A 72,089-nucleotide genomic window follows, 5' to 3' on the forward strand; every position below is an offset into this window, starting at 1 on the left:
TGAGTTTAAAAATAAGAATTTCTAAACTTTTTTTTTTGCCTTCAAGGGATTTACTGGTATTATGTCAGGAAGGCACATATATTAAAAATGCAAGTGAAAATTAAAGTTGTATAAGCTCAAATGTCAATGTGCACAGGTGATAGACTTGTTCAAAATACTGTGTATTAAAGTACTGCAAGTTTTAAAAACACTTTTTTTAATTTCCCCACTGCTCGACATGTACTTATGCCATTAGGCACAAAGTTCTATGAGTATTTGTTTGATGTTATGAAAAGTTAGAAGAAGAAGCATCGCTGACCATAACTGGCTGCTTCTCTCATGCTAACCACTCTTCTGAGCTCTGGTTATGCTTTAATATATGAACTTAGATTATTTTAAACTTTGAGCTAGCTTTCACCCTCAAAAGAATAAAATCAATCAATCATTAAATAAATACAATCTTAAATCATGGGAGTATAATTCATCAGGCGTAAATGTTTCTCATGCATTTAAAGATTAATAAAAATAATTTCTTTAAAATATAACGTTGAGTAAATCAACTTCTCCTTTCTTCTGTTCATGTTTCCTGGACAACTTCGACACCTGTTCTCTCCTGGAGCGTCACCACCAGTGTCTCCCTTTCACAGCCACGGCCTTCTGGATGCTCGTCTCTGTGCACATAACCCTACAAATGAATGCAAATGCCATGCTCCCCTGCATCTCCAGGTCGTCTCCATCATCCCTGGAATTTTACGGATTATCATAAAATCACAAGACTGAAATCACATTAAGCAGGAATGGTCTAAAGGGTCATGTGCACTCTAAAAGTCGTTTTCACCAAGTGGAAGGTAAGAGCTTCTTTAGGTAATTGATTTTACTTAATAGTTCTTTTTTTTTCCCCTCCACTATGATGTATTAAATAAAGCAGTCCATTAGCTTTAACTAAATGAATAAGTGCAATGATGACTTTCTCAAACAAATACTTCTTAAAGTATTTATGCCTTTTATAATTAATATTGCTAATTTGCTAACTTTTGTAATAGCTTTATGCATTATGAATTTGTTTGGTGTTAATGAGGGTGCCAGTTTTTCTGGAGGGCAGCAGTAGCAGGCAATAACAAAATGAGGAGATATGCTTTTCAAGAGACAAACAGATGATAGCTTCAATAAAACAAGGCCCACTTAGGCCAACTAAAAGTGGAGATATTAAATGTCACAAGAGACAGAGGCTCAAATTTAGAAATAGCTGAGAGAGAGAGAGAGAGAGAGAGAGAGAGAGAGAGAGAGAGAGAATCCGGTCTTTGAGTATCTCTGCTCATTCTCTCATGTCTAAGGCTAACACAGGAGGTCTAAGTTAAGTCATAAAATGATATTACACCTGAATGTGTTTTTAAGCCATTCCCATGTGTCCTCCTACAGCATTCCACCTCCAACCTCCACCCCAGCCTGTCCTTTGCCACACAGGGGCCTAATGTCTTTGAACTCTTAGTTATACCCTTCCCCCAAAGCCTCTCATCACAAAAACAACAGAATCACTTACTTATTCAAAGGACAAAATAAATGACAGCATAATGTATATCTATCTCTTCCCTTCATAGAGGGTGTTTTCTTTTTTTTTTAAGTTATAAAAATAAATCCATTGAGATTGTTTCAAACCTAAATTACAAGGGAAATCTTCAGGCAGAGAGAAAAAAATCTAAGATTTGACTTTCAGAAAATAGCAGCTGGGCTCCTACTCCCTGAACATTACCTTCGCTTAACAGTCCAGAATCTGATTCCCTTCCTTACTCCCACCCCCCAAATATCAATTGCTTGAAGTTTCCGTTTTCCCATACACAACAGGAAAACCAACCTCCTCTTGTCAGCCACTGATGCCTCCAGAGTTAGCCCTCCCCACCCAGGTCAAATGCTTGCTACTTCTCGTCTCATATTACTGGTACAACACCCATGATCCTCCTTAGCCCTATTGTCCATACCATTGAAAACAAATGGATTTTCTCTTTAATTTCCAGTATCATCTGTGACTTCAATATCCAAATTAACGACCAATGCCTAATCCCAACCTTGCAGGCCTGTGATTGAATCTCTATGATCCTCAACCATATGCCAGTCACCTACTCACATGGTCACCCGCTAGCTACAGCTTTTCAGTTAACCCTATATCTCTAGTCTAGTCCTTCACCTTTCTGATGTCAATTTCCAATATTCTTCATCACCTATTCTAATGTCATGCAATGTGTTCACCTAGTTAGTTCTCTTAATCCCTCTCCTTTAAAAAAAAAAAAAAAAGTTAGCAGCCCTTTTCTATCTTCTCCTCTTTCTCTCTAGAGCAAAGGTTCCACACCCCTTCCATTTAAGCCCTGTGAACAATTTTCTCAACTTCCTCACCCCGTTGGACCTCTGCCACTCCAGTTCTCAGAGGCCATCCCTGGTCAAGCCTAATCGCCTGATTTCTCTTTGTACATCTGCACTTGTGAGAGCGGCTGGAGAACATCTCACCACCGTAGATTTGTGCCTCCATAAATGCATGGTCACTGATGCCAATGAAAGAACACTTCCGAATCACTCTGACTTCCATACTCATTCCCTCTCCCTCAGCCTTGAATTTTATCTGAGTTAACATGCTGAAAATATGCAATATGTCAGAGAAATATTTTTATAATTCTTGCAACAAGCCTACAAGCCCATCTGCATCTCTGCTTCCATTAGACAAGGGCTTACCCTCATCCTGTGCAAAATTTTTGTCCTGTGTTTATGATTCCATTTCTCCCAACCAGTTTCCCATGCACATATGTAACTCCTTAGAGACATGCCTTTTCAACCATCCATTTTCTCTCTATAGGCCTCTATTTCCTAAGGAGTTTTGTTTGTTTGTTTTCTCTTTGTCTTGAATGGTACAAATTATAGATTAAATCGTCTAAATAACAGCATCAACTTTTTCACTTACACTTGAGTGCATAGATTTGTTTAAATATTCACAGGCTGAAAATTCTGTAGAATTATCAAATCAGTATGTTTCAAGATTCAGGAAATGGTAAAATAATGATGGAAAGAAAAAAAATGATGGAAAGAAAATATTATGGATAAAAATATGTAATGCTAACTTTGGCAATTCATTGGACAATCTATAAAAATGGAAATATTAAATGTTGGTAAATGTATTATTTTGCAGACTATTTCTTATAGAAACAAGGTTTCTTTACAGTTTGTTTACTCTATTTAATGAGAATAGCTTGAGGTCTTTCCTTTTTTACTGAATCTTGCAGTTTCTAGTTTATAACTCCTTGAGTTATAAAACATTGATGATCATTACAAGCAGTATTTCACAAATTACAAAGTAAAGTTCTGCCCCGACCCGCGGGGCAACAACACGGACACCAGAGACGAACCTAAGAGAAATGAGACAAACAAGGGACGCGGAGAATGGAGGCAAGACAAATGGGTTTCTGATCAAGCCTCAAATTTTTATTCTTACAGCGGTGCCTTATATCCAAGTCAGGGAGTGGGAGGTGGGGCGCGGGGAGTGAACTGTGGACCTATCAGTGCTTGCCAGCAGGGGCTGCAGGCAGGGGAGGGGGTATGAGGAAGTAGATGTCTAGGAGGGATGGGGGCTGAGCGGATCATGTGGACTTAGATAATTTGGCTAAGGTCGTAAAGGGTGTTGACTATAGATAAAGGATGGGGCGGTTGAAGGGCAGCTATGCGAAGAATGCTTTGTCCTCAGGCATGAGGAAGTAAGCCAATGGTGAGGACCAAGTTTCCATGAGGTTCTGTTTCATTAGCTTACTAAAATAATGTTAGAATTAATTTGTCATTGACTCTTGGCTCCTGACATCTCCTCCCTCTCTGTTTAAGAGAAGGGAGTGGGCCTTAACCAACCGGGGAGACATTGACCTGGTTCCTCCCGTGGGCTTTGTATGCCCACCGTGTGTGGCTCTTGACATCTTTTGGGGAGGAGAGGCAGAGCCATTATTTTTATTGATGTCAACCTCTATGCAAACCAGGTGTACTCTCAGGGAAATCCAGAGGAGGTTGAAAATGTTTGAACCTTCCCTTGCAATGCTTTGCTCTGCACCCGGTTTGATACCCATACCTCTGGCTCTGGCCAGAGCGTAGGTAAGCATCCCTCTGGTTAAGATGCTGTCCCCGTAGGGAAGGAGCGAGTCTGGGTCTGGAGGTTTTCGCGCTCTTGGTAAACCGAGTCCCACCTATCAGCCATTTCCAGGCGTTGATAGTGAACCTGGATGGGTTTTACTAAAGCTGAATCTATTTGCTATTTTACAAGGTCGGTTATTTTTCTAAATGCCCAAGGGCCAAATGTCTTCATGGCTGGAGCATTCCTGTTAATTCCTCTCTGTTGCAGGAGTCCACATGGTCTAGGAGTTGTTTTCTGAAAATATACAAACACATTCTCGACCAAAAGTTAATAGAGGAATCTTTTCTATAAATTTTACTTGGGATCCTTTATTTTTTGCCCAAACAATTTTCCTTTGGCTTATTTTGACACCATATATGTTTTTCATGGGTGTCCTGCTGTATGAAAATTAATTTTCAAAGTAAAAAATATTTTCTAGATGTAATTTACTTACAGGATATTTTTTCTTACATGGTATTTTTCCACTATCCCCCTTTTTTATTTAATTTTTAGGAGGCTTTGGAAGATTTTTATAATGCAGTCTTGATAACTTTAAATTTTAATTTTTGCACAAAATATGACTGCTTTAGGTTCATTGCATGTTAAGTAATTTTACCATGAAATGAACTATCAATAGAAATTTTGGTTAATACTTTAGGAACAGCTTTTGTACAATTACATTTTCTTGAATATTTACTTATTTTCAATTAGCCAATTTAAATTAATCTGAAAACTTGACTATTTTACTGTCAAATTTAATACTCATTAAATAACAACAATCTTAGTTTACTCAGTAAATATTAATGGAAAGGATTATTTTGCATCCTTGAGAAAGCCCTGAGCATTTCTGGATTTAGATATAGGGCAGCTGCCATCAGCCAACTCTCTGTTGCCTGGGTCTCAATCTAAGCTGGGCCAAGTCTCTGTACGTTGCCTGGGTCCCGATTTGAGCTGGCATGGGAAGCGCGAAGCAGCCATGGGGCAGGAGACCTCCTTCAGAAGGGGCGAGTGTTCAAGCCCCTGCAATGTTGGGGGGGTGAGGTTCTGTGCCCCACCTCTGTTGACCCCCAAGTTCTCTCCTGATGGCCCCTCTGCGACTGTGCCTGTCTTAGGTTGTTCCTCCCTTGAGGAATCTTACCCCTCTCTGGCTAACCAGCCATCCTCCGGGGCCAAGCAGGGTGATGTGAGGTTCAGTTCTGTCTCCTTGGTAGCCTACGCCCCTATGGCCTCCATGCCCAGCACCTGCCTTGGGATCCCTTCGCCTGCTGGTGGGGCCCTGGCATTGATCACAGATCTTGGGGTACCCAGGTTTCTTCTCCAGGGAGGGCCCATCTCACGCCATTGGGCGAGAGACAGATCCATGGTACCAGTCATTATGAGGCTTTAACCTCAGCATGAACAGAAAACTCAGGCAACAGCTATGGGCAATTGGATTGTGAGAAGAGGGTCCCTCTTGGCAAAAAGAGCAAGAAGGGTCAATATAGAATGCTCAAATGCTTTCCCAAGGGGCCTTCCACACAGTGGAAGGGATTAAATTCTTTCATGTCCTTTTTAAATTGCTGCCAAACATTCAAAGAATTAATTTGTAAGTTTGGGATAATTGTACAATGTGCTGTTGTAAAATATCAAAAATTATAATGAAATTGTAAAATATCATGTAAGAATATTTTTTGTTCTAGGCCATGGCAATTCAATCTCAAACTGGCTATCAATTTCCTTTTATATAGAAAAGGTCTTAACCAGTTAAAGTCTCCTAATAATTTCTAAAAGTCATTTAATCTTTTTTTATCTACACCTTCTGAGGCCTAATGTATTGGTTATCAATAACAATCTCTATGATATTTGAAAGAAACCTCTCTTTATTTTCTTCCAAAATAATTTTCAGGCTACAGAGAGCTTCATTTAAGAATCTTTGTCTCTCTTTTTATAATAAGCAATTTGGATGGTTACAGCTTGAAAGGCAAGCCTCAGGCAACTAGCTAGCTATATTACAAGTATTCTTACAGTAAGGCTGACTACTAATTTACTTTCAGATTTAACATTTTAATAACAATTTTCAGTTTATACTGTAAATGTTAGTGAAATAGAATTTAAAATCTTAAAATTTCTTTTTTATAAATTTATAATTATATTTTTAAAGTATCCTCTTAGGCTTATTTGAATATACAGAGGAATCATGGGAAGCCTTCAGTAACCCTTTTAGAAAACTTATTTAAATTGCTTACAAAGACATTGGCTTATTTAAAGGAAGGGGACTGGCCTTTGTTATTACAAGATGGTGGGCAGTAACCACGTGGCCAGAGAGGCAGGCAAGATGGCAGCTGCCTCACAAGCGGCAAATGTTGCCCCGCCTCTAGCTTAATTAAGAATGCTGGCGGCTAAGAGTCAGGATTCAATTACTTATAAAAACATTGGCTTCTCATGTAACTTAATTTATATGAGACATTGATTATATTTTAAAAATCCAATTTATAAGGTAACTTAAGTAGGTATCTTTAATTTAAAAAGCAAAGAAACCTATTCAGTAAAACTTATTTGATACTTTACTGTTCTGATCCAAAAGTATAAACACTGTCCCACCTCCAGCCGATCCAAAAATGCAGGCTGCTTGAGGCTTTTGTCTTTTTAGAAATTTTACTGCTGTTGAAAATGTTGGCTATATTTAAATATATTGTTTTTGCCCTTCTAACAGGCAAAAACTTTGATTATTTTATAAAGCTTTCCATGAAGAGAGAATAGACTTTTTGAAATACATTTAAGGGCCTGTGAAATGTCTTAAAAGCTATTCTCAAAACCTTGAAATACCTTGGAAAGGTCAAACATATAATATATATATATATGTATATATATGATTTAAAGATTATATACTTAAATTATCTTAAAGAATATCAATTAAATTTAAACTGTATCGCAGAATTAATTCTCTTTTTTAAATCAGACCAAGAAGTAACATATTTTGAATTCCTAATTATTTAAGAGAAAACACATTTTATTTTCTCAAAAATTAAGTTGCTATACTCTAGGCATTTAGTTACCACAATTCTATAATTTCTCACAATTCAATCTGAACCTTAAACTTCCAGAGTTTGTAAGTCAAATATTTAGCAGTTGTTTATTAATAACCCTTTATATTTTTAAGAATAAATTTTAAAATCTAATAGTTAACTTTAAATCGTTTTTTCTGGCTGGGTTTGGCCTAGCCACTTGACCTTTTCTGGGAAGGTCGGCTAGCAAAAGGTGTAGCCATTGAAATGCAAATTAACATTCTTCTAAGATGGCTGCTGGGGGGAACCAGCCTACCTGCATGCTAGGGGAAGGGCGTGTCCACCCCTCCCTCCATAAAAAAGGGTGTAGCTTTAAAACCTTTTAATGGACAGTAAAGAGACCTTAAACTTTCAGAGCTTTAAATCCTAGGTAGCAAAATTAAATACTTAGCATTTCTCAAATCAATAATACTTTTACATTTTTAAGGATACATTTCAAATAAAATATAAGGCATAGTCAATTAATAGATTAATTAATTAATTATATCATCTAGACTTCATACTAGGCATACTCAGATCAACATTTCAGTATTATAAATTTCAATACATTTAGATCATTTGAACTTAAAAGTTGTAAATTTCCAGCCAATAGGCCTGGCACAGCTGCTAAATTTTTTAGAAGAATTTTCCTGCTAGGGAAGTCAAGAAGCAAACCCATAGCTATTTACATGTAAATTTCAATACATTTCCTTGGGAAACTAGCCTGTATTTCTTTCCCCGGTTCATCTCCGCCATTTTAAAGGCCAAAACAGTCTCGGGTTTTTATTCTGTACACAGCAAAAGGTCAAGTTCAGCTCAAAACTATGCGCACTCGTTTTTAAACTGACCCTTTCCCCTTACATGTGCACAGAAATCCCGGATGCATTTATAAATTTGTAAAAAGCTTTAAGTCATTAGCTGGAAAATAAATAAAGATGACAAAGATGAGGCCTTTCAAATTGGCTGTCTTGGGGAGTGGCGTCCATATTGGATCGCCACGTGTCTCCCTTCCCCCACCTCCTTCTTTCTTAGGGGGAAGATTCAGTACTGGTCTGGCATCTACTGTTTTTATTTTATTTACTTTTTTCAATTTTTATTTATTTTTATTTTTAAGGAAAGAAAAGATTTTTAGGATAAAGAATTATTGGCCGTTGCTGAGAAGTTCCTTTTATTCTTTTTTACTTGGTTACAAGTAGTTTACACATGGAGGCAGAAGAGGTGCAGATGATATTATTAGAGACTTGCACCCTTCCATTGCAGGCTGTAAGGCCGTGGCTGCACCCCACTTAGACATTCTTAAACTCTCCTGTGCTGAATCAAGGCCATCACCAATTAAAATAGGAATTTTCTCTGGACCAAAAGTCTCATAATAATCCTGAAGGGCGTGTGGAAGGGGGATGGGAGTTTTCTTTAAGAATTTCCTCCCCCGTTTTAATAACTTCTTGAACGTCAGGGTCATGTGAGTGGATTTTTAGCATGTACAGGAATTTTTTCAGGGCCAAAGGCTTGATAAAAATCTTGTAAAGCATCTCCTACTCTAACCCATCGTCTATGATTGATGGTTCCTCCTAGGGGGAACCAGGGAATGCCCCATATCTGGTCGGCTGGATGGCTTTTTAGGTAATTATCCTCTCCCACGTAAGCCTCCGGGCTGTATAAACCCCACGCCAGGTCAGCCTGACTTTTCTCGCCAACTGTGAAATCAAAGCGGAACTTTCACCTTTCAATATTGCTCTTTACTCCCTTGCTTGCGTGAAACAGTCGGTAGGTATAACCCGCCTACTCGGACCCTCATAGACGAGGAAGATCCCTGATGCCCCCGTCCCTTAGGGACGAGGGAGGTGAACTCCTCGTGGTTGAGTCTATGAGGTGAACGACCTTTTGTTCGTAGCAAGCTCAAGGTTTGGAGAGCAAATTTACTCAGTGAGAAATTCACGACAGAGAAATCAAGCAGGGATACTAGGTCAGGTGATTCAGAGTCGTCACTACCGGGACTGGGTACCCTTAACTCTTCCCCAGTATGGTGAGGTGACTGCTTATTAGTGGGCTAGAGGAATTGACCCGAAAAGCCAATAATAACAGCCGAGCAGAGAGGGGTGAAATGCTCTTACCTTACTCCGATCTGACTCGCGGCGGGTGCGCGGCGATCTAGGGCGGAATTTAATCCGAGGGTCGCGGAATTTAATCCGAAGGTCGCGGAATTTAATCCGAAGGTCGCGGAATTTAATCCGAAGGTCGCGGAATTTAATCCGAAGGTCGCGGAATTTAATCCGAAGGTCGCGGAATTTAATCCGAGGGTCGCGGAATTTAATCCGAAGGTCGCGGAATTTAATCCGAGGGTCGCGGAATTTAATCCGAGGGTCGCGGAATTCAATCCGAGGGTCGTGGAATTCAATCCGAGGGTCGCCTGGCCAGGCCTTTCCAGTGGATGTTCTCGTCGGAGGGTCTCTAGACCACGTTGGGCGCCATTTTGCCCCGACCCGCGGGGCAACAACACGGACACCAGAGACGAACCTAAGAGAAATGAGACAAACAAGGGACGCGGAGAATGGAGGCAAGACAAATGGGTTTCTGATCAAGCCTCAAATTTTTATTCTTACAGCGGTGCCTTATATCCAAGTCAGGGAGTGGGAGGTGGGGCGCGAGGAGTGAACTGTGGACCTATCAGTGCTTGCCAGCAGGGGCTGCAGGCAGGGGAGGGGGTATGAGGAAGTAGATGTCTAGGAGGGATGGGGGCTGAGCGGATCATGTGGACTTAGATAATTTGGCTAAGGTCGTAAAGGGTGTTGACTATAGATAAAGGATGGGGCGGTTGAAGGGCAGCTATGCGAAGAATGCTTTGTCCTCAGGCATGAGGAAGTAAGCCAATGGTGAGGACCAAGTTTCCATGAGGTTCTGTTTCATTAGCTTACTAAAATAATGTTAGAATTAATTTGTCATTGACTCTTGGCTCCTGACAAAGTTCTATAGCATTTAGGAAGCATAACTGTCTACATTTCCAATTATAAAGCAACTAAATCAAACAGTATTACATGGGAGGTTTCTAAGTAAAGTCGCAATGGAAAGAAGGTAAAAATTAACTGGCCTGCTAACATTTAATCTCATATACTGGCAGCAAAATGTTTTAGTGAAAGTAGTCTTTAAGTCTCCCGGTATTGGATACTGTCCCCTTGTTTATAAAATAATATTTTGGAATCAAAGAGTTATAAAAAGGGGGCACATATCCCCCAGGAATTGAAAATATTGATTTTGGCAAAATTTGATCAAATAATAGAAGAAATATTTTAGTTTGCATCTGCCTCTTTTCATGAAGTTTTTAGCCTAATTGGAAAAATACAACAACATCTGAAATACCAAGCTATAATGAGATATAATTTAGAGTTTTAAAGTGGGGTTATTTTTCTCTTGATATCTTACCTTGTCTTTTCTCACAATGAAAACTGGAGTTGAATGTGCATTTGTTGTCTTAAAGGAGGGCTAGGGTAAGACAGGAAAATAAAAGGTAACTTCCAAGCACTTCCATTTCCAGCTCTTTTCTCCAAAATTCTATGATTTTGGGGAACCACACGAATTTTGGGTTTATCAAACAGAGTAAATTCAAGAGAAAAGACTTTTTCAGATTGTAAAATAATTGTCCTGACTTGTATGTGTGTGTATGTGGCAGGGGAGGGGGGCAGTGAGGAAGAAATAAAAAGAAAAGAAAGCATTAAAATGAGAATCATGGATTACAAAACATGGACAGCAAGAACCTCCAGAGGAAATGGCTACTAGGTACACACTGAGAAAGATGGCAACATGGCAGCAGTGAGAGACTATATTACAGTATGGCGTGCAACCAGCAAGCAACTACCATAAGAGATGTTGTTCAAAGCTCAAGTTATTCCCTCATCCAAGCTTCATGCCTTTGCTCATGGAAAAATAATGATCCCTTTTGGTATCATCTCCGGGAGATGCCAATTCATTAGCAGCCAGCACGTGCCCAGCATCCACTCAGAAGCAGTGTGTCCATACATGTTGCAAATGTGTACATAAGCCCCATCTGACTGTTAATATCTTCCCTCTCAAAGCTTAAGGATTCTGCTCTAGCTGGTTTTGCTCAATGATTAGAATGTCCGCCTAAGGACTGAAGGGTCAAGGGTTTGATTCTGGTCAAGGGCACCAAGGGTACATGGGTTGCAGGCTCAATCCCTGGCCCTAGGGCCCTAGTCCGAGCATGTATAGGAGGTAACCAATCAATGTGTCTCAAATCGGTGTTTCTCTCTGTCTCCCTCCCTCCCTTCCAGTCTATCAATGGAAAGAATAACCTCAAGTGAGGATTAACAAAGAAAAAAAGCTGAACAATTCTTGTAAACCCCCCAAAAAGGAATATATTTTACATTAAATTATATTACTATATTAAAGACAATTTTGCCTTTTAATTGAATTGTTTACTTCATTTACATTTAATGTTAATATGATAGTTAGATTACACCTGCCATATTATTTTTTGTTTTATGTCTTTTTTGTTCATCTATTCCTCCTTTACACTAACTGATTATTTCCACTAAGTTAATATTTTTCATGTAATTTTTAATTTTAAGTGCTTTTTTACTTTTTAAAAATCTTTATTATTGTTAGTATTACATAGGTCGTCCTTTTCCCCCATTAAGCAATTCTAGCCCGCTCCCATCACCCCTTCCAAGCATCACTACCCCACTGTCTGTGTCCAGGGGTTATGCATACATGCATACCAGTTCATTGGTTGTTCTCTTCCCACCCACCCTCCCCTGCCTTCCCTCTGAGGTTCAACAGTCTGATTTTTTATTTTTTAAACCATTATTTTCTTAGTAGATGCTTTAAGGATTTTTACATGCATCTGAACTGGTTAGAACCTAATTTAGACTTAAATTAATTCCACTGAGATATAGACACATTATTATAGACATTAATAGAAATTGTAGCTTGATTACTTTTATCCCATTACCACAGTATTCTTGTTATACTTATTACATTTATATAAGATTTAAAGTAAACAATGCATTATTGTAACTATTACTTTATAAAACTTTATTTTAAAGAAGCTGGAGAAAGAGGGAAAGTATAGATTTATAGCATTTATAGCTTATGTATTTATATATTCTTATATATCATATATGGTTCTTTTCAGTTGTCCCTGTAGTTTTGAGTTACCATCTGGTATCATTTTTTTAGCTAAATACAACTTTGTTCCTACTTACCTCCTTTGTGCTGATATTGGCAAATAATATTTGTACGGGTTATAGATAAACAATACAATTACATTCACATTATTTTATACAATTTTAAATTAATTAAACAAATAAGAGATAAGCTTTTTATCATTTTTATAGTCCTCCAAACTTTAAGAATGAGTCAGACTTTGCATAAGCCTTGAGCTGTGAATCTGAGTGACTAGCAGTTAGAAATTCATACCTAGATCTTCACAAAGCAGGACTTACTTGAAGATGAGGATATGGAAAAAAAAAAAGTCCAGTGTCTCTCCATTTGCCCTCAGAAATGAAGGAGATTTCAATTTGAATGTGTTAGGAGCCATGCCTGTTAATATTTGCCAGTGATTTAAAAAATTCCTATATGTTGAAGGTCCAATGACTTAGGTATAATTAAAAGCCTAAATTTATAAATTAATTCTGTGTGTAGGCAAAAAGTAGTAGATTTTCATGCCACAGAGCAGCAGGAAAAGATTGCAGACCCATTTCCCGGACTGATGGAACATGCAGTTTATGTGACGGTGGGGGGTGGGGGGGGTGGGATTGAAATAAATGACCTGTAAAGGTAGCATCCAACCACGCATTTTTTCAATAGTCACAAACATTATGACTCCTTCTCCTCGGTTTTATCCCATTTTTTTACTGAAATGTAAAAATCAGATATTATGTGTGAAAGAATAAAGCTTTTTTGGAGAGGTAAAAAGAGGTTTTATCTGAAATAAGCAGCACTTCTCATTTTACAACCGTGGTATCAAAAGAGACATATACCCTGACCTTGCATTTGAAAGAATGCTGTGTGTAGCGTGCTGAAAAAGTCAGGGAAGGATTTAGCAGACTTGTAGGTTCAGGCACTATAGTCTAAGGGTAATGATACAAAAGTAAAAACATTTTTTAAAAAAACCTGCCAAAGTAGAATGACTCTTTCCCTCTGGCAAAATCATTGCCTCCCAGAAATAAAATGTTAACATCCCAGTTCTTTCAGCTGAGACCCTCTGATTTTTCCTCACCACAGCCCAGGGGTCAGATCCAAAGCCATCCTGCTCTTAACAAGATATCAAGGTTACAATGAGTGAACCACCTAAGAACTACCTAAGGAGCTATAATACTAATGGGAATGCTTTTAAGTCAGAAAAGACTGGTGAGGAGGACAACAAAGACAGCTTAAAAAGCCTGAAAGGAAATGAAGGTGGTATAACTGAGACAGAAAAAGAGAAATATAAATTCAATGTATCAGGAAAAAATAAAATGAGTTTTCTTAATTTTTGACACTTTCTAACCTAAATCTGGAGGTATTCTGAGAGCTCGTCTAATCCAACATTTTAGTCTTCTAGATAAAGAAATTGTAGCCTAAAAAGGTGAATACCGCCCCAAATACATTGAGATTCTTCTGAACCTATAGTTTTAGAAAGAATAATAACTAAAAAAAGAAAACTAATGCAATTGAAAGGGTATATGCAAAAATTTAAAGGGAGAAAGTATATTAAAAATAAAAAGCTAAACATATCTATATTACTTCATAGACACACGCCTATGAACTAAAAAATAATAATAATTGAAGTCCCCTGTTTAGACATTTATGGTGATTTTTACAAGATTAGAAAAGATCATACTACTACTCTGGGAAATGACTAGTAGATAAATGTAATAACATTGCATTTTATTTTTGACATGACATGTAAGGGGAGTCCCAGAACATTTCTATTAAGAAAGCAAGATTACTTGGCAATACTTTAAAAATGGACAAGTGGTCAATGCTTATGGAGAAATCTAAGGTGATTATTCAGGTTAAAACAAGGAATATCAGTCCTCATTTTTTTAAAGGGCTTTTACACAGAGGATGAGTTAGTATCTGTTTACAATAGCTATAAAATAATAGAAAATACAGAGACTATATAAGGAATATTTATTAAGGAGCTTACTTTCTCTAACTCAAATCATACAGTTGTTTATGGAAGAGAAAATGAAAACAAATATGCATATACAGGTGTACACAGATAGCCAGGAGTATTATATTATTTTATGCCATCAAAAAAACCACAGAGACTAAGTTATTATTTTCCCCTGGGTATAAACAGAAATAGCTTCAATAATTGGAATCAGATTGGGATGACCTTTTCCAGAACACAAATAAAATGAGGAATTATTTAAGCACTGAAGGGCAATCCTCTAAAATACCACTCACAGCACATCTAGATGGATTTTCCTACCATCTCTGTTATCTCTTGAAAGTATAAAATTTTCTTGAAAATCAATGGAAATTTATTCACATCTTTAAAATCTAGCCTGGCACACAATACTACAAATAGATAATGACTAGCACATTAGAGGTTCAATAGGTAGTAAATGAATTCCAAGGCTAGGAAGACTTACTCTGTTTCTGTTTTGAAGGGATAGAAGGACCCATTTAGCTACAAGGAAGGCTGGAAATGTGTTAGTATAGCTACACATTAACACTCCTGGTAAAAATAGAGTTTGGTTAAAAATAAGGATGGCTGGGGGTGGTGGGGGAAGTCTATTGGGGGAAAAGGAGACGTGTGTGAAACTTTAGACAATAAAAAAAAATAACTTCATCAAAACAAATAAATAAGGAGACAATAAACATTCATTCAGTAGGTGTATAACATTCTCTGACACATATCTCATCGTAGTAATAATGAAGTGATCCACCCACTGCCTCAGCAGCATCACTAATGAAACTGAACCCCTCTTTTCTATTAGTATTAAAAGTTATTATTATTGAAGACACTGTCTTGACTCCATTGTATGTTCTTGCCTCCTTTGACAAATATTAATTGAGCATAATGGTTTGGGTCGATTTCTGGGTTCTCTGTTCTGTCCTATTGCTCTATATACTGTTCTTGTGCCAGTAGCAGGCAGTTTTGAGAACAGTGGCTTTGTAATACAGCCTGATATCTGGTATTGAGATCCCTCCTCCTTTGTTCTTCTTTCTCAGGATTGCTGCAACTATACGGGGTCTTTTTTTATTCCAGATGAATTTTTGGAGAGTTTGTTCTAGGTCTGTGATATATGCCGTTGGTATTTTAATGGGGAGTGCATTGAATCTATAGATTGCTTTGGGTAGTATGGACATTTTAATGATGTTGATTCTACCAATCCATGAACACAGTATTCCATCTGTTTATGTCTTCCTCTATCTCTTTTTTCAATGTCCTGTAGTTTTCCGAGTACAGGTCTTTTACCTCCTTGGTTAAGTTTATTCCTAGGTATCTTAATTTTTTTGGTGTGATGGTAAATTGGATTGTAAGTTCACTATTGGTGTATAAAAATGCCATAGATTTCTTGGCGTTCATTTTGCATCCTGCTACGTTGTCAAATTAATTTATTAAGTCTAATAATTTTTGATGGATTCTTTAGGGTTTTTTATGTACAGTATCATGTCATCTGTGAATAATTACAATTTTACGTCTTCTTTTCCAATTTGGATACCTTTTATTTCTTCTTGTTGTGTAATTGCTATGGCTAGCACTTCCAGTACTATGTCGAACAAGAGTGGTGAAAGTGGGCATCCCTGTGTCGTTCCTGTTCTTAGGTGAAATGGTTTTAGTTTTTGCCCATTGAGTATGATGTTGGCTGTAGGTTTGTCATATAAGGCTTTTATTATGTTGAAGTATGATCCCTCAAATTGGACAGATACATGCAAAAAAAATGAATCTAGACCACCAACTTACACCATACATAAAAATAAACTCAAAATGGATAAAGGACTTAAACATAAGACGGGAAACCATAAAAATATTAGCGGAATCCACAGGCAGCAAAATCTCAGACATATGCTGAAGCAATATCTTCACTGATACAGCTCCTAGGACAATGGAAACTAAAGAGAAAATAAACAAATGGGACTACAGCAAAATAAAAAGCTTTTGCACAGCAAAAGAAACCATCAACAAAACAGCAAGAAAGCCCACTGCATGGGAGAACATATTTGCCAATGTTATCACCGATAAGGGATTAATCTCCAACATTTACAGGGAACTCATACAACTTAACAAAAGGAAGATAAACAACCCAATCAAAAAATGGGCAACGGACCTAAATAGATACTTTTTGAAAGAGGACATAAGGAAAGCCAAGAGACATATGAAAACTTTCTCAAAGTCACTAACCATCCCAGAGATGCAAATCAAAATGACAATGCAGTACCATCTCACACCTGTCAGAATGGCTATCATCAACAAATCAACAATGACAAGTGCTGGCGAGGATGCGGAGAAAAAGGAAACCTGATGGTGGGAATGCAGACTGGTGCAGCCACTGTGTGGAGTTTCCTCAGAAAACTAAAAATGGAACTCCCATTTGACCCAGTAATACCACTTCTAGGAATATGTACCAAGAAGCTAGAAAGGATATATGCACCCCTATGTTCATAGCAGCACAATTTACCATAGCTAAGATTTGGAAACAGCCTAAGTGCCCATCAGCAGATGAGTGGATTAAAAAACAGTGGTACATCTACACATTGGAATACTATGCTGCGGTAAAAAAAGGAATTCTTACCATTTGCAACAGCATGGATAGAACTGGAGAGCATTATGCTAAGCAAAATAAGCCAGTCAGAGAAAGATAAATATCATATGATCTCACTCATTTGTGGAATATAATGAACAACATAAACTGATGAACAAAAATAGATCCAGAGACAGAGAAGCATTGATCAGACAGTCAAACCTCAGAAGGAAGGTAGGGGAGGGTGGGGGTAAGAGGGAGAGATCAACCAAAGACTTATATGCATGCATATAAGCCTAACCAATGAACACAGACATCAGGGGGGGGGTGAGGGCATTAGTGGGGGGGGGTAGGGGGACAATGGGGAGATAAGGACACATATGTAATACCTTAATCAATAAAGAAAAAAAGTTATTATTATTACCAAAATAAGTCTAGTTCATGCTCCTCTTTTCTCAAATTCAATTTTTCTCAGTTGGATGCATAACAATCCATAAAACATTTGTGTTTTATGCTTTTTTATCTGAGAACAGAAGCCAATATAATGTCTCTAATTTGGACCATACTGGGCTCTTAACTAGTCAACTAAAATGCCTTGTGTTTTCAGAAGTTGTCTCAAATGGACCTGAGGACAATGGACGAGGGTCATAGAGATTGGAGTTAGTCATTTGATTGGTTTGTTTATTACTTCCTTTTGCAATCACAACAAGGAAGTTCACTATTGTACATATGCACTTGGTATTATGTACGCCTCTAAATTTTGATAGAAAGGCAATAGCAGTGAAGTCAGTGCAGCCTAGATTCCAGCTTTACTAGTTCTTTGGCAAACAGGCTAGACTCTCTGCACCTTATTTTCAAAGCCTCCAAAAGATGTTATAATATCTGGGTGATCTTAAGCTGGCAGATACCAACGTGCGATCGCCTAGCCAGCATCACTCCTGATTGGTTGATGCTCATGCCAGTGACATCGTTAAACATTTTTAGTAATCCTTATGATATCTATAACATAGGATATTTTCAGGAATTAATAGAAAGTTTAAATACTGTGTCTAGAAAGTTTCAATACTTAATTCCCTCCTTTCAGTCACTATTACTGTGTAATATATAATATATACCAAATTGTTGACATACTTGCAAATATATATTATATACTTTTTCTTTAAGGCATGATATTGGAAGAAGATAATCATACTGTTCTGAGTATATGAAAACAATAACTATCCTCTTACATACATGTAAAGATGAAAGTTATGTCAGTGCTTCTCTAAAACAACATTCTAATGGTAACATTAATATATTTTTACCTTAATATATTGTTATTTGATAAAGATTAAGAAAAATATATTCATTTTATAGCATACTTAGTATATTACTTTAAATAATTATAACTCATAAATTAGAAATGCAATAAACATGCATTTCTAACCCAATTGATTTAAAAGAACCTTCCTGTTACATGTCCTACTTCTCCTAACTTTTAGTTTTCCAAAGGTTTTATGCAGGGCATCTCAAATGAATGTGTACAAAATATTCAATAATTCAGACATTTCAAAATAGTGTTAAAGAGATCATTGTAAAGTGTCTTGGTTTTTAAAACTCAAAGTTCTTTCCAAGGATAATAATCCACTGTAGCAAGAACATTTTAATCCATTATTTAGAGTTTGACTGCCACCTACAGGGGTAATTTATTCTTGCTGTCTTCCATTTACAAATAATCAATATGACTAAATCTTCCCTAATTTGATAAAATTGGGGCAGGGGAGACTTGTAAAAAAAGTCATTTGTTTCACTTAAAGATTGTTCTTAGGAAAATTTAAATGATCACTCTTTAAACTCTGCATGTGATGTAGTGTGCATTGATTTAGTGTCTTATTGAGATATGGACTAATCATTCTCTGTTACATGATAAAATGCTTAAAAGCTCATTTTAGGACCACAGTATAAAAACCTCCCCATAAAACGATCCTAATTTAATGCCCAGTTTATTTCTTTAATCGTTTATTTTAATAGAACTTCTAAATGCTTCAGCCAAGAGTATTGGTAAGACAATGAATGAACCAAATATAGTTGTACAAGATAAATAGCAAATGGTTTTATGGATCTGATTCAGGAAATTATCAAGCTAAAAGCAAAGTAGAAAATGCTTAAGTTAAAATGATTGAAATGAGGAATCTTTTTAAACACAAGGTCTATTTTTTGCATGACATATTTTTGAGGAGTTCATGCATGATAAAAGTATTCACTTATTTTTAATAATAAAATCAATGCATATATTCAATAACAGAAAAAATAGTCACATTAACTCTAGAATATCTGACAAAATCTTTTCTATCTAGGCACTCTTTCCTCATTTCTACCTTTGTCTCTAATACACAAGTACTTGTGCTTGTTAATCTTATGATTTAAAAAATATATAGTATTAACATATATGTGTGTATATTTATACATATATATTTTAAATATAACATATATTTGTACCTTGCAGATAAGATTTATTAAGATGCACTGCTTCCTGACAGCAGCCGATGCACAGCAAAGCCATCCTCCCTTCACATAACCCCCAAATCACATAACTCAAGCCTGTATTCTATAACATATTCTTTCTCACACCTCTGATTGAGATGCCCTCACAGTTCCTATGGTGCGTGTTTCCCTTGCTGTAACCAAGTAATAAGCCCAACTTGTTCAGATACAGGAGGGTCCCTAATGGTCTTTGGATGAGGACCATTGACTCATCTACACTAATAAAAGAGAAAGATGCAAATTGACCATACCTTCGTGATGCCTACCAGCCAATCAGGAGTGAGTATGCAAATTAGCCCAACAAAGATGGTGGGTTAATTTGCATACACAGTCTCCAAGCGGCGGCCGGGGCGGGCCTGGGTGTTCCGCACTGCCCCAGCCACTTGGTGCCTCTGGGTAGTGTGGGAAGGCGGAAAGGCAGCTCCAGGCCAGAGCTAAGGCAGAAAGGCGGCTCCAGGCTGGAGCAAAGGCAGAAAGGTGGCTCTGGCCAGAGCAAAGGCGGTGCCGGCCGCCAGGGGAAGGAAGGCCCATTCTTGCATGAATCTTCATGCATCGGGCCTCTAGTTTAATATATAACGTAAGAACAACACAATATATTGGTTACTTGCAAACCATTCCAAAAGTAGATTAAGAAGGAAACTAAATATGGACTTTTCTCAGAAATGTTTGAATAGGTTTTTAGATTTTAAGTTTTAAAATTTCATTTTATTTAGCACTCGTTCGATCGAAAAGAATGGAGATCCACCTTAGCTAGTTAAGCCACAAGCAATCTGGTCTTTCTCCACATCATTCATTTGTATTGTCGTATGTCTTTATTTTGATTCTGTGAGAGCCATTTGTTGTTCCAGTTTTCTTCGTTCATATACAGCATATTGTCTCAGGAGAAGCTGGGACACTTTACTTTTATATCCAAATGTGGGTTGTAGGGTACCAGAGGTAATGCCATTCCCCTCCATAGCAATAGCCCCAGGAAGAGTCACATCACCCAATTGTGGCTAGTGAGGTGCCACAGGTGATCTGCTGGAGAGATTCTGGGTGAGATCATAACTAGATGCAATAACTGATATTGCTACAATCATACTTTCAACAGCCTGAGGATAAGGGTAGCATGGAAGATGGTAAAGCAGAGAGAAGAAAAGAACTGGGTCCTTCAAGGTATTGTTAATACATAAAGTTAAAAATCCTGATGTTCATTCTACTTCCTAAGTGATCCAGTATGGGATATAATAAATGAACTTGCTGATTAATCTAGAATTAAGTGAGATTTCTCTTAGAGGAATCAGAAATCTCTCTAAAACACTCTATCTTCTTCACATAGTAGATGAAAATAACTATCCCATGGTTCCTGAGCCAAAATTAAAACCCAAAAATGTTGTCTTTCAATCACTCTCTCTCTCTATCTCTATCTTTCTCTGTTCCCCTCCACCCTGCATCCCTCCATCCCTTCCTCATCTCCAATTTTTCTAGCAGAAATCTGCCCTTAGATCAAGACTAACATTAGAGTTCAAGAGCCCAGTATGGCGCCTTGAAATTAAGACAAGACAAAGGCTTCCTTTGTGAAAGTGGTGCAGGAGCCTAGACAAATGTTAAGGATTGCTGAGAAAAAGGATACACTGGTAGGATTGGATGTGGGGAGCAGAGGTAAATTTAGAGCACTCCAGGATTCACGTTCAGAATCTAGTTATGTAAAGATTTTATTCTGAGCATAGTCTTATTCTAATGACCATTTTAAAATAAATTTCTCAGTAGTATAAAGATAGACTGGAAAGACAGTGTAAGGGCAGAGAAAATGTTAGGTTACCTATGTCAGGATTCAGGTGAACTGAAGAAGACAATTAGTAAAGTCAAGAAGATATATTAGAATAAATAAGACATGATAACCTTTGGGAAATGAGTGGATGAGAAGTCAAAGGAGATTTAAAATATCAAACCAAACAGAGATAGGAATTAGAAGGAGAACACGCATTTTGAGGCAAATGTTACATGCTTGTTTTGACATGTTAAAATCTGAGTTGAGCAATCAGTCAAAAATTAGGTTTATATCAGGGCTTTGAAGATGACAGGGCTGGGAAAGAGATTTTAATATAAATATATTGAATACAAAAAGTAAATAAGTTTTAAAGGTATATGCTTCAAATTACTTGATTTTTCCAGTTTATATTAAAAAGAAAATAATGGACCCATAAAGATGCCATTAATAATGCTTTTTATGAAAAGGCTCTATCCAAGCTCATTTCACTTTCAGTCCTTAAATTTTAACTGTCATTATTTTAATTAACTATGATTTAATCATTATTTCACATTTGGATTAGCCATGCTTTGTTATTCTATTATCATATGCAATAAATCAAGATACATGCAAAATACAATTATCCTATATAATAAAAGACTAATATACAAATCAACCGATTGGTGGAACAACCAGTTGCTATGACGTGCACTGACCACCAGGGGGCAGACTCTAAATGCTGGAGCTGCCCCCTGGCGGTCAGTGCTCTTCCACAGGGTGAGCACCGCTCAGCCAGAAGCCAGGCTCAAGGCTGGTGAGTACAGCCAGAGGTGGTGGGAGCCTCTCCTGCCTCCATAGCAGCGCTGATGTCCAACCGACGGCTTAGACTCACTCCCCGTGAGGGCTCCCGGACATCCCCTGAGGGATCCTGGACTGTGAGAGGGTGCATGCCAGGCTGAGGGACGCCCCCCCACACACACAAATGCATGAATTTTGTGCACCAGGCCTCTAGTTAACTTATAATATTGGTTACATTACAAGTTGGGAACATATGATCTGGAGAATTGATAAGTGATTAAAAATGTTAATATTAATTCAAGTGAATGTACTTTTCCTTTATATGGTACTATAAATTTGCTCTCATTCTGATGTTTATCAAATTAATAAAAAATGAATGCAATAAGTTTAACTGTTGTAATTAAAGGGTTTTGAACATTATATTTGTATCAAATACTGGCTGGAATCATTAATTGAAATTAGTATCCTATCCTTCTAAAAGAAGTATTTTTATGTGTGTGTGTGTGTGTTTTAAATTTAAGTTCTTTATAATTTAAGGTATTACATAATTCTCCTTTTTCCCCCATTGACCTCTCCCCAGCTGCCCCCAACCCCGAGCACATGCCTTCAACTCCCAACCCCCCACCCCCTGGTCCCCATCTGTGTCCATTGGTTATGCTCATATGCATGCATATAGTCCTTTGGTTGACCTCTTACCCCCTCACGTCCCGCCTTCCCTCATAGGTTGGACAGTCTAGGCAATGATTCTATGACTCTGGTTCAGTTTTTATTCATCCATTTATGTTGTTCATTATATTCCAAAAATGAGTGAGGTCATGTGATATTTATCTTTCTTTGACTGGCTTATTTCACTTAGCATAATGCTCTCCAGTTCCATCCATGCTGTTGCAAATGGTAAGAATTCCTTCTTTTTTACAGCAGTGTAGTATTCCATTGTGTAGATGTACCACAGTTTTCTAATCCACTCATCTGCTGACGGGCACCTAGGCTGTTTCCAAATCTTAGCTATTGCAAATTGTGCTGCTATGAACATAGGGGTTCATATATCCTTTCTGATGGGTGTTTCTGTTTTCTTTAGATATATTCCTAGGAGTGGGATTACTGGGTCAAATGGAAGTTCCATTTTGAATTTTTTTAAGATAGAGATAATTCTCTCTGTGTGTTTTATACTTTTGATTGGAGCAATGTTCTTGACAAGAGGTTTTATTCATTCTCAAAGATAAAATAAAATTACAAATGGGTAATTTCAGTAATTCATTTATCTTGTAAACCAAAGTTAAGCTCGATTGAAGTAATACACAATTCAGCAATGTAAGAATGTTACTTCTGTACATGTAAAACAAATTTTTTTGAGAAAGAATCTAAACACCCATCAAAGTCCAATAATGGCCTGAATAAGCTCAATATAACTCTCCCAGTGCAGAACTGGTGTTGATTTGCTGACCTGAGCACACACATATGTGGCCTCTCCGAAGAGGAACTAGTTGAGCAAAGAGAATTTTAGGTACCCCTCACTAATTTTTTCATCTCCATCTCCTCTGTAAAGCAAAATTTAGCTAAAGCCTGACCAATTAAGTAATACATGGCTACTGCATACTAACTTGTAAAATATGTATGCTGTATTTTTGTTAATTTTGGGGTTGTTTTTTTTTAATCCTTACCTAAGGATATTTTTCACATTGATTTTTTGAGAGTGGAAGGGAAGAAGTGTGGTGGGGAGAGAGGAGAGAAAGAGAGAGAGAGAGAGAGAGAGGTGAAAGAGACACATTGATATCCTCCCGCATGCGCCCTGACCAGAGCCAGGCCCAAGCCTGCAACCAAGGTATGTGCCCTTGACCAGAATTGAAACTGAGACCCTTCAGTCCTCAGGCCAATGTCTACGCACTGAGCCAAACTGGCTAGGGCTGAATGCTGTATTTTAAACAGAGGAAATAATATAAAATGGATGCTCATTTTCAAAGTATGAGAAGCTTGAGAGGTTATCTGTATATCCACGTGGGAAAAGTAAATAGAACCTGTGCACCAAATCATACAAAAAGTAATTCCAGATAAACTGTAGCTCTTGGTAAGAAAAGCAAAATGATAAGACTTCCAGAAGATAATACAGGAAAATGTCTTCATTGCCTTGGTTCGGGGTGAGATTTTTTTTTAATATACAAAAAGCATTCATCTTAAAGGGAAGATCAATAACACAAACCACTATACAATTAAGAATGTCTGTTCATCAAAATATACTATACAAAATACAACATGAAGCATGTAATCAAGAAAAGCCTCATGTCCAAAATGATTTTTTAAAAACCCACATCGATCTATAAGAAAATACATAGCCCAACACAATAGAAAAATGGACAAAAGTCACAAAGAGACTAACAATTAAAAATGGGCTCAAACCTCATTGGTCATCAGGAAAATTCCAATTAAAACTTTAATGAGCTATAACTACATATGCCCTAACATGGCTAAAACTGGAAAGAATGACACCACCAATCACTACTAAGGGTGTGGAGCCACAGAGACTCAACACTCTTTTCAGGAGAGTATATGGGTACAATTATTTAGAAAGAGCATTTTACTCACTACTACTTGGAACAGACCCGTAACACAAAGCTCTCACAATATACTCCCAGGTGTATTAGCAACAGAAATATACATATCTGCATCTACACCTACATATGTATGTATATCTAAGGGTTCCAATTAAATATACTTGCAGGGTAGGAAAAACTAATTGCTGTCTTAGAAGTCAAGATAGTGGCTACATTGGGAAGAAAAGAGGGGTTACTATTTGGGAGGGGTCGGGTCATAGAAGTGCTCCCAGACTAGGGCCAGGATTCTATTTTGACTTGGGCAGTGGTTACATGGGTACTCAGTTTATGAGAGTTTATTGCACTATACATTTATATCTTTTGTGTACTCTGCTATCCTGAGCCAAGGCATTTCCCAATAAGAAAAATGTATTTAAAGTTTAACAACTTTATCTTTTTTAATAAACACAGATCTTCCTATTTCCAAATGAAGAGAAGCGTTTGTTACCTGAATAGGCAGATATTTCAGATTTACAAAATACAGATCTACTTCAGTGCCTGGTGTGGGTGATAGAAACCCAGCCACCTCACAAAACAGAGCTCCCTCAACTGAATGTCACTGATGAAAAGCCAAGGATAAGTGTAACATCAACACAACAGGAAAAAAGAAGTCCATGCTGAGAGGAGGCGGTTGGTCTAAGCCCTTGTCCATATTGTATCTTCTTCACAGAAATTTGTTTACTTCTCTTGAAGCCTATTAATCCCAAAATGAAGGACCTTGAGAGATTTCAACCTCAAAGCTGCATTGTTGGGGAATTTTTTTTTATTTGAAAAATTAAGTTTCCTTTGCAATGTTTGATGGAAATCCTGTACTGCAAAAAAAAAAAAAAAAAATTTAGGTCTTAGAGTCAAGTTCCCTTGAGAAAAATGAATATTTTAGAGGCCAAATCCTTTTTATGTCAAAGCTTAATGTGGATAAGCAGCATATAGCAGACTGGAGGATTACATTTAGCAGATTAACCTGAGTCCCCAAAGTGTCACACATCTCTGAAGCTACGCGTGGTGAGCTGACAGGTTCCAGAGAAGCAACTGCATGCATTGGGACCCACGCTGTATCTGAAGTAAGACCAAAGACTGAATTCTGCTCTGAGCAAAGAAAATCAATGTGAAAAGCAGTCTCTTTATTTTTTTTATATCCCAGGGGTAACGGTAAAATATCGAGTGAAAGGAGTGATGAAAATGTTTCTAGGTTATTAAACTGCTCGCATTGTCCTTGAAACGTGGGGCCCAAAGTCAGTTATTTCTGTTGGACAGAAAGTAGAAGTCCGGACTTGGAATGTGGGGCTTAATAGAGCATTAAGAAATCACAAGGTGAGCGAAGAGCCAGCCAGTCCTTAAGCATGCGCCAAGATGGTTGTTAGAGGAAACCAGACCCTGTCCATGGAAAGCATTCAAACCGAAACGGAACCAAATTGACTACCCGGACAGGCCCAGCATTGCAAAGAGGCAGATTCATTGGGCTCTCCAGTGAAGGCAACAACTCAAACAATAAATCCAAGAATAAATTCCATGACCTTTCTCTCTTGCCCAGAAAATGTGGTGTGCTCTGGGACAGAACTACCTAAAGCAAAGAGAAATCTATTTCAGTGGAAGAAAGCCCTGCAGCAGATAAGGGGACCTTCTGTCTGATAATTCCATGCTTGGTTACGACCATGCTGGCCAATCAGCACGGGACCCACTTCTCTGATTTAGAAGTTGCCTTCCCTACCAGCTGCCTCTCTGGGAAAAAAAAAAAAAAGAAGATGTATAATTGGGAAAAGAAACCTCTCTTCTAAGTAATCAGGAAAAAGCACTACCTCAGTATCTCAGCCCATCAGTGTCTTGCACGTTCTGTCTGAACACAGATATGGTTTCGCTTTGCTTTGGGGATGCTAGGAAGATGAAACTGCAAAGTATCAAGTGATTCTCTGGATACTGCACAGTGCATGAGATTTCCCCCTCTGATTTGCTCTCACAGGATTGCCCTAAATCTCTACTATGAAAATACAAGCCTCTCCTACCTCTACAAACTCATAAACACCAACCATAGTTCTTATCACAGTGGAGCTTTATTTAATGCACTGTAATATATATCTCCCAAACATGTGCCATTGCTTTTTAAGATTATAAATCTCTTTTTTGAACTGCACAAATAAGATGTATCATTATTAATTTATGTGGCTGATATTTGTGTAGGCTTACTCACAAGTCTACCATTTTCAGAGCTGGCTTCTCAGATATTCAGGGATCATTTTTATTTTTCCTGGACCGCATTTGTTAACATTCTTTTTAGTATAGTCTGTTGGTAATAAACTCTCTCGGTTTTGATTTATCTAAAACTCTTTGTTTCACCCTCATCCTTGAAACATTTTTTCCAAGTCTATCATTTTAGATAATAGTTATTTTCTCTCACTTTTTAAATGTATTATTCCACAGTCTTCTGGCTTCCTTTGTAGCTACTGAGAAGAAAGACATCAGTTTAACCACAATTCATTTATGTGTAACCCATTTTTCATTCTGACAGCTTTTAAGATCTCTTCTTTTTCTTGGATTCTTTTTCTACCATATCTATTATACATAGATTGAATTTACCTTTATTATATTTGGTATACAGTTTGCTTCCCTTATATGAGGATTATTATGTTTAATCAGTTCCAGATGATTATCAGTTTTTATATGTTTGTATTATTAAATATTATGTATTTTTCATTGTGTTTCTTCTCTCATTTCCTCTTGGAATTTAGATTATGTCCATATTAGACTACCTCACTCTATCTTCCAGTTTTCTTTATACTAATAGGAAACAAGAAATAAATAGCCGTTTTGACCAGAACCGCCATCTTCCAGTAATTCGCCAAAATGACTGACACAAAGGGCAAGAGGAGAGGCCCCCGCTCTGTGCTCTCTAAGCCTTTTGGAAAACATGGAGCTGTTCCTTTGGCCACACACATGCGAATCTACAAGAAAGGTGATGTTGTGGGCATCAAAGGAATGGGCACTGTTCAAAAAGGAACACCCCACAAATGTTACCATGGAAGAGTCTACAGTGTCACCCAGCATGCAGTGGGCATTGTTGTGAACAAGTAAGTTAAGGGCAAGGTTCTTGCCAAGAGAATGAATGTACCTATTGAGCATGGTAAGCACTCGAAGAGCCAAGATAGCTTCCTGCAACGTGGGAAGGAAAGTGATCAGAAAAAGAAGGAAGCCAAAGAGGAAGGTACCTGGGTCCATCTGAAGTGTGAGCCTGTTCCACTCAGAGAAGCACACTTTGTGAGAACCAATGGGAAGGGGCCTGTGCTGCTGGGACCCATTCCCTATGAATTCATGGCATGATAAGTGTGAAGAAGAAAAAAAAAAAAAAACCCTCTGTACTGATAAAAATGTTTCTCTTAATTGAGTAGAAATGTGATGTTCCCCCCCCCCCAACCCCCCAAAAAATAAAGAAAACTTTTGTCTTAAAAAAAGAAAAGAAATGAAATGAATAGCACACCCAAATTGGACAAATTCAAAGAGAAAGATGTAGCTTATAAAAATGCCTATTTAAAAGTCGGACAGATGAAGGGAACCATGAGCCATGCAGCAACCAAGTCAGTTAGGATGAATGAGTGAGCGGCTTAGGTCCTGAGGAACAAGAAGATGAAGTGGGTCCCAGAACTCAGAAAGACATGGAGCTGTGTACTGCAGGCCATTTTGAGTCAAGCAAGAACATTTTGGGGAAGGATACAGCTAACTAAGGCAACTAGTCAGAGGATTAACTATCCTTAGGTCATTCTTCTTCCTTCCTCTAATTCTCTACCAGTGTTCCCCACCAATTGGCTCCAACTCAACGTAGAGGGCATGGGATATCGTCCATACACGTAAGCCTGAGACAGAGACCAAGACAGAAAATCGGTGCTGAGATTGGAACGCTGCTATAATAAATACCCAAAAATGTGAAAGTGGCTTTGGCACTGGGTAATGGGCAGAGTCTAGAAGATTCTGGAGATGCATGTTTGAAAACACCTACACTGCTGTGCATGAAGTATTGAAGGAAAGCTGGTGAGGCCTCAGAAGAGGAGCTCTGGAGAGAAAGTCTCAGTCTTCTTAGAGAGTATCTAAGTGCTTATGAGCAGAGTGTTGGCAGAAATATGAATGATAAAGGCTATTTGGATAAGGTCTCAGACAGAAATAAGGAGCATTACTGGAAACTGGAGGCAAAGTGATCCTTGATATAAAGTGGCAAAGAGCTTGGCTAAATTGTGTTTGTGTCCTAATGGAAGGTAGAACTTTTGAGCAATAAAATTGGATATTTGGCTAAAGTTATTTCTAAACAAAGTGTTGAAGGAACAGCTTGGCTTCTCTTGAATGCTTGCAGTAAAATTCAAGAAGAGAAAAATGATTGAAAGACAGAACGTTTAATAAATTAAACAGAACTTAAAAGTTTGAAAAATTCTCAGTCTACCCATATTGAAAAAAAATAAGAAGCTGAGTTTAGTTGAGAACTCAAAGCTTGTGGCCAATATTTTAAAAATATATTTTATTGATTTTTTACAGAGAGGAAGGAAGAGGGATAGAGAATTAGAAACATCGATCAGCTGCCTCCTGCACACCCCCTACTGGGGATGTGCCCATAACCGAGGTTCATGCCCTTGACCAGAATCGAACCTGGGACCCTTCAGTCTACAGGCCAATGCTCTATCCACTGAGCCAAACTGGTTAGGGCTTGTGGCCAATTTTGATACAGGGATTTGTGTAGATCAACCATCTCCATGGAAGCTAGGAGCTATTTATCAAGATAGTGGGAGATCGGTCATCCATCCCACATAGCCAGGACCTGTTGTCCAAGGCAATGAAAAAAATGACCCTGCAGACATTTCAGAGATCTTCAGGGTTGGCCCCCACCAGACCAGAGTGCAAGAGCCTGCAGGGCAGAATGATGTCAGAGGAGGAGTTTCTGTTACCCAACCCACTTCATATCCTGGGCTCAGCTCTAGAATTCCAATTTTAGCACCATAATCCTCAGCCACCCCAGGTATGGAACCGTGGAGGTGGCCCCTCCTCCAGAGGGTGCCTTCCCCATCAGCCTACAGACTGCAACCTAGATTTCTAAGGATGTCCCTGAGAGCTTCCATCCAGGCAAGAGGGCTGCCATGCATCAAGGGCATGGAACCCAGCCCCTTCCATCGTGTGAGTTTGCAGATAGAAGACATGGCTATGAACCAGGAAAAGGGCCCTCATCAGAAGGCAACCATTTTGGTGCCTTAATCTTAAGACTGCCTGGGCTCCACAACTGTAAGAATTAAACTTCTGTTGTTTTTAAGCCACCCAGGCAATGGTATGACACAGCATCCCAAAAAGACTAAGACAGGAACACTAATCAACCTAGCTTGAGTTTGTTCAGGCCACATAGGACTTGTAAAATTTGACTCCAAGTATGCATGTAGTTGGGAATTCTCAGGGAATATTTACAGTTTTGACTACTCTCTTCAGAGACTAGACTGGGACCCACAAATGCTCATTCTGTCTTCCTCTGCAGAACAGATTTTCTCTTGGGTAACCACATGACTGCGTTCTATTTTGGGGACTCGAGCTTTATTTGCCAATCCCTGATCCCTCATCCTGCCCTTTTTATACCCCAGGCCTGGTTCCCTCTGCCTTATTCACACAGCCCAACGAAGCCACCAAGGTCAGACAGATATTTTCTTTTTCTTTCTTTTTTTTTTTTTTACAGATTTATTGGGGTATAAATGACAAATAAAAATTGTATTTATTTAAAACCATATAGTGAAATAATCATCACAATCAAACTAGTTAATGTTTTCATCCCTGCATATAGTTAGCATTTGTGCACGGATACCTGTGTGTTGAGAACACTAGAAATATACCCTTTTAGCAAATTTTAAGGATACAATACAGTATTATTAACCTTTTGCACTCAGATGTCGAGTGTGACTCGACACGGTTAGCATTAGAATAAAGGAATAGAGAAAAAAGCAAGCGAGTGCAAAAGGTTAACTATAGTCATTACACTGTACTTGTGCATTTTTTAATCTTTATTGTTTAAAAGATTACATATGTCCCCTTCTCCCCTCCCCCCATTGACTCCTTCTAGCCCATACTTGACCATTGCCCTAGGCCAGTGGTCAGCAAACTCATTAGTCAACAGAGCCAAATATCAACAGTACAATGATTGAAATTTCGTTTGAGAGCCAAAAACCGACTTCTGCGCATGGGCCACAAAGTTTCAATCGCACTGTACGTGTGCGTCCGCACGTGGTATTTTGTGGGAGAGCCACACTCAAGGGGCCAAAGAGCCGCATGTGGCTTGCGAGCCACAGTTTGTTGACCACTACCCTAGGCCTTCACCACCCTATTGTCTGTATCCATGGGTTATGCATATATGCATACAAGTTCTTTGGTTGATCTCTTGCCACCCACCAGACCCTCTGAAATCAGTGCTCAGTAAACCTGTGAGAATTTTGCTTTCTCATCATTTCTATTCTACAAGGAATTCTCCTACTTTCCGGATCATCTCACCTATGCACTTTGTTGTTGTTGCTGTTTTGTTTTTTTGTTTGTTTGTTTGTTTAATATATTTTATTGATTTTTTACAGAGAGGAAGGAAGAGGGATAGAGAGTTAGAAACATAGATGAGAGAGAAACATCGATCAGCTGCCTCCTGCACACCTCCTACTGGGGATGTGCCCGCAACCAAGGTACATGCCCTTGACTGAAATCGAAACTGGGACCCTTCAGTCCACAGGCCGATGCTCTATCCACTGAGCCAAACCAGTCAGGGCTGTTGTTGCTGTTTTATATCTGTGTTCAATGCTTTTGGGACACTGTAGCATAAGAGTTTCTCTGAACATGCAGTCTGCCACACTGTTTGACATGAAAGTGCATATTCACCTTTTGAAACTTGACAGACGAGTTTGATGAATATATTTCTTTGAAAATTCTATATAATAAAAGGCCAGGGACCATATATGTAATGACCAGAATGACCCCTCGACCAGTCGCCATGAGGTGCATTGACCACCTCTTAGTCCCTCCCCCTGAGCCTGCGAGCAGCAGCTCATAGGGGTGGGCAGGGCGGCTCATGGCTCACAGCGGCAGGCGGGTGAGTGGGGCAGCGAGTGGCAGCAAGCAGCAGCACGCTACGCGTGCACAATTTCATGCGCTGGGCCTCTAGTAGTAAAATAAAAGTGATTGAACTCCCATCTCCATTATGAGGAATTACATCCTTTACTATGCATGATGGCCAAAGGAAAAGTATTGTGTAGTTCATAGTTCCTTCTTTATTTCTCATTTTGATCTTACCCCACAATGTTTGTGCTCTTCTGACAAAGCATCGCAGCCATAGTCACTGCTTATTAACCCCAATCACAGGAAAGCTGCCTCCTGCTCGCTTTCACCCAGTGGTTGTGGCTGCTGCCTTCCTAATGGCCCCACCTTCTCTGAGATGGTGACTTTCAAAATGCGCTCAGAAGACCATGTAGCTAAAAATCACCTGGACCCTTAAAAATGTTAATTCAGGGCCGCCACCTAGACACTTAAAAATGTTAATTCAGGGCCCCCAAGGCTTATAAGAATAGTTATGTTTAGGAATGGATGTGGACATCATATGACTTTGGCCTCTCTCTAGGATAAGAATTTTATGCAAACACCTTCAATCTCTTTCCTAGGTCCCTTGGAAAGGGTTTGAATATCCTTAGGCAGAAACTATCATGACTTCTTATAGGAAGTAGACTCCCTGATTCATTAGAGTTAACACAGTTCTTGCTTTATTTTCTCACTAGTGGCCTGGTGCACAAAATTTGTGCACATTAAAAGGGGATTAATTAGAGGAAATAACTTAATATTGCTATTTGCCCTTTCTCTATAAAAGAAGTGTCAGAGATGAAAGAGAATTAGTAAAATGTATATGAAAATCTTCCTCCTGTCAGAGTCTGGGGTGCACTATGGGACCCAGAGTCAAGTCCCTGCCCACCCACATGCGCCTCAAAATCACACGAGACCCAGACCCAGCCGGTCCCATCCTTGTCAAGCCCTGCCAGGCAGGGGTGCAGCCTCAGGTCCCCTGGCCTGGTGCTGGGGTGGGGGGGCATGGCCTGAGGTCCCCCGTCAAGCCTGGCTGGGTGGGGGATGTGGCCTGAGGTCCCCCAGCCCAGTGTCAGGGGAGAGGGGCACAGCCTCAGGTCCCCTGTCAAGCCCTGCTGGGTGGGGGATGAGACCTGAGGTCCCCCAGCCCAGCACTGGGGCATAGGGCACACCTTGAGGTCCCCGTCAAGTCCCACCAGGCAGGGGGCATGGACTCAGGTCCCCTGGCACAGTGCTGGGGCGGGGACCATAGCCTGAGGTCCCCCATCAAGCCCTGCCAGGTGGGGGGCACGGCCGGAGGTCCCCCAGCCTGGCGCCAAGGTGGGGGGCATTGGCCTGAGGGCCCCTGTCAAACCCCACGGGGGCAGGGTGGCGCAGCCTCAGGTCCCTGCTGATTGCTCATTAAGGCTCTTTACGGGAATTTGGCCTCCACTGTTGGTGCTGCCATCTTGTGTTACGGAAACCCCTGCCTCCGCTGTGGGCGCTGCCATCTTTGTAGCGAAGTGATAGTCAATTTGCATATTCCCTCTTTATTATATAGGATGGTCTTTTTTATGCCCCTTCATTCTAAGTTAATTTGATTTCTTAGTGTATCTCTAAAAAGGGAAAAAATGAGTTTTATATGACTTGCCAAAAGTACAAGTCATTGTACTTAACAATTACATATTAATGGAGTGCTTCAATTCCGATAACATGCTAGATGCTGGGGATATGGAGGCAAACAGCCCAGTCTATCCAGAAAAAAAACAAACAAAAAGAAAAAAAGAAAAAAAAAATCCACCTACGTTGAAACATCTAAAACTAGTGCAAATGTTTTCATTCAGACACAGTTAATGCATGCCCTGCACTGCTCTGCAGGTGGTGAAAGTAATAATATACACACTATTAAAAGGACTGGGACAATTATTTAGCAAAAAATACATAAAAGAACAAATAAAAACCTTAGGTTTAAAAGTCAAATTTCACAAAAAGTCACCTTTGCATCCTAGTCACTTAGATACTATTTTGCTTGTAATTCTCTCCTCAATGCTTGGGCAATTAACTCAAAAACAGTTATTATTGCTAATCTGTATAAAATACTCTTCTAGCTTCTGAGGATGAATAAGATATGTCTGAGACTTAAGAGTTCTCAAACTTGTCAGGAAGACAGATACATGCACACATACACACATACTCACACACACACAATACCAATTCTCTATCTTATGTGATTCATTCTCTATAAGCTTCATAACTCCCTTTAAGATAGATAAATTATCTACAGACTGCAGATAACAAGTTGAGGCATCTAGACATTAAATCATCTTATTATTATTATTATTATTATTATTATTATTATTATAAGAAAAGCTCATTATTATAAGAGACTCTATAGTTTAAAAAGCACAGAAGTAATTATTGGGCACAAAGGCCACAATATTAATTGTTTTTGAAAATATAGGATTTTCATGTTTGTTTTTTAAAATAGAGGATGTATTGCTATGGTAACTATGCTAGAACCAAATTGACACAATTATTGTAAAACAAATATAGAAAAAATGTTATAGCAGCATAAAAAAAGTAGTTAATAATACTTACTAGTAAACACACATTAACATAATTTTAAACTTAGGCAAAGATAAAAGTGAAACAAATGGTTCAAACTCTCAATATCAAGATAACTTAGATTATTTTATTAAAAATAAAATAAATAAAAGTAAAATGTGTGTAAAATAGAAATTGAAACAATATAGACATTTAAAAAATAATAGAACCTCACTTTCATTAAGCCTTTTGCTCCCAAGTAAACAATAAGAGTTAAAAGGCCAGCATGTATAATATCTTCTATTAAAATTATTCAAATATATATTTATGTATATGATATGCATTTGAATTAATAAAATAATACACACTGTTCTGCACCTTGTTCCTTAGATTTTTCTAATAAATCTTGGAACTAATTTCATTTCAGAATTATTTTATTGTTTTAAATACTATGTAGTATTTTGTTGCATATCCTAATATATAAAAACCCTGGGTCCATCACATCCACAATGACCTGAGGCTCAACCTAATGCCCAGGCTGCTAGCACAGCAGGCTCTGGTGGGTGGGGACTTGTGGCAGCAGGGACAGGGATGGGGAAGGTGGAGCTGGCACTCACACTCACTCACAATCGCACACACGCACAGACACACACAGCGCCCACCAGCTCACAGCCTTTTCTCCCTTTATTTCCCTCCTTCCAGGTCATTCTCAGAGCCTCTCTCAGAATGAGGAAACAAAACAGACTGGGCCTGAAGAGGCCTTGATGGAAGGGAGGGCGGGCAGAGGGTGGAGCGGCCCCCACTGGCTCCGCCCCCTCCCAGCCGGGAAAGAGGAAGAGGGAGTCAGGAAGGCAGGGAGGCCTGGAGGACTTCTGAGAAAAACAAAGAGAGACAGAGACTGGGCAAGATCAGGCCAGCAGGGGAGGGCAGTTGGGGGCAACCAGGCAGGCAGGCAGGTGAGCAGTTAGGAGCCAGTGGTCCCAGATTGCAAGAGGGATGTCCAACTGCCAGTTTAGGCACTATCCACAGGGATCGGGCCTAAATCGGCAGTCGGACATCCCCCAAAGGGTCCCTGATAGGGGGTCTGGTGCATGAAATTCCTGCACGGGGAGGAGTGGGGGGAGTCCTTCAGCCAAGCCTGCACCCTCTCCATTTCAGGACCCCTCGGAGATGTCCAACTGCTGGACACCCCTCTCATAATCTGGGACCACTGGCTCTTAACTGCTCACCTATCTGCTGGCCTGGTTACCCCCAACTGCCCTCCCCTGCAGGCCTGGTTGCCCCTAACTGCCTCTGCCTCCGCCACCATGGCTTTTTCCAGAAGGATGTCTGGAAGGATGTCCAGAAGATGTCCAGCTTAATTAGCATATTACCCTTTTATTAGTATAGATAACTATTTGTCATATTATTCTCTTCTTTTCTATATGTATTTAAAATACTCCTGAATATTTTAAGCAAATAAAAAATGGTCAAGTTGCAGAAGAATAAAAGTTTTGAAATACAACCTGGTAGGCTTGAAAGCAACAATATTTGTGTAAAAGGGCATAAGTTGCAGTCGGAAACAAAACTTGTTAGGATTGCTTGGTTAATATTCTTTGGTTGGAAAGGCATGGTTTGGGCAAAGGAGAAAAGGAAACCGGCCCTATAAAAGGGGATGTCTGATTGGGCCATAGCCACAGCAGAGAGGGGCAGGTGCGGCAAAGGGTCAGGCTGTCCCCCAGGCAAGGATGTCTGTGTGTACGGGACACCAGAGGACACCTGTCACACCTGGAACACAATTTGCTAACACTCAAAATTGCAGAGCTCAGGAAGAATCACCATTTTAAAACTATTATTTCCCTGTCATATAAAATATAAAAACATATAAATATACATGCCCTCTTCTGAGCTTCCCCTGCCCTCCACTTAATATTTGGCTATGGCCTTCTCTTCATGTCAATGAATTGGATAAACAGACATAATTTTTAACAGCTACAGTGTTATCCCTGACTGTTTGACGTTACTGTGGTTTACTTCACTAACCCTTTATTGTGGGGCAGGTTGTTTCCGGTTTCCCCTGGCATCAACAACGACAGTAAACATAACTGCTTATTTGACTGTTTACTTAGGACACATTCACAGACATGGAACTCCTGGCCCAGAGCTAATTCACTTGAATTGTGATCCACATTTCTAAATTGATTTTCTAGAAAGTGCTTCTGTTTGTTTAGTCCATTGGTTTTAAATCAGATTACACTCCCACAAATGGGTTAGGAGAAAACTGTTCAATGCGCCTTCGGCAAATCACAAACTCTTGCTGAACTTGAGCAACTCCTTCCTGGCATAGCTGTCTGCGCGCTTTTCAGGGCACTTTTGAAGGAAGGAAAGGGATCTGGCACCCCTACGGCTCTCCCACAGGGACAGAGCTGGAAAAGCAAAGTTTCCCAAGGAGGTGGAAGCGCAGCGGGGACCCTCCCAGCAGGGGGAGGGGCGCGCCCAGACACCCCCTGCGCTCTGGGGCTGGGGCGGGGCACACGGGGCAAGGCCAGCCCTGGGCAGGCCGTGGGGCAGGATGGGGCAGCTCGGCCTTGTCCCCCTCTGGCCGCATCCCTGCCAGCCCTGAGCAGTAAGAGCCCCGGCACGCTTCCCTGTCCCCTTCCCCGGGCAGGTGGGGACAGCGGGTGGTGGGGAGACCACGCCTTCGCTCCCAGTCCTGACTCCGAATCCTGCACGCTGTGTTACTGAGAAACCTTAGGTGGGGACAGGCCACTGGGCACGGGACCAGGAGGATCCAGCTGGAGGGTGAAGTCCAGGGAGGCGCGGGTGGTGCGGCCGAGGGCCCTTTGTGGGTGCGGGCGGTTGAGTGTGTGTTGCTCAGGTCCACGCTCATGCACACACTCACACGCCCACACCCCAGCTCAGCACCCTCGGCCACCAGGAACCTCCACGGAGCCTGCCATGAGCTCGGATGCATCCAGGCCCAGCTCCAAGCAAGTCTGAGAAAGTTTCCCCAGACTGACTCCCGCCACACTGGTGGGAGGTGGGATTAGGGGGATCCGGGCTGGAGGGTGAAGTCCAGGGAGGCGTGGGTGGCACGGCCGAGGGCTCTATGTGGGTGCGGGCATGTGAGTGTGTGTCACCCCACCAGCGCATCCTCAGGTTCCCCGCCCTGGCCCAGCACCACGCAGCCTCAGGTCCCTGCTGAATGCTCATTAAGGCTCCTTATGGAACCTGGTCCCTGCTGGGGCACAGCCAACTTGTGTTAGGGAACCCTACCTCTGCTGTGGGGGCCGCCATCTTGTTATGGTGTGACTGTCAATTTGCATATTCCCTCTTTATTAGATAGGATGAAGAGGATGGATCATTATTTCAAACAAAGCTTATGGTTATTTGTAGCTCATAAGATTTAAATGATGTTTAACTGTTTTCATACATATTTGGTGTCAACTTTCACAAATTCCAGCAGATGGCGCTATAACAACATGCCAGGAAATGTGAATAGGAAGCTAAGCTATTCCAGGTCAGCAAAACCACGGTGTCTTTTCCAAAGTGAAAAAACACACACACACATTCACAAACGCCATTCTGTCGCGATTTAAAGGCAGTTTTGGACAAAATAGCCTAAGGTAATTTGTACTTCAATAGTTTAAGTGTTCATTTAAAAGCCTTGAAAAAAGGGTAGCAACAATAGGAATGAGTCAGATGACCAAAATGATGAGCACGGGTAGTGAACGTGGTAGTGATTTTTAAAGTCTCATTACTAGTGACAAATCACTTTCATACACAATATCTGAACTGGTCCATACAATGAATGACCCTATGAGATCAGAAAACCAAAAGTTATCTTCATCAGACAGATAAGAAAACAGAAACCCTCATGCTTTTCCAGGGCTGACACCCACAGGGCTCACCTGTGGGTCTTCTCACTCCCAAATAGACGCTGTTCTCGATCCAGCATTTCATTTCTTGGATCTTTTATTGGCTTTGCTGTTGGTTTTGCTTACTTGTTTGGCCTGGCCTGACAAGTCTATATGATAACACTTCTAAGATGAGATAATACATTAGTATTTAATTGGTACAACCAATATGAACTCTCACCCAGTTGAGAGAAAAGAAGAGAAAGAACGAAAGATAAAAGAGAGTCAGAGGGGGAGCAGGAAACGGTAAATGAGGCTGGAGGAGGCAAGCCAGTGGTGGGCTGAGAGGGTGAGGAAAGGAGATGCAAACTCAGCTGGGCAGACTCGGAGTTGGTGGGAGTCAGTCCCAAACACTGATTACATGCTCTACTACCCACACATGGACCTTGTTACCCACAGCCCCAGAAAGATTTCAAATGCTCTGATTCTGAATGTCTTTCTATGAAGAATATCTGACGCAATGTGTGCACAAATGTTTGACAGATAAATATACTCATATTTTAAGTTTTAGTATTTAGTACTTTAAGTGTCACCAGAAAAACACACACCCAGCACCGGATTCTTCACCAGGGTTTGCAACACACTTTCAGATGATATTGAATGATTTACATCCTACCTCTCATCTACAAAACTGAGAAGTTGAAAATATAGAGTTATTGTGAGCCTTAAATAAACTGTCAGTGGCAGGTGTGCCATGTTAATTTCATTTCTGCTCATCCACAATGAGGGTAAATGTTGGCAGTAAAGCTCTGAGCCTGAGAGATCTGACCCCTGTTTATTTCTCCAGCTGTATCTGGTCCCCGGTTTCTCCTGAGTCACAGCAAAGCCCATGTCCATCCGGGTGTTTGTTTGCTTTGTTTCTTGTGTTTTTACTTCACGTTGCTCTTTTCCTCTTCAAACCCCTTTTCATCATTTCTCTTCTTGATCTCAAATGCTCACTTGACTGTACACAGCAAGGTCAGGACCATGCTTGCTTGACTCACCCCATTTTGAGGCACCCAGCTCACAACACAGAGAAAACATGTTGCAGATATTCCATTAAACCATGTACATCTTAGTACTTCAGACAAGTTAGTATGACAGTGCTTCTCACAGCCAATGAAGAAATCAAATTTTCTTTGATCTTAAGGATGGCCAAAACTAGATACCACATCTCGTTAGTGGATCACATCTTACTTAGGTGTTTTTTACCACACTGCATTGTACATTTCAGGACATCAAGGAAGTGATCAGTTAATCTCTGTCAATATAATGTCAGGTTTGCTGACATTCCCTACACAGCCTCCAGCACTCTGCCTGGGGTGGGATTCTTCAATGTCTAGGACCCTGGTTCACTCAGTCAAGGGAGCTGGTGGGGGTAGAAGGTCTAGCCAATAGCTAAGTCTAGTGTGGGAAATATTTTCTGATTCTTTTTACTATCTCCCTTGGAGCAGAAATATTAAGCACAAAGTGTCATCCACCCACTTACTCTCACCTTAAGGCAGGCTAAAGATGACATCCAATCACACATTATTTTGAGACACTAATTGGGCAGAATTATCTTTAGAGACCCTTAAAAGAAGCCAGGATACTTTTCAGACAAAGAGGTTTAGACCTGAAGATTCTTTAGATATACCAATTCCTCCTTCTCAATATTACCTACACTTCTGTAAATGGTTCACTGATCTTGATGTATTTATTTAAGATAGTAGACAAAGGTCCTAATTAGACCATTGCAACTTTTCCACAAGAAAAGAAAAAGTATCCACTGGCTAAATAGCCGAGTGTTCATTTCTGTAAGAGGTGATTAGACTGAGCATCCCTCATAACTAACTCCAAAATTTGAATATTAAATCTTGATCAAATTATAGAGAAATTCTGAAGCTTGCTTTAATGAATGAGAAAGTCACTTTGTAATTAGATTCTTTATTCCTATTAAATATGAGGCTTGTGCCATGTTTCTTGGGATAGAAAAAGAACGAGCAATGGAGCTGAGGCCTCCATCTCAATTATCATTCTCTCCTTCCTCTGACCCTCTCCCTGAGTGTCACACGTGAATTTCAATGTTTTCAAACAGTAGGTAAGGCATAGAGCTAAAAGTTGCCTTCATGTCCCATAAGCTAAACCAGAAAAGTACCGACTGCTTACTGAGGCAGAGGGCAGATTTTTCTTGCCCTGAAACACAAGGGGGTCCAATGATGAGTAGCATTCCAAGGCTTTAGTTCTTTTCTCGATATTCAATAGACTGTTAATGTACTTTCTGTGTCTACAAATTTCAAAGATGTGCAATGGATAAAATGCAAATTCATTAGCACGCTTTCATAAAAACCTTTCTGAGAAGGCAGGGGTGTCCCTGCTATAAAAATTGCCACAAGGTGGCAGTATTTCTTAATGTTAACTTCTAAAAGTCTAGTTTGTTCTGAAATGTGCTAGAGATTTCCAAACTGGGACTAGAGAATTTACTGTATTCCATAGCTCAAAGAATTATGTAAGTATGATGTTTTGGTAGGTCAGATGATTAATTTTTATGTGACTGAATACATTTATTTTACTAGAAGTTTTAATAAAAAAATTTTGGATGGAAATGATGCTAATTGTGAAGAGGTACTTCTAAATATGGAGGACATTGATTAAGGAAGCACCATGGACTCTGGAGCCAGAAGACTTGGGTTTGAATTCCAGCTCAATTGATTTATTGCCTGCATAAGTTGAAAACTTACTAAACTTAATGAGTCAGAATTTCCTTATCATCGTTATACATTCCTCCTGTAGTTCCTTTGATTATTAAGTTAGATAATGTACACACACTGAACATGCTAACCCCGTGGTCGGCAAGCTGCGGCTCTCGAGCCACATGCGGCTCTTTGGCCCCTTGAGTGTGGCTCTTCCACAAAATACCATGGCCTGGGCGAGTCTATTTTGAAGAAGTGGCGTTAGAAGTTTAAGTTTAAAAAATTTGGCTCTCAAAAGAAATTTCAATCGTACTGTTGATATTTGGTTCTGTTGACTAATGAGTTTGCCCACCACTGTGCTAGGCTTTTAATGTACATACACACCCTCGTGTCCATACCCTTAACTGCTAACATGCACCCAACTTGTCTGTATGTCATAGTGATTTTCTTTTATTCTCTGAAATTAAGATTGTATAACAATTTGTTTAACCCTTTTAACACACCTTTTCCTTGGATCTTCAAACCAAGGAAAAATCTGTATCACATTTAAGATTCAAGGAAAATCTACATCCTATTTAGCCTATATATTGAGTGCCTACTATAAGCCAGATATCTATTATCTGTGTGTTTAAGACATATAGCAGTGAACAGGAAACAAAGTCTGCCTTAAAAAAGGAAGATAAGGGAGTGTGCACACCAATAAGGTGATGCAGAGAAACCAAGAGGGCTTCCTGAAGAGGTGATATTTGAATTAAACTTAAATGTTGAGGAAAAAGACTACCTTGTTAAGACCTGGGGGAAGAGACTGACAAGAACACTGAGCAGAAAAGGTCCTGACAATGTAATTCTCTTGAACTGAGTGAAGGCAGAAACACAAGTTAGCGTGATGGAAGTACAGTGAGTCAGTGAGGCAGTGAAGGGAGAAAAGCTGGAAATGTAGATAAGGACTAGATCGTGTAGGGCGTTGAAGGCCCTGAAAGTGATTTCGATTTTATGCTGAGATGAGATGTCTCTGGGGGCTTAAGCTGTAGCAGAACTTATTATTATTTTATGCGTATTTCAGATAGATAAACATGATGTAAACAGTGAATGATGGATTGCATTGCTTAGTCATATTGCTTAATAATTCCCGAACTAGTGCTTGTTTGCAACCAAAAGCATCATACTTTCTGAACATTTAAGAAGAATAAACATTGGACCCTGTGGTTTCAACATAATTTAAGAGTTGTGTACAGAGAGTAATTTTCAGACTATAATAAACACACTAAAATTACTTCTCAATTGCATTAATATTCATGTAGCAATATATATAGTTTCTCCCGCCTCAAAGATACCACTATCTGTTCTCTGAAAACGTGTGCTTTCCCTCCCCAAAAGTGCCATGGTTGCTCAAGGCATGCTGCAAGCCTATATGTTGTGTGAGTAAAGAGATGAACAGATAAGTGAATGAATTAACAGATCAATGCTTATCTCTGTAGCTCCCTGGTTATCAACTTGGCAGATGGAGATGGAATGGTTCAGATCTGACTGATGATCCTCACTCAAAATGTGGATGTGCACCTGTCCTCCTGCGTTATCCTTCTCCCTGTAAGAATCACTCTCTGAAAATCGCCTTGAGGCTTTGGGGAATGAGAGTGGAACACTGACAAGCTTAAGATTATTAGGATGAAAGAAGTGGAAAGTGTGGAGTAGGACCTCCAGTCACCTGAAGGCATGGTTCTAAATAAGCAATGAGGACTAAAATATAAAGCAGGAAAAGATATTCTAATTTAGCCTCAGAGAGATGAGGGAAAGAAGGAAGTTTCAGAAAAAACACAGTCAAATACTTGATTTGATGTTAAATAAAAAACCTATTTCTAATTCAATGCCTACCTCACATCCAGCCCTTCTGTTTATTCACCATCTATGCAAGATTGTATTCCTTTATCCCCACTAGAAATATTCAGTATTTTAGCAAAATTGTATGGTAAATATATTGACCTGTGACTTCCCATTTAGAATAGCTGTCTTTCCAAACACACACACACACACACACACAAAAAAAAAAAAAAAAAAAAAAAACAAAAAAACAGTATGCTCTCCAAACTCTTAAAACAATTATTTTTGGTACAGAGTCAATACATGGATAATTTTTAAATGATCTATAACGACTTGATTTTGCTGAACAAATGCAAAACTGACTGGCCTAATTTATTAGTACTAATCTTAGGAGAAAACAACGCAATATATAGAATAAATATTTTTAAAAGAAAGAAACATAATAAATTTTAAGACTTATATATGACCACAATATTTTAAATAGACATATCAGGGTGATCACTTTGAAAGGTATATATACATCTAATCCCTATGTTGTACACCTGAGAAGAATATAATATTGTTATGTCAACTACAATTAAAAAATAAATTTAAAAAAGTATATCTTAACCTTTGCTAATAGTGAATTTAAACAGTTACTATCAATAGCGTCAGGCAGTTTATCTGGTTGGTGTAAGTTCAGTATAATAATGTTCTTAAGGTATATATTTTTAATTTACTTTAACATGACTTTAGGACACCTACCCTGAGCCTAGATCTCGCCATGGCAGTCTTTCCAGATCACCTCTAGCTTGCAGTGTCTCATTAAAATTATAATCGTAGACACCACAAGGCTCTATTTGCAGTAGACCCTGTCAAGCGAATCCTACTGAATTAAAGGTATGTAACCTCTACATAAAGGTGTATATATACAGAATCTATGTAACCAGCAAAGTCAAAAGGGAATGCTCACTCTGAGCCCACACTGACCATCGTGCGTGATTTACAGGACTTGAAAGAATTCTCAAGGTCGTTGGTCTGTCCACTCTTGGACTCACCTAGTTCTGATTTCAGTTTTCTTTGTCTTTGCATTCTCTTCTTTTCAATAAAAGCGGTCTGTCCATTTTCAAGGTTCTATTTCTCTTTGGTTACCCAAGACAGTTTTACATTTTCTGATAGTCTAGCCACTGCGTAGCTGGACTGAATGCCTCGTTGACCACAGGGCACCAGACAAATGTGGATTTGAATCTCGGTGACCTTCAGCTATTTACTTAACCTCTCTGAGGTTGGTTTCCTTCTTAGTAAAATATAAATAATATTATCTAACTTGAAACAGTTGTGGAGGAAATGAATGAGTTAAAGCATGTAAAGCGGTAAGCACAGTGTTCGGTACATTCACAATTAAATGATAGCTATTACCAAGTCTCTTTCTGATTTTCAGGTTGAGCCCTGCCAAGCTGTCCCCAGGAACTAATCTACCTGGGTAACTAGGAATCCTCCTCCCTTCCTCTATCATTGTATCGGGCACTTTGCAACCTCATTTGTTCTTCGAGAGCCAGCTATAGTTTTTTGTTTTAATTTCCCAAGTTTTATAATCAAACTGAATTTATCTATTCACCTTGTTCTTGCCAAACTCTATTGATACGTCTATTGCAACCTTGCCAAGTTTTATTATTACTTATCTGTTTGAACATCACCATCTTCCAACTGACCATGAACTTTGCAAGATCAGAAACCGTATTTTATTCATCTTTGTCTTCCCAGTGCATCGTACAAAGCACAGCACGTAGTAGGTCCTCAGTAAAGGTTTGCATTAGTGAATGAGGGAATGACCCTTCACAGACCTCACCTTGACTGCATTTCAAATCTCATAGTTCCCACAGTTCTCTCTGAGTGGATTGCGAAAGCAGTTTGTTCCGCACTTTTCCCAGGATGGTGGGAGGAACTGCTTATCTAGTCCCTTTGATTTGGGGCCAAAAGGAATTACTTGTGGGAAGATTGCCCTGCTGGAAACAGTAAACCTTTTACTCTCTTTTTTCTTTACTTCCCTTTTCTAACTCGCTGTGTCCTGTCAGCCTAAAAGGATTTAAGTCCTGTTTCTGTGCCCACTGATGCTCCTGTCAAAGTTAAGGAAGGAAAAGGCAAAACTGGAATTGCCCTGTTAGATTTCAGGCATTACAGATAATTAAACTTTTATGGTATAACTTAATGTTTTCAATTAAAAAAATAGAGGAAAGGCCCTAGCCAGTTTGGCTCAGTGGATAGAGCATCAGCTTGTGGACCGAAGGGTCTCGGGTTCGATTAGGGTCAAGGGCATGTACCTCGGTTGCAGGCTCCTCCCAGGCCCAGGTCCTGGTCAGGGTGCATGCAGGAGGCAACCAATCTATGTGTTTCTCTCACATGGATGTTTCTCTCTATCACTCTCTCTAAACTCAATGGAAAAATATTCTCGGGTAAGGATTAAAAGAGAGAGAGAGAGAGAGAGAGAGAGAGAGAGAGAGAGAGAGAAGAGAGAGAGAGAGAGAGAGAGAGAGAGAGAGAGAGAGAGAGAACAGCCCATGATTGAAAAAAGTCCCTTATTTTCTAGTCTATCAAAGATAATCTAACCAATAATGGATTTTTTTTTTTTAAATGGCAGTTACATGGCATGTGGGAGACCAAAGAACAGATTGGTTGACTTTTTTATTTTATTTTTCCACTTTGCAACTGCAAGTTGTGTGTTCTGCCTAATAAGGCCTATCATTTAGCTAAGGTGAGACATACAATGAACCTTCCTGAATTCAAATACGATCTTTAATCACAACTTTTAATCTCCAGCAGTAAATACCTCCTATACCCCATATACCTGTCTAAATAAAATCCAAACTCACTCTCTATTAGAGAGAGTCACAATATAGTACATCTTTGCCAAAATGTAACAGTGGTTTGGCGATACTACAGCAGTTTCATGGGAACTTCCTCTGTCTTGAAAAATAATATGGCTTGAAAAAAAAAATTCATTCAAGGAAACTCAAAATTGGGATTAATTAACCAATGGAAAATAAATGGTAAGAGTATCATAATAAAACATACTGCGACACCCTCAGTATTAAAGGGTTACAGGTGCATGAGAGCTGGTGACCAGCTCCATTTACACAGGGAAGGGATCCTGACTGCAGACCATCACAGCTTCGGCAAATGCCCCGGGGGCACGCCCTACTGCAAGGACCTAGCGAAGTCCCGCAATGGCCTGCAAATAGATGTCCACAAGGATCAATAATTTAATCTTTTAAAGATTGTTTTCTTTAGACTGAGTTTTTAAACACTGGGTCCACGTGCTTTGGGGGCACCTCCCCACCCACCCACATACTTGCCAACACATTCTCAGTTACAATCATACGTGTCGTTCATGGAAATCAATCCTAAGGATCAGCTTCACCTTCAAATAAAGGCTTAACTTCTAAGGTATTCTCTTGGTATTTCAGACACTAAATGCACTCTCACCTGGTTACTTTGGTTCATATTAGATCATTTAAACACATTGTCTCTATTTGCATAGTCTTTGTCTCTTCCCCTGCCTTCTCTCCTTCTCTCTATATATGTTTTCTCCTTCTTTATGTCTCATGATTTGGAGGTTACTGGTGTATAGCTAATTGCGAAAAGCAATACATTCCACAGTAAGTGGCTCTAATTGACATTTTTTAAAATTGTGTTTTCCCCAACAAACAAAATTTAGGGATTTGATGCAACTTAACTATAGGAGATACAAGAAGGAGGGTAATAAATGTTAGTCTAGGCCCATGGTCAACAAACTGCGGCTCGCAAGCCACATGCGGCTCTTTGGCCCCTTGAGTGTGGCTCTTCCACAAAATACCACTGCCTGGGTGAGTCTATTTTGAAGAAGTGGCGTTAGAAGAAGTTTAAGTTTAAAAACTTTGGCTCTCTAAAGAAATTTCAATCGTTGTACTGTTGATATTTGGCTCTGTTGACTAATGAGTTTGCTGACCACTGATCTAGGCCATCTTCCTAGAGTATTTCATTCCTTTCTCCATGTTCCAACCATCTGGTGTTTATGTGACATTCGCAAATTTGGGGTCTCATATACATGATCACCTATATAGTAAGAGTGGGTTATATTAAATTTGAAAAAAACAAATTTAAAAGAGAACTTAATCAGAAAGTATTCTTGAGTGGGATGAATTTTATAGTTAGCCATTAAGAAAATTATTCAAGATTTACGTATAACAAACTTGGTGTAGAGAGATCAAAAACGCCAAATGTGTGACAGGTCAGAGAAAAAGCAAGGGAGTCAACCTGAGGACTGAGGATTTCAGAATGTCTTCCCAAGGCAAGTTAAACAAAATCAATTTCAAAGTATAACTTCCTGGTTCTGGGGAATGTTTTAAATGTCCAGAAACGGGATCAAAGTTAAAATTTAATTTAAAAATCTACTTTAAAAAAAAAAAGTAAGCATTTCTGATCAGAGACTGCATGTTCCTTTCCTTGGTCCCTGAGAGAGGTAGCAGTTCTTGGATTGCTCTCAAGATCATGCCTCCACAGCCACATGCCATGGAAGTTCTTATTAGCCAAGAAATAAGGACTCACCGACCCCATTTGTGCAATCGTAGTGCTGTACAATTCAAAGATCGCCAACCATATGAACATATTGCTGCAAATAATATTGAATAATAAAGCTCATATTCTTCTAACTTTTATATAAGTTATTCCAATTAAAAAATAATTCAGAGGTTAATGGATAATCTGACATCAAGAAATGGCAACACATCAAACATAATTGATTATTACACTTAATTTATGTTGCTAAATGATTTATCACTAACAACTATTGAGTATTCCTAATCTATAGTGAATTGAAACCTCATGTTACTGAATAATTATTTGATGTTAACAAAGAAGAGATTATATTCAGATCTTGGGCAATTTAAAGTGCATGTGATTTTTATTAGTGCTTGGCTGTTTGCTTCCATAATTGTTCCAATTTTTTTATACTAAAATTGCTCTAAATTGAGTTTCATGAGCAAGATGAGTTCTTATTTTATTATCAAAGTTTCCAGCACACAATAATAAAAATCTGTGATGCAATTGTACAAATATCTCAATTGCCTAGCAATGAGAAAGAACATACAAATAAGATAAATAATTATCAAATGAGGTGCACTCCAGAAAATTATCACAATGTTTTTATTCTAAATCCATTGTTTCTTTTTTTTTTTTCATCAAAGGTAATAGCACCATTTTTATCTATTGGGATACAGATGTACCTTTAATTATGTTCATTTTTTTAATATTGCTGAGACAAAGTTATTGGATGGACATATTAGATAATTAAGAGAAGCATTTCATAACAATTATGTTTTTAAACATTTCAGAAATTCTACTACTAATTAGCAATAGCAGACCTTTACTTTAAAAAATGTTTATCCAAGAAATACATAAAACACACATGTGGTTTAAGAACCCAAATCTTTTCTGAAAAAAGTTAGGATGAAAACAACAGTCATCTGCCTAATCATTATTTTTCTTCACTTTTGCTTTCAGTGGGAAAACCATTTTTGTTCTGCTTTTTTTTTTTTTTGCATAGTTATCACTTTATGTCTTAATATGTGACTGTATTGATGTTTTTTTATTTATTGACTGCAGACATTGTTTATTGACTTTTTGATAGAGATGAGGAGAATTCAGCTCATTAAGCCACATTTTTTTTCTGCTCTTTCCTCCCGATAGTGATTTCACTGCTTACAGATGCTTCCCTGGTTGCTGCTTCAGCTTAAATAATCCATTTAAACCACTCATTCTTCGTCCATTAATGATAGTTCCGCTTTACTTCTGACTTTGGAAAATGAGAGACTTATCACTCCTGCCTGCCCTCTACTCTCCTTCCCTTTCTATGTTCTTGTATCTGCATTTTATCAGCCTCCACCCCAATGTTATCTACATTGACCAATGGATTATACAATCCTGATCTTAAAACCAAGAACAAAAAACCTTAGACAGCACATGCATAGGTTTGAAACTAGAAAGATCTTTGGAAGAATTCTGGGTTTTCACTTATTTTGTGATCTTTGATGAGTTAGTCTCTGGACTTCAGTAGTCTAATCAGTAAAATGACGATTATATGTGCTGTGGAAAGGAATATTTGAATAAATTATATAACTATTTTCCTAGATAGAAAAGTAGTAGATGTTCAATAAATTTAAACCATCTTCCATATCCTCACTTATTCATTCTGAAACTATTGATAGAATAGCTGCTATCTGCTTTTAGAATTCCAGGTTTCCATGAATGGCCCTCGTGCAGGAAGCTTACAACACTCCAAGAAAACCTACTCCATTTCGAATCAACACTAATGTTAGAATGTTTTACTTTATGTCAATGGGAAATTTGACCCCTGCTGTCTTCGCAGATTCTTCCATATGGCAGGCTTGTGACGATGCTTTTTCTCGTCTAAGTCTTCTTCACTTCAGCTTAAATATTTCCATTTGTAATGAGCATCCCTCAAATACACAGCTGCTATTTTCTGGGTGAATTTCTGTTTGTAGTATTTCCATGGAGTGGTTCTTGCCTAGAACTTCACAAAATTCCCCATGTGTTTTCACACGAGGGCGTACTGGAACAAGACTGTCATCTCCTGGATTTATTTTACTCGTCATCACATTAACCTTTATTTTTTCAAGTGGCATCATATGAAGCCTCATGTTGAGGCTCCGAAGTATTTTCACATATGTTTCCGTTAAGTAAACAGAAACATATCATCTGTCATCTTAGCGTTGCGCATTTACAGATGACTTTTGGCACCATAATTCAAGATTTACAAGTATTCTTAATACATTTCAAGCAAGAAGATTTTACCTGTTTCCTATTCTAATTGTCTATGATTTTAAATAAGCAACAAGTTTAACAGTAGAGAACATTCTCAACTTTCCCCCCAGAATTTGAATAATGTTGGATGCTAACTCTTATGTAATGTCTATTTGTGTTCATCCCCACTCATTAAAAATGACGTTTTGGAAATAGTGACATCTGGGCTTTATGTGTGTGTACTTGTACCATCTGGTACATGTTATTTTCTTGTGGAATGAAAGAATTACATAGTATTCTAGGAAGGCTAGCTTGGCACACAGAGCCATAAATATAGAACAAAATAAAAATAACAAATCGGTCACTTAATTCCAAATCTGTATTGATTAACAGGCAAGTAATAAATGTGAACATGTGGAATATGTAACACTAGAATAAATTTAAATCTAATTTTTAAATACATCCTTATTTTATTTTAATGGAAATTGATATTTTTGTGGTATTGACCCTGTATTTTATGTTTACATTACAGAATCAGAGTATTCATTTATCAGATAGTATTATGTTCCAAATAGATTATTTTCATTCATTGTCTTAAAGAACTTCATTTTCCCTAAGGCATTTGAGAAGCATCTTTTGAGGGTAGGAGCACTGTGTCAGACTTTAGCTGAATCAAATTTTGTATTGACAGTAAGTATCCCTGGAGATTGAATTCAACTTCCTAGTACTTTTTGTGTTTTTTCTTTATCTTCCAAAAAAACAGCAGTCATATATGGGGTTTTAAAAATACATTCACCTGAAGTTTATTGAAAAATTATGAAAAATAAATTTGTTAAATTGCAGCATAGGGTTGGTAGCTATTGTTTTTGCTCACTTATTATGCATTCCCTCAGTTTCTGATATAAAAGCTTGATTTGCTTTGATTAACCTCATCTATTTCACTTTTAAAACCAAACCGTCCAAATCCATCCCAAAGCTCCAAAGAGTGGGAATGTGATGCATGCCTGATCAGAGTCTATCCCATCCTTTTTGTTTTTTAAAATATGTTTTTATTGATTTTAGAAAGAGAGGAAGGGAGAGGGATCGAGAGATAGAAACATTGATGAGATAGACACATGGACTGGCTACCTGCTGCACGCCCCGCACTGGGGATCGAGCCTGCAACCTGGGTATGTGCCTTGAGTGGGAATTGAACTGGGGACCACTTGGTTCATAGGTCGATGCTGAACCACTGAGCCATACCAACTGGGCTATCCCATCCCTTTAGCTATAAGACATAAGTGAATGACCATTTCACTTAAGTTAGAACAATACTATTATCCCTACAACTTTTGTTAAAATAGGGAAAGAAGATTCATGGGTTTACTGAGATACTAAGCAAGTGGGATATAAGTCCAGAGATGTTGAAATTGCTTGGAAATAACTAATCTAAAAGCAAAAGACCACATATAGAAAATGTAGCTGAGAGATAGAGATACAGTATATTTCTAAAATCTTTATTCAATCATTTGGATCTTTGCTATACCTGAAGATCTATTTCTGGACTCTTCAGTTATGTGAGCCAATAAAGGTCCCTTTTTCTCAAACCTTTTTTTAAATTGGTATTCTGCCAATTTGAAATGGAAAGGTCCTGACTCAAACAAATTGCAACTCTTAACAATTCTCACAGTTTCTTCCCAACACTAGTCCTCACACTGGAAAAAACATTTCCACAACAAACAACTAGATTGCTATGACAGTTATGTGTAGCTTCCAACCCCACCCCACAAATATACTTAAGATGTATAAAAATAAACGTAAATTTACCACATTTAATTACAGTAACAATTAGGAAAAACTACATAATAAGGAGACAATATAAGCAATGTGTTTTGCAAGGAGAACAGTAGTCAGAAAACTATGGCCCATGGACAAAATCTAGCTCACTAGCTGCACTGAGAAATAGTTTTATTCTAACACAGACTCACCCTCCCACATTGGTTCTTTTTATGTCCTAATGGTTGAGTTGAGTAATTGAGAGAGAGCCTCTATCACCTGCAAAGCTACAATATTCACTGTTGGGCCCTTTACACAAAAAGTGTGCAGGCCCTGCTGCTGGTGAATCACCAATTAAAATGTGCACGATGGAAGTGATAAAATATGGTCTTGATAAGCCCATAAGCAGCATTTGTCTGCTCTCTGGAGCCCAGAGTCCAAAGCTAGGCTGAAAATGTAAGTTTTATGGTGTCCAAATCTGTCATATGAACATTCAGTGCCAGCCAGTAGAAAAGGAAATTAGGCAGTGTCTGGATAGCTTTTCACTTCTTACTGGACACACAATTAGACCGTTTCCCAGCCTCCCTTGCAGTTGGGGTAATAAAATGTGAACAGAAATGATGTGCACCAACATTTCTGAACCATACTATAAACCCCTTCATACATGTGATTGTCCTCTTCCACCAGCTCGCTACAAAATGAGCATAGTGAACCTGCAAGCTGCACATTGAACAAGGCTCTCTCTCTTTTCCTTCTGGCACCCCCATGATGTGAATGTTGGTTCACTTGAACTTGTCCCAAGGCTTCTTATACTATTCTCATATTTTTTGGATTCTTTTTGCTGCTTTGATTGGGAATTTTCTGCTTCCTTACTTTAAAATCTCAGATTTGATCCTCTTTATCTATTCCATTTTTGGTTCTCTGTAACATATTCATCTGTATAAACACACACATACTACATGCACATATGTATGTATCTATGTATATATACACATATATCTCACATATCATATGTATAGATATAGAAATAAATATAGATATCTCCTATTTGTTCTCTGTCTCTGGAGAATTCTGACTAATAAAAATAGCTCAAATATTGGCCACTTATCTACTTGTATTTTAATAATCACGTGAAAATAAGTTCATCATAAATCTAAGGGGATGGAAAACATTTTGTTAGTGTTTCAGGATATAAAAGAGAAATAATGTGTGTTATTTCAACAATTGAATCCAGATCATTAAATAGTTCATAGTCCAAACCTAGGCTGAAAGTGTGAGTTTTTATGATGTCTATGTCTGTCATATGAACTTTCAGTACCAGCCATTTCAAGTGGTTTTTATGAACCATAAAAGAAAGAAGAAAAATAAATTAATTTACCTAAGACTATCTCTTTTAAGGTTATATGTATTGTTATAAAATCTAGGACTTCTCACATCCTTTGTATACTGGGAATAAAAAAGTGAAAATAGCTTTCTTATGAAATATAGATATCAAGACACTTAGATCACTGAGTGTTTTAGCCCAGAACTTAATTCATTTGGCTTGGTGTTTTTCCAGAAAATTTGTCTATGTTTGCAAAACTGCATTATGACTTTAAAATACTTTATTTACAGAACATAAAACAGACATAACCATTAAATTGTATGTGTGGTTGTTTTCCGTTGTGACTCTTAGGTTTTCTCTACTTGTGTGAATTTAACAAAAAGAACAACTTAAGGAGGTCTCCAAAAAAAATGTACTTTCATACTTTGCTTGAGGAAATTTCTGCTGCCACCACCAGAAAAAAATTTTAAAAAGTCTTTTACAGAGATCGAATCCAAAGATGAGCAATCTTCAAGTGTTAATGTCTATAATAATTACTGGATTACATATCTATGTTCAGATACCTCCCCCTAAAGAAGATGACTCAGTGGATCTGAAATGTGACCTAGGCATCTATAGTCTAACAAGACACTAAAATAATTCTAACATGGGAGGTGGAAAGCCTCTGTTTTGAAAAACCACTGCATAAATTTCCTGCCCCCAATGTCATGAATTTTCTCATCTGGTTGCATTAGTTAATTTTTGCTATTTAACAGCAAAACACAACATGTCAGTTGCATGTAACAAAAGCATCTATTATCCAAGTAGCTGAAATCAACTAAGTGTCTCTAAGCAGCTCTGTGTCTGAAGGCTGAGCTTGCTAATATGTCTGGGGGTGAGCAGGCCGATCTGCCCATCCAGACTGGCCTCAGTGGACATAACCGGGGCGCTTCTCGTCCTCCAGCGAACAAGCTCAGACATGTCCCTATGGTGAGGGCTGAGATGCAGAAGAGCAAGTAGAAGCACTCGGCATCCCTATAGGACCAGGCTCAGAACAGACCTGCGGCCACATCCACCCAACTCCCTCGGACAAAGCAAGTCACATCGTTGAACTCAGAGTTCCAGGCTAGGAAAATCTTTTCTGACCTTTCAGTGGGAGGACTTGAAAAGTAACCTGACAAAGGGTATGGGTTCAGGGAGAGGTGAAAAACTGAGGCCATTATTGCAATCAACCCTTCAAAAGCACTGAGAAGACTAGACTGAAAGTGAGGCGTGAGCCATGACTTTTATTTGGGGGAACATGGGTTTGTGGGGATGCTGATTCAAGGGCATTTCTAGAATATACATCCAGTGCAAATGGGGCAGTATACTCCATTCCTATCAGATACTTATCTAACGCCCATGCTGACTTTTCTTCTGCTGTAACCGTGGAGTATGTAGATATAGCTGTGAAAGTTCACACTGAGCATAAAGCGACCCTAAGAAGGTATTAACCTAACATAGTGCCACACATTGGACACATTTGATGAAGCCATCTAAGCAATCTAAGCAAGTAGATAAAATAGAGTTTTATATAAAATGTAAGGGTCCCAAACAATAGTTATAAACATTTAAAAAATATCATTCTTTTAAAAATTGGACTTATTTTCCATGAAAAAATCTTAAGATTCCACATTTTTAAATGCACAGTACCCTGGAATGATATGTGCTCAACCAAAAGCTACTATAGTTATGAAAAAGTATATTTTTGAGTGTGAGATAATATACATTTTCAAACCACTAGAGGCCCGGTGCATGAAAATTCATGCACTAGAGGGGGATCCCTCAGCCCGGCCTGCCCCCTCTCACAATCTGGGAGCCCTCAAGGGTGGGAGGCGACCTGGTGATCAGGGGAAGGCGACACCCCCATCACACCTCTGCTACTGCCACTGCCAGCAGCTCAAGCCTCAGCCGGCCCTGGTTACCTGAGCCTCAGGCAGCCCTGGGTGGCTGGGAAGCTGCCATCTGAGGCTAGCCTGCACCTTGGGCCGGCCTTGGAAGGCTGGGCAGTAGACATCTGAGGCTTACCTGTGCCTTGGACCAGCCCTGGGCGGCTAGGGGGCTGAGGGGACTGGAGGACTCCAGAGGCATGCCACACACCTGCCGCCCCAGCAGGGCTGAGGGGACTGGGTGCTGCCATCTTGTGGCTGTGGGCACCGCCATCTGTGAGGGCGTAGAGTCAATTAGCATATTCCCTCCTTATTGGCTGTGGGCACTGCCATCTTTGAGGGCAGAGCAATCAATTAGCATATTCCTTCCTTATTGGCTGTGGGTGCTGCCATCTTTGCGATGGCATGAGGGTCAATTAGCATATTCCCTCTTTATTAGATAGAATATTATCTCAAGATTTTGAACAGTAACAACTGATCTCCTGTGTATGTGTGTGTGTGTGTGTGTGTGTGTGTGTGTGTGTATACATGTATGTTGAAATCATAAGACCGGCTTCCTTTAAAAAGCCCCTGAAATGGATACATCTTAATTCAGTCTGATTTTTGTTTAATTAATGTAGATTAGTGGGACTTCGCATTTTTTAAATATCAACATATCTTTTTTTTGTAATAAATTACCCCAGTACTGGGAAAATTGAAGCTTCTGTGTATATAACATGTAAATATTTAGCAGAAATCATTTTTGACACACACATAAATCAGTGCTAGAACAGTTACTCTTCTCAAAGTAAATACTGAGGGAAAAGATAAATTATTAGCCTTGTGCCTGCTGTTGTCATGGGAGAACATGGAGGACCTCACTATAATAAATAGACAAGTCTTTCTTGTAAACCCACATGATCTCAGACATTTATAAAAATAGAAATTACTGTTGATAAATACTCTTGACTTGGAATGCCCAGAGACATCCTGCTGAGGATTTTTTTTTCCCTCAAAGTCGTTACTAAATCCTAATATTCAAGGACAGTTCTAAGGAAAAACTAGAGAAGAGAGAGAAGAGCTGATGGGACTGGAGTGTTGAAAGTCAAAGTATTTATGTAAAGGACGTGTTCATTGTTACTAAGAATAGAGTGTCGTTAGTGCATTTTTCTTACCTGGCTGGAGTTCTGCCAGCCTTTCAAAAATGCCAAGGGCATCTGCCAGGGATTCAGTGAAATTCATTGATTTGATGCTATAGACTCAGTAACACCAAAACTATCTAACTCAGAGCTATTTAATGAAGCATTAGCTAAGGCAGGTCCTTAAAGCAAAACTATCAGCCACATGCTGCCTATCAAATTATCCTCTTACTTTATTTCTTACTAGAGGCCTGGTGCATGAAATTTGTGCACGAGGGGGTGTCCCTCAGCCCGGCCTGCACCCTCTCCAATCCAGGACCTCTCGGGGGATGTCTGGCAGTCAGACATCTCTCTCACAATCCGGGACCACTGGCTCCTAACCACTCACCTGCCTGCCTGCCTAATGCCCCCAACTGCCCTCCCCTGCAGGCCTGGTCACCCCCAACTGCCCTCCCCTGCCAGCCTGATCTCCCCCCTAACTGCTCTCCTCTGCTGGCTTGATTGCCCCTAACTACCTCTGCCTTGGCCCCCACCACCATGGCTTTGTCTGGAAGGAAGTTGGATGTCTGGAAGATGACAGGCTGACATGGTCTAATTAGCATATTACCCTTTTATTAGTATAGATGATTCTGAAAGGCTTTGAATTTTTGTTGCTGTTTTGACAACTTACTTTAAAAACATAATAGCTCAATAAAATTTAAAAAAATAAAAAGAGAAAAGCAACAAAACAAAACATAATAGCTCTAAAAATATCTGTCCTTAAAACTGCTTATGGAATTGCAGTTGATACTTAAGTTAGGGTGGTACAGGTTTGCTTCCATATTAGAAGGGAGAGATTTTCAAAGAAAAGTTTTCCTGCATCAAACCTAACCTGAAACAAGTACGGACTCTTCAGCAGCAGGTACTTTTGCTGTTCAGACAATAAGAGACTAATCTTATGGTTCATGTGCCATATGTGTTGGGCACCCTTGGGGTATGTTTCCTGAGGAAAACTGAAAGGGTGTGCTTTCCACTAGCAGTGTTACAGTGAACCAATGAATTCCATGAGGGCAGGAATGTGCTTGTTCACTTGTAGGTAAGCAAGACCCAAAGCTCTGTTGGCACATGGTTTGTGTACAATCAACTAATGAATTATAAATTTTAGATACTTTGAAGTTCCCTGTAAAAATAGTGATTATATTACAAGTGTAAAGTTTTCAGTTAGATTGTGCCATGATTCCACAGCTACTGGTTTGAGACAAAGATCAAAAGTGTCCATAGCAGGACCTTTGAAGATAGGATTCACCTTTCATCTTGACATCAGTGCACATTAATTCCTAATCCACCCACCACACCCAGAAAGATATTTTCAAATTATTTTTACTTTGTGATTGATTTGAAGTAAATCAAAGAGCCGTTTTACTTGTTTCATAACAATATTGCCTAACATTCACTAGTGACTCAGCCTATACCTGGGTTTGAGTAATGAAGGCAGTAAGTATAAACATACACTATAATTGGCACTTCATTAAAGCAATGTTAAGGATATGTTGAGGGCTAAGACCATCCAGAGAAAATTCTCATAAATATGTAGATTAGGACAGAAGTCAATGCTTCTAGAAATCTCTTTATTCTTCTAAACCCGTGGTTGGCAAACTGCGGCTCGCGAGCCATATGCGGCTCTTTGGCCCCTTGAGTGTGGCTCTTCCACAAAATACCACAGCCTGGGCGTGTCTATTTTGAAGAAGTGGCGTTAGAAGAAGTTTAAGTTTAAAAAATTTGGCTCTCAAAAGAAATTTCAATCGTTGTACTGTTGATATTTGGCTCTGTTGACTAATGAGTTTGCCGACCACTATTCTAAACCATTTTCCAAAAAGAAAATAAGGACCTGCAGAGAGCCATCCCCAGATAGAGCAGCTTTACTGGCCATTTCAAAATAAAAGGCCCTCTTGAGTATCACCTCTGCCCTCTTTCATCAGCCTGTGGTCCAGCATCCATGTGTCCTTATCTGTACCTCCTGAGGCCTCCATAATGTTGACAGCCAGTGCAGACCCAGACTTCCCCAGGGTTCTCTCCAAACTCCATTCACTTCCTCACCCTCCACCCCAATGACTTATCCTAGGCTCCCCTGTCTACTTCTAATACTCTATGTAAGCAAAAGCTAGAAGAAGGTAAGAGTAAAACTTCTTGGAAATAATTTACTTGCTTCTTCCTCTATTCCCAGTTTTTCCCTGAATGGTCCCAAGTCAAATACCTCCATTACCAAAAATAACCAACAAATTTGTATTTTAGTTATTTTTAAAAAACTCAAACTCAACATACCTATGCTTTTTAAACCACTTTAATGAAGTATGGTTAATGTACAAACAATTGTATGTATTTAATGTGTACAGCTTGATGGGTATAAACTTGTGAAATAATTTATGCCATAAACATATTCATTACCTCTAAAGATTTCTTCCTATCTTCCTTGTTTATTATTATTATTATTATTATTATTATTATTATTATTATTACTTGAGCAGACAGAAGTATGGTAGTTGCCAGGGATGGGAGGCAGGGAAATACAGGGAAGTATTAGTCAAAAGGAACAAAGTTTCAGTTATGCAATACGAAAAATCCCTGGAGATCTACTGTACAGCATACCTGTAGTTAATAGTACTGTATCTATACTTAAAAAGTTTGATGAAAGGGTAGCTGTGATGTTAAGTGTTCTTACCACATATGAAAAAAAAAAACAAACCTGATTTTTATTTACTCTTTTGAACAGCTCTGCCATGATTTTTAAGTGAGCAAACTGAAATGAATAACACTAGAATTGTTTGTCTTAAATAATGCTAAGAAATGTTGGCTCATTTTTATTCTCTTTTATTTGGTCCTTCCTTCGAGAAAAATGTGTACTAATTTAGACAGGGAATTGGATCCACAGAGGAAATGCATAAGGATGCTGAGGGAAAAACGAGCCAGGCACTTGGATTAGTTTAGCAAAATCTAGAAAATCTGTGGTGTGGGAAAACTAACAAGCAAAGAAAAACACATGCTCTAAATATTTTGCAAGTTTAAGAGCCAGTTGTTGACTGTAAAGGACTCAGTCTTGGTAAGTCTCCAAGCTTCTCTGCTTTCCATTTCTTGAGAACAAATTATTTTTAAGGATGAATTTAAAAACTCTGACATCATGTTGTTGTTTTTTTATAATCTAATATCATAATCTTAGTCTACATATTATTAATAATGCACATTTTCTATGGAATATTTTCCATGTATCATAAAGTATTGACTTTCTTGAACTTTCTAATATTATAAATTATATATTTCATTTTTTTTATGAATACTTTTAGTCTTACATATGAAATTCTTCATTCCTATTGTCGGGATAGCTGACTGACCCCATTAGTTTTCTTTGAATGGAGACAATTATCTTTACACTAGAGGCCTGGTGCACGAAATTTGTGCACGGGGTGGGGAGGGTTCCTCAGCCCGGCCTGCACCCTCTCACAATCCAGGATCCCTCAGGGGATGTCCAACTGCCTGACATCATCCCTCTCGCAATCCAGGACTGCTGGCTCCTAACCGCTCACCTGCCTCCCTGTCTGATCGCCCCTAATACCTCTGCCTGCCTACCTGATCTCCCCTAACCGCTTGCCTGCCTGCCTGATTGCTCCTAACCACTTGCCTGCCTGCCTGATCGCCCATAACTGCTCGCCTTCCTGCCTAATCGCCCCTAACCACTGCAGCGGCTTTGTCCAGAAGGACGTACAGAATGATGTTTGCAAGGTCGTTTCGCTGTCCGGTCTAAGTAGCACATTATGCTTTTATTATTATGGATCTGAGAGAGAAAGAGAGCACAGGTCCATCTGTGGCATTAAACTCTTTCTCCATTGTGCTAGACCTTCTATTTGCTCTTCAGATCCACACTCCATTTTTCTCCTTCTGCTCAGAATGAACTACATCAAAAGATCACTTGCCTTCTGATTTCAATTTCATTTGAATGGAGGACACCAGCAGAAGAAAGAGTGGAAAGAGAATAGGGTCAAGGATTTAATGCCTATCTTCCCCTTCTCTCCCAGGAGGATCACCTTGGAGACTGGCTACATCCTTCAACTAAAGGAGTCATAGTTAATGTCAGGCCACCCTCTTCATAAAATTCTCTCTTCTTCTTCTTCTTCTTCTTCTTCTTCTTCTTCTTCTTCTTCTTCTTCTTCTTCTTCTTCTTCTTCTTCTCTCTCTCTCTCCTCTCTTTCTCTTTCTCTCCCCTTCTCCCCACCCCATGATCTTACCATCTTCATAGCCCTGGGATCCTTGCATTCTCTCAGTTTCCTTATACCTAAATAATATCTTTGAAAGTCCTTTACTAAACTTGCTTCTTCCCTAGTTCTCCAACCACTACTCTTCTTCTAACTATAAGTAAGAACATTTTATTTATTAAAACAGTAATCTATCTCCTCTGCCTTTATGTCCTCACTGTCCATCACTTCACTGACCCTGCTATTATTGAAGCCACTGGTTGGTTGGCATCCACAAGCTGGATCTTTTAGAAATAGTCTTCCTTAAATTACTCGTGCCCTTCAAAGCCCTGGAGAATATTACTTATGCTTTCTTACTCAAATAATGTTTTAGGTTCAGCTTCTGCCATATCACTTTCTCATTTAACTCCTTAAAAGCCCTATTTGATACTCTGAACTTAAATCTCCAAGTCTCTGTGTTTGCTTCTCTAATTCTATATGATTTTAACAATAATTATGGTTTCAACTACCACTTAAATGGTGAAGATTCCTATATCTATAATTCAGATCCTTGCTAATTCAAGGCTCACATACCCAACAGATTCATTATCAGATCAAATCTGAGGTCCCTTGGGTACCTCAAAATAAACATGTCCATGTATTAGCCCACCTTTATCTCAAACTTATCTCCTCTCCTGAATTAATGTATATTAAAACCATCACCGTCTGCCTGGGCACAGCAGACAAGAATAGTGGACTCTGGGCTGTGTCATCAGATCCCCCCTTTAAGCCCATGGCATGCATTTCCCCAGTTGCTACAGGAATGCTGACGGCCTACTGATGAATCCATCTCTAGAAAGTGTCCTTAGCTAAAGGGAGCTCCTTTGTCCTGGGTCATATCCCTTTCTTGGGAGGATCTAGTGATTGTTAAATATGGAGGAACTAAGTCTCATGCTCCTTGCCTCTGTTGGGGAAACTCTGATTGGCTAACCCAGCTCCAGATCTGCATGTAGGATAAGGGAAGCCCTCCACTGCAAGTACATCACAGCTCAACTTTTCACTCAGCCCACGTCTGCTTTCCTCAACCACTTACAAGGGTTATTCCTGCCAGCACTCCCCCAGAAACTCCCTGCACACAATCGCTGCCTCAGCGTCTGTTTCCTGGGACTTACCCTAAATAGCAGGAACTCAGGGTCAGCCTTGCTGACTCTCTCTTCCTTATCTCCTTCCTCCAATGGGCTGCACAGTCTATGAATTCTCTCCTCTAAATAATCACCTATTCTTTAAGTCTCTATTACCACTGCCTTAGTTTAGGTCTCCAGCATGCATTATCAGGGTTACCACAATTATCTGCTAATGGTCTACCTGACTAGCTTTTCTTCCTCCATCTTATCCCCATTCTGATACCAAAACAATCTTTACAAATCATAAATTCCATTACGTCACTCTCTAGTTAAATTCCATCAGATCCTTGGCAATGAATTTAAACTCTTCAAAGTTGAATTCCTGCCTGTGTCTCCAGCCTCAAACACGTCTGCATCTCTTACTACCTTTACCGCTACTTCCATTATTGCTAATATTGCTGTTGCTGCTGCTGCTCCTCTTACCCCTCACACATACATGCTCATGTACTTTTAAAAAGAAGTTCATGATTTTAAAAAGAATTCTTATTGCTTCATTCTCCCAAATAGCACATGCTGCTTTATGCCTCACTGTCTTTGGAAATTCTAGTTCTTCTCATTGGTGTGTCTCCTCTAGCTCTCAAATTAATATGCAGACCTTACTAAAATGCAGATTTTGATTCAGTAGATCTGGACTGCAAAGCTAATGCTACTAGTCTGGGGACCACATTGGAGCAGCAAGGTCCAAGTTAACTCCTGCCCATTTGTCAGAAAGCAGACATGGAGACTTACTCTTATGTAGTGGTGGCATCTGAGTAGGAGCCTTTACCTGATGCCATGCCTTACTAAATACTATTCACATTCTCCTATAGTCCATTAACACAGACCTTGCCCAGCCATAGGGGAATAAAATATATCTAGAGTCTGTAGGGTACTTCTCTGTAACTGGTCACAGTTATTATTCACCCTGGTGGCAACCTCACTCATGGTCAATTATTTTACAACTAGAGGCCTGGTACAGGAAAATGCATGCACTGGAGGGAGTGTTCCCTCAGCCTGGCTTGCCCCCTCTCACAGTCCAGGAGCCCTCAGGGGCGGGAAGTGACCTGGCGATCAGGGGAAGGCAATGCCCCCATCACACCTCTGCTGCTGCCACTGCCGGCAGCACAAGCCTCAGCCAGCCCTGGATACCTGAGCCCCGGGCAGCTCTAGATGACTGGGCAGCCACCATCTGAGGCTTGCCTGTGCCTCGGGTGGGCCCTGGGTGGCTGGGCAGCTGATATCCAAGGCTTGCCTGCATCTCAGGCATCGGCTGGGCAGCTGCCATCCGAGGCTTACCTGCGCCTTGTGGGGGCTGAGGGTGGGTCTGGCCACACCGTGCGCCTGCCACCTCCTCGGCTGGGCTGAAAGGACTGTGGGACTCTGGCGGCAGGCGTGCCTGCCACACCCCCCATGCCCGGCAGGGCTGAAAGGACTGGGGGACTCCAGCGGGGCTGAGGGGACTGGGCACCACCATCTTGTGGCTGTAGGTGCTGCCATCTTTGTGATGGTGTGATGGTCAATTTGCATATCCCCTCTTTATTAGATAGGATGGCAGTTGTCCCTAAGATATTATCCACCCTATTTACCAGTCTCACAAATGCCCCTGGTGACAAAAAACAATCAATATTCAAGCAAAAACAAGTTGACTGAGGGTAACGGAAACTGTAGATAAGGGGATACTACTGTACAACTCTGCCATATGACCCTAGACATACCCTTGACAGGAGCCAAATGAAGGGGGAACTTCACTTGGAGGGTAAGGAGTTTCTGGCCACTCTCTTTGTATTTACACCAGGGTCACATCTGAATTGCCAGTGTTCTCCTTGACAGTTGCCCTCCTTGGAACATGTTTTCACTGGAGATGCTGTCTGCTCTCACTACCACTGCCCCTACCACCTTATATACCACCACTTTCTCTACTGGGCTAAGCCTAGGTAGCTTTCTCTATACACCAGTAAGAACCCAAGCACAAACTGATTTTTTCCTGCTCTACTGAGGTATAATTAACTAATAAAATTGTGCAAATTTAAGGTGTACAATGTGATAATTGTATATATGTATCTATTGTGAAATGATTAACAATAGTTAGTGAACACATCCATTACCTCAAAATGTCACCTGTTTTTCTTTGTATGTAGAACATTTAAGACTACTGTCTTAGTCCATCTTAAGTATATAATATTGTATTGTCTAAAATAATCATCATGCTGTACATTACATCCTCAGAACTTATTCATCTTGTAGCTGCAATTTAGACTATTTGACCCATTTCTCCTCATTTCCCTCACTCCCCCATCCTCTGGCAATCACCACTTGACTCTGATTCTGAGTTTGACTCATAGATTCCACATACAAGTAAAACCATACACTATTTGTCTTTCTCGGTCTGACTTAATCATACAGGATTTGTACACCACATTCAGCATTGGTGGACACTTAGGCTGTTCCCATGTCTCAGCTATTGTGAATAACACTGCAGTGATCAGGGGGTGCAGATATCCCTTTGAGACAGTGATTTTGTTTCCTTGTGATGTATACCCTTATGTCTTTTGTTTTTAAAGAAGACATGCAAATGGCTAGCAGGTATATAAAAAGGTGCTCAACACCACTAATTATCAGGGAAACCCAAATCAAAATCCCAATGAGATATCACATTATACCTGTCAGAATGGCTACTATAAAAAAGACAACACATAGTAAATGCTGGTGAGGATGTGGAGAAAAGAAAGCCCTTATGTTCTTTAGAAATGCAAATTGGTACAGCCATTAAAGACAAACGTAAGTTCAAAATAAAAGTTCAAAACATTCAAAATAAAACTACCAAATAGATTCTTTCCCTCCCGTGTTTGTTCTGCTAATTCCAGAAATCTTGCTAGGTTTACTAATTTTGGGGTCTGAATTTTTTTTAATTCAAAGTTCTACTTAATTTCTTCTATACCTATAATTTCACCTGGGAACTTCATAGAACCTGGAAACAAGTGTGTTTATTGTCCATCCATCTCCACCTCTATTTACCAAAACAAAAGAAGCTAAATAGTTCACTGATACAATGGAAGAAAGAAGACCTCTCAGATGTCAAGACAAACCAGGGTAGCTTTCCTGGGTTTGTAAAATGTGAGGGTAGCTGTGCTGCATCTCAAGGATTAACAAAGTGAAAGGGATCTCAGTAAATCTGCTCAGCTCCTAAAATCTTCATCCCTCACTGGGCATTGTCTGATGTATGAAGTAATAAACAGCTGCTTGGATCACTGGCACCATTTATTAGGTACAAATCCACAGTGGGAGGTCCATTTTCTCCTTCACCTGTGGGGCCACATTGTACCTACCCTCTTTGACTCTCTGGACTCCTGACTTGACTGGTGGATTTTACTTAATATTATAACCTTGCCACCCTCCCTCCCAACACTCTTTAAGGCCCCTTAAATTTAATATCTATAGAAAATGCCCTTCTCTGCCACCACCTTAGAAAATGTATAGGCTCGCAAGCACACAGACATACACACACTTTATACAAATATAGCTAACACACTTCATACACACACAGCACATAATACATAAACAACAAAAATATTTTTACAGCTCCTCTGACTAGAAAGTGAAGTTTTTGTTCAATTCCATGGGTAGAAATATTTACCCCTAAGTCCTTCTTTCCATTGACAAACGAAAATAATATGTCAGAATCAGCTAGTAGACAACTTCTGTGTGGAAATTCAGATATATCATGCTTAACTTTTACTTGATTTAAAAATCATAGCCACTAGAACCACTTTGGTTGATAAATCTGTTTATTGACTGTGTCATGGTAGAAAAAAACACCGTTCTATTTTCTAATTCTGAAATTCTAAAACAATCAATTAAACCTCTCAGAATCCATTTTCCTAATTGCAAAAAGGAGCTAAACATTTTACTCTCTAGTGTTGCTTAATAATAGGAGTTATTGAAGCATTGGAGTTTGAGTCAGATACATCGTTTTAGTCTTAATTCTGTCATTAACTAATTAGTTAGCATTGATTAAGTTATTTCCTGTCTCTAGGCCTCAGTTACCAATCAATCTGTGGATACATACATACTAGTCTAATCATTATCAGACTAGACATTTTATGGTTCATTTTATAATCTGTATCCTTTGAGAAAAAAAGCTATGAAATCATTCTGACATACAAAAGGGCATACATAGTAAGATCATAAACAACCATATACTTAAAGCATATACTCAATCATATACTCAACTGTTATAAATACAGCTGGAACCTCCTGTACACCTTCCCTAAATACATTTCCCTACTTCCATCACAAAGTTGCCTCTATATGAATGTAGTGTTTATCGCTCCTAAGCATTTCTTTGTCCTTTACTACATATGTAGGAATCCTAAGACATACATATTATAACCTTTAAGGTTATTAAACTTCCTATGGAGCATAGTAAACTGGTAAATTCCTCAACAACTTGCTGTTTCCCTTTCAGCATATTTGTGAGACCCATCCAAGAGCATATATTACTTCTTATTGGTTCATCTCTCACTGATATTTCTATTATCTTTGGTGGTCATACCTCAATTTATACACTCAGCCTATTGATTACATTTTATTTTTCTGGTTATCTGTTAAAACTCGCAATGCTACTATGATCATTGTTGTAAGAGTCTCCTTAATCTGCTGGATATACATTTAGAAATGGAATTGCTGAGACCTAACTTACACATCTCAAATCTAGCAGATAATAACACACTGCTCTCTAGCACGGCTAAAACCATATTCTTCATAAGTGAAAAGAAGTCCTGTTGCCACATATCCTCACTAGTATTTGTTATTGTTGGACTATTGAGATTTTTCCCAGTATGAGGGCTGAGAAATGGTATTTCTTTGTGACTTTAATTTGCATTTCCCTGATTTCCAGTGAGGTTGAGCATTTTTTTATGTGTTTTTTGGCCATTCATGTTTCCTCTTCTGTGAATTGCCTTTTCATATCTTTTTCTATTTTTCTACTTGGTTGTTTTCTTTTTCATTTTGATTTGTAGCTTGAAAAATCTATTTTGAATACTAATCTTTGTTAATTTTTTGCATTCCAAATAACTTCCCCCAGACTGTCTCAGTCTTTTCATATTTTGTGTCTTTTGCTACCAGACATTTTTCGTTTTAACAGTCAAATTTATTCATCATTTTCTTGAGCATTTTGCTTTGTTTCTCTTAAGAAATCCTTTCCTCACCCCAAAATTCTACAAAATTTCTCTTTTCTTTTAATCTAAATGATTTAAATATTTTCTTTTATTTTTCTCTCTTATTTTTCCTTTTTATTTGGAATGCCAAACTTGTCATCTGTAAAGTTTATATATGTGTGTGAGTCAATTCTTTGGCTCCTTATAAATAGTATTTCTGTACTATTGGCTATTTTTCTGTTTTTGCTTCCTATGTCTATACAACAGGAAAAATGCACCCATTAGGTTTTTCTTAAAAGAAATTTCTTGCCTCTTTTGGATTCTGATATTTTATGAATTTTTAGACTCATCCTGTTAAATGCCAATCAAATCCTCTCAATATTTTTATTAGAATTGTATTATTTTATAGACAGAATTGGTAAAAATAATTGACATTATTGTTTTATTAATTATTCTTCTTTATGAAGATAGAATGTCTCTATTACTTTTAAGTTGTTCATAAATATTTATTTTATAAAACATTTTTTAGTAAAATATTATACTTTCTTCCAGGTAGTTTATCTGATGTTATGATTAATAGATTCCTAGGTACTTTATACATTTTGTTGTTAATGTGAATCATTTATTTTGAAGTTTATATTTTTAAAATGTTTTTCCAGGAATTATTTTTGTAGCTTATGTATCTAGCAAATTTGATACATACTCAAATACATATGTCATAATTATATTCCATTTTTCAATTTCTATTATTTATTTGTGCCTTTTGTTTTTTCCCCAAAAAAATCTTCCACATTTGATAATTTTATTAGTCTCTTTAAAGAATCAACTTAGGCTTTGCTGATCTTCTATATTGTATTTTTTTTCTATTTCATTAATTTCACACTTACTTTTATTACCATATTTTTCTAACATCTTCAAGTCTATTTTGTTTATTATAATTTCTTTGCTTGAATATTTATGTCACTAATTTTGAGCTAGTCTTTTTTTCAAAGTTTTGCAATGATGGAAATGTATTATCTAAATATTACTAGCTGTAATATGTAATAATTTATTATTATTTAATCATAAGTATATAAGTAAACATATTTACAAAATAACATTTTGTTGGTGAATAGTTTGAGAATGTGCCTTTTCTTTTTCTGGATATGTCCATTTGATAAGCATGTTCATTGTTATTTAAATCTTCTTTATGAATTTTTATTTGTACTTTATTAATTTTTGGGAGGTGTATATTAAAATTTCTCCCTAAATAATTTTTAATTTTTTCTTACAGTTCTAATAGGTTCTACTCATAAATATTTATTATATGTTAGCTAGTTTCTAGTTTATAATTGTTACATTTCTTAGTGAGGTTGAGCCATTTGTGATTATGCAATAATCCTTTTAATACCCATTGTTCATTTTGCACTAACAACTGTTTCCTTACAATAGTACAGTCACTTCAGTTTTCATTTGTTAGTATTTGTCTGGTTTATCATTATCCTTTTACTACCACCCTTTCTTCGTTCTTTAGTTTTAGATGTACCTTAAGCTTATGGATAGACCTGACGTATTCACTCTAATGATCTCTCATAATTGAGAAATTAAATCCATTTATACTTACAGAGATTGTTGACATTTTGGCATTAATTTCTACTGTCTCATATCTAGCTAATTTTTTCCTCTGTTCTTCTTTACCTTTCCTGACATACTTTTTGTTGATTGGGCTTTTTAATTGTATTTTTCTTTATTCACTTAGAAACTCCATGTCCTCTTTTTCTTAATCCACTGCTCCTTTAGCCATAGAAGCTTTACCCACTCAATGTATAGCTTATCCAGATTTATATTACTTGTTTTATGTATGTATGTGTGCAAACTCAGGTATGCATTTGCCTTTTTAATTTTTATTTTATTCACTATATTTAGGTTGTTTTTTCTCACTGGGAGGGTTTTTCTTCCTTAGCAATCCATAACGTAGGTAGAAATAAAAATCTTGTGACTCAGTGATTGAACGTTGACCTATGAACTGGTCTGGTCATGGTTCAATTCCCCATCAGAGCACATGCCTGGGTTGCAGGCTCAATCCCCAGTGTGGGGCATTCAGGAGGCAACCAATCAATGATTCTCTCTCATTTCTCTCTCCCACTCTCCCTTTCTCTCTGAAATCAATAATATATATATATATATATTTTAAAAGAAAATCTCCACCATGTACTCCCTTTCCTGTTAACAGTCCCTTCAAAATCATCACTTGAATAATGTGGAAGATAGCCTTCATCTAGGGATAATGGAAATTTTTAATAATTATTAAAAGAGAGAAAAGAGAAACTCATTGCTGATATCAATAATCATAGTTTATGTAAAGGAATAGTTCTCTAAAATATGTTCTACTCAATGTTTGCCAATAGTGATCACAATATCTTCTTGTAGACCCTAATTCTCAACAGTCAACAATGGAGTGTCCTATGATCCTTTTAAGTGTTTTCCATCTCTCACTTATGTTATATGGAGAAACAGGTAGAGTGGTTGTATGTATTTCTCTGAAAAATCACTTTTAGAAACTGTCATTAAATGTCAGGGCATAGATTGTGACATTTTCTCCACTTTGCCACACCTACAGTATGTCAACCCCCTACTATCATCCAACAGTTGGAAATCTGTTCTTGAAGAGCTGACAATGGGGACAGATACAGTTAGCTACCACCAAAGTGTCATTTGTCGTTGCTTGGAGGAGAGCCATCTAACTCACTCTAGACTGTGAAATGAGAAAAAGCCATGTTTATATTAATCCACTGAGATTTGGCAGTATTTTGAAACTATCAGTTGTCTAACCTGGCTTATACAGTGACACACTCTTTCAACAGCCACCTTGTACCTCAAATCTCCAAAAAACATTGTCATTGCTGGCTGCTTTTATGCTAAATATCTCCACATACTAGGAATACTAGTGGAGATGTGTTTTCAGTGAAATATTTTATATTATTTTAGCTTTTTAATTTATATTCTTTCGGTGAAATTCCTTCAAGCTAAACATATCTTTTTTTAGGACAAAGCTATGTTTAGAGTCAGACGTATTTTTTAGTTTATTTGTATATTGAGGAAAGAAACTTTCCTGGTTCCATTACCTTGCCCTGAGTTATCAATAGATTAAATTAAATTATTTTCAATGTGTAAGTAAAGCCAATTTCATTATTTTAAGTGGTACTTAATATGTATCTAAGTGTTCAATCATTTATATTATCTTAAGGCATTAGATAAAAGTGCTTAAAAATGTAAGGGAAGGCTATGTAAGAGATCAACTTTAAAATATCTAGTCCAATAACTAATTTTACTTCTTAACAGCTAGATAAAAATTAGCTTCACTTTAAATAAATGCATGAAAAATGTCCTACTTATCTAACTATAGTCTAATTATTCTGTAATTAGAATTTTAGGTGAATGCAGAAAGAAACAAATATTTTTTTAAAAAAGTAATGATTTAGTCCATTAAGCTCCTGATGCAGACCTTCCATTTAAGAGCTCTTGATATTCTAACAAGGAATGAGTGAGCTTTTTCCTGCCCTGAGCTAGGTAAGTGTACAACTTACACCACATATTTCTCCAAAGGAAACTGTTTACCTCCGTACCAAGGTCATGATTAGAAACTCTATATTCCTACCAAATTTGAGCTCAGTTTTACAATATTAGGATGTAAAATCCATAGCACTTAATTCCACAATACTTTGTAGGTAAAACTGCACAGATGGAACTTGTGCTAGTTTTTTAGAAATCCTGTTTTTAATAGCGAACAAAAGCATTGAGTTCAGTTAGCCTATTAATACACCAAATTGCTAACACATCTAGATGATTACTTGCATGTACAATAAGAGAATGTCAATGGAAAGCCATACGTTTTTCAGACAGAACATCCATACCCTTGGAAACATGTAGATCATAGTTTTTGTTATGCTATAATGGCTATGATATATCCATAAATTATAATAAATAGTAATAAAAATGTATAAATAGCTGGGCATAAATTATATATTATTATATAAAATATTTATATGTATAATAACTTATGTTATATGTATATTATCCTATATAATAAAGAGGTAATATGCTAATTGACCATCACACCCTCACAAGATGGCAGCACCCATAGCCACAAGATGGCGGTGCCCGTCCCCTCAGCCCCGCTGGCAGTGAATTTTCATGCGACCATTACCTTTTTAAAAAATCCTTACCCAAGGATATGATTATTTCTTTTAGATTATCTGTTCTCGGGGAGCAGGCCTAAGCCAGCAGGTGGGCATCCCCCAAGGGTCCCAGACTGTGAGAGGGCACAGGCTGGATTGAGGGACACCTACCCCCCCCCCCATGTGCATGAATTTTCATGCACTGGGCCACTAGTTACTAATATAATTACTAATATAGCCTTGCATATTTAAAGAACTTCAAAATGCATATTGTGTATGCTTACTTTTCTTTATTCATTCAACATTTTAAACAAAAGAGCACTAAAATTAATCAAGATTTGTCTATGCCCATGTTAGAATATTAGGATTAAAAGCAAAACTTTGCATTCACTCTTCTATCTTGGAGTTTTCTAAATATGCCCCTCTAGAGCCTCAATATATAAAATAAGATTATTTTCAAGCATAATATCTCTTTTCTGCCTGTTTACATTCATGACAAAGCAAATGTCATTTGTCCCTTTCCTCCAATACCAACTTGGCCCTCTCTACCTGAGGGCTGGCGGGGTAGAGGGACAAGCATTCAAAGTAGGGAGAATAACTGGATAATAAGTAAAGAACCAAGGATATTTTTAAGACATGGGGGTTGGGGTAAAGGAAATAAAATTATAATATGCAGATAACTCTTTAAATCCATTTTTTAAAACATCACTAATCCTGTGGCTTAGTCCAGAAGGGGCAAAGAAGATAATCAGCATAATAGGCTTTATTTTAACCTTTGGACACAGAGGGCTTCTACCAAAGCCAGCACCACACCGTGTGGAAAGGGCTCTGATGTTCTTTCTCGTGAAGGAAAGATAAAGACACAATAAAACTGGCTATAATTCTGAAACACGTTAGAATAAAAATGCTGTGAAATGCAAATTGTCATTCCTAGTTTCTCTGCACTCAGACAAAAGGGTTTGTCAGGTGTAAAATGAGGCTTCTGCCAGGTGGATGCATTACTGCTTTGTCATCTGGGACCCTGTCTTGCTTATGAAGTCCTTTACCTTTTCTATCACACTGCATGCTGCATCAGAAGTTAGAGGGACAGCTGCTAACCATGCCAAAAGGTTTTCCATTTTCAAGGAAAAAGGATTATTTTAAGAATTCAATTTTCTCTAACAGAAAACAGTCTACCTACAAAATGGAGTAAGATGATTTAATTAACATCTAACTATACCTTGGCCCCTAATGGATCCAGTGTTTGTTAACCAGAGTTAAATTCAGAAAATTCTGCTGCCAGATTAAACCTCCCTAAAGGAGCAGAAAGAAAATATATGTATGTAATCCATTTATACCAAGAGAAATGACCTGGGGCAGTAATGTTATTTTCTATTAAGGGAATCAGGAAAGTGGATGGAAACCAGTTAGACAGTAATTTAATATAAGCACAACACAGAACTCAGAAAGGAACAAATTTATTCCTTTACTGAAGAATAGTCAAATGGTATCTTGTATTTGATCTGAGAAAATAACTTTCAAAGCCTGGATTGTAGTTATTTTATGAATATTACTGCAAAGGTCATTGAGAAGTACTTTCCAAAACCAATGTAAAGGACATACTTCCTCTTCAGTGGTTAGAAAAGTTGTTAGAAAGCCATCATCTGAACTTTCATTTTTACATTAAAAAAAAAAAAGCAACTAAATGAGGTTAGCGAGTTTTACTAAGAATCAAATATCTGTGCAATGCAGTAATAAACATTAGATCCCAGGATAAAAAGTCTCCAGAAAGACTTTTTAGATATTTACATTACATATTTATATTAAAATTTTCTTATCAGAAATCATGTGTCATAAATTTGATGATTCAAAAACAACACATACATCCATCTTATATAATAAAAGGGTAATATGCAAATTGACCCTAATGGCAGAATGACCAGGAATGACCAGGAACGACCAGTCGCTATGATGCACACTGACCACCAGGGGCAGACGCTCAATGCAGGAGCTGCCCCCTGGTGGTCAGTGTGATCCCACAGGGGGAGCTCCGTTCAGCCATAAGCTGGGCTGACGGCTGTGAATGCAGCGGCGGTGGTGGGAGCCACTCCTGCTTCCTCCACAGCGCAAAGGATGT

At 38.6% G+C, this 72,089-nt stretch overlaps 1 protein-coding gene and 1 pseudogene across 2 annotated transcripts; one reads left to right on the forward strand and one right to left on the reverse strand.

Moving 5' to 3' along the window:
* Positions 1–3,623: 3,623 nt before the first annotated feature.
* On the reverse strand, positions 3,624–12,688 carry LOC307104477 (uncharacterized protein; the record flags this gene model as incomplete). Its single annotated transcript, XM_079779369.1, has 3 exons — positions 3,624–4,369; positions 9,249–9,708; positions 12,594–12,688. The coding sequence occupies 3 exons, from the start codon at positions 12,686–12,688 to the stop codon at positions 4,253–4,255; spliced, it is 672 nt and encodes a 223-aa protein (XP_079635495.1). The 3' UTR covers positions 3,624–4,252.
* Positions 12,689–27,305: 14,617 nt separating this feature from the next.
* On the forward strand, positions 27,306–27,779 carry LOC307104415 (large ribosomal subunit protein eL21-like; annotated as a pseudogene). Its single transcript has one exon. The product of its transcript is annotated as a large ribosomal subunit protein eL21-like (transcript).
* Positions 27,780–72,089: the final 44,310 nt, after the last annotated feature.

The sequence above is a fragment of the Cnephaeus nilssonii genome, assembly GCF_951640355.1.
Source record: "Cnephaeus nilssonii genome assembly, chromosome: 8".
Lineage (NCBI taxonomy): Eukaryota > Metazoa > Chordata > Mammalia > Chiroptera > Vespertilionidae > Cnephaeus > Cnephaeus nilssonii.